A 72,089-nucleotide genomic window follows, 5' to 3' on the forward strand; every position below is an offset into this window, starting at 1 on the left:
AGGCTTAATCGATTTTGCTCAAATTTTGAACGTAGCTTCTGGGAGTCCTAAACAACCAATTCAGGAGGTAAGACTTGGCCTTTTTCGAAATTTTTGTTTTTCATGGTGTGGGCCACCTTAGGTCCATCTTTGATAAGACGTTTTTATTCTGGTCACCGTTTTCGGGGACTCGACAACTTATCCAGACCGAACTATTGCATGGTTTTGTTTTAGAGCCTAAAACTCTTTAAAACAGGCATTATCTTGGATTTTTATTGCCATCTTGGAATCCGCTCATCTTCTTATACCGAATATACCTATAATGTATAATTTAAAACCGTTGCTTTTTAAATTAAGAGCCGCCATTTTGGATTTAAGATCGCCATCTTGAATTTTGGGCCGACATGGTGGTTTTTCTGGTCTCCATTGATGATTTCGGCACAAAATTTATCAACCTCCCTGAAAGTTACAAAAATCGGTGAATTTGTTGTGTCGCATGATGGGATTTGGTTCAGCTTTATATATCCTTTTCGTGACGAACCAGCACATGTTTTATGTTATGTAAACTGTTTAAAAAAATACAGCCATTATTGTACTTGTATGTGAGCCACAAACAAATTTGTTTACGTTACTTGTAAGATTTACCACAATAAGTTAAACAAAAAGCGATCATAAAACGTAAAACATGAAAAAGTTTTGTCTGTCGCTTATTTTTTATTTCTGATTTATCCATGTAGTCAAAGCTAAACAAACAAAAGATGAAGAGTAGTTCTTCCAAATGAGGAACAATATATGTTGTTTGTTAGAAAATCTAAGTTTTGGAGAACCAAAGCTGAGGCGTTTGTATGGAGATTTCACTTTTTTGCGCTCCGTTCCGAAAGGAATAGGCGACTGCCCCTGTCATTTGACAGTTCGAGAAAAAGTGGAAAAGTGTAAACAAAAATAAGTGATTTTTATTCCAATTTTCGAATTGACAGTTTTTTTTTTATTTTGCCATCAAACTGATCAGTTTTTTGCTTTCATAAATTAGTTTTAATCGCAAATACATATACAAATTTGGAAAAGAATATAAAAATTTGTGTTGACGGTGGTTTACAGTAAGTAAAAGTTTCCTCTCAAATAGTGATGTATGTGGCAGAAGCCATCGTTTTGGTCATGAAAATTATGAATTAAAACTTTAATAATAGAACTGTATAAAATGCTTGCGTAAAAGCTTTAAGCCTAATTTTTATCGTGAAAGAAGAGACAATGTGAATTGTCGCCGTTAGTTGTATTTTTCAGCTACTTAAACACAGCTTAGTTGTTGCCGCAGTTGTTGCAGTAGATCACATTATGGACCAGCAAGCGGTCAGTGTTTCACCAATGTTTACTAAAGGAAAGTTGATTATATTTACTGAACAGCTATTTTCCTTGATTTTAGAATACTTTCCTGCAAACAGTTCGTGTAGAGATCGACATTGTCGATTTGTTTGACTTTGCTGATGGCAGCAAACGAAACTGGAAGGAGGGAAATGAAGTCTTCAAAAACGGTCATGTAATGGTAGCCGGAGTTACAAAAGTGGAAGGTTCATCCGTGCATATATTTTGTAGCTGTCTTCGTGGCTCAAATCCCTCCGAACCACCAAGGGAGGTTCGCATGATTTTATCCAGTGAGCTTAAAAAATGGGAGGTGCGGCGCATCACTTTTCAGAATTAGTTTTGTTTGCTCTGAAGATTCTGTCAATAAAAGTGGGAGATTATTATCAGTTACCAAATATGATTTAAATAATGTATGAATACTCACTGGGAGAATGGAAGTCAGTTATCTGGAAGTGACGACTGCAGACCACGGAGTACTGGGTAGGCGCATATTTTAACTTCAATAGTTTTACCCATTTCTGGTACCTTTTTCTATCACGTTGCTCGTTCGGGAATTTGTGGAACGATACAGCAGCTTCACGGTGCTGAGAGCAGGAAGGTACAATGCACTTTACGCACGGTAGCTTCTTGTAGCATTCATCCATTTTGGCACTCTGAAAATTCGCTCACAAATTGTTCATTGGGAGTAATTTATCTATTAACATTTGATTGAGCTTCTCCTACGATGCTTCTTATCGATTTTTTGTTGTTAAACTTACCGTTCAACTTGAAAACTTGCTCCGAAAAAAGTATGATTCTTGATGTGGATAAGCAGGCAGTGTTCTTTCGCTGGTCACTGTAATAAATCGTGTGTACAAACTGTAGTAATTGAACCTCGTCGGTTGGTGGTTGAATACAGAATGAATTTATTTCTCTGAATACTGTCAAATGTACACTATGATCAAAGACTACTTAGATGCTACATTCTCTCCCTTTGTCAATTTTACAAATAATACAGTTTATGAATATTAATATATTTAGTTAACAAATTAGGAACGATTGCTTCTCAAACGTTTGGACCATACCGATTGATGTTGTTCTTCGTCTTGCAGTCGCTTATCGCTTAGATTAGTGTTTGATGATGTTAAGTTAGTTAATAGTGGATTATTAATTACAATTGGTTTTGTGTGATTTACGTGTCTTTCTGTTATTACACCAGAATCAAGATTTTTAAGTTTGAGTCTGGTCCCATTTCGTTGAAGCACAATATGTGGCTGAGACGCGAAATTTGTAGTTAACTTATTCTTTCTCAACATGTTTTTCACGAGAACATGATCGCCTACATCTATCTTAGAATACTTTGCATGTTTCTTCATGTTAGTGTATAACCTGCCCTTTTCTTTTGAGTTTTTATCATTCTCTCGTGCTTTTGTTACATCAACTTTCCTCCTGATAGGTGGTAGTCTATCTCTAATATTCCACCCAAACAATAATTCTGAGGGACTAAAATTTGTAGATGAGTGTGGTGTAGCTCTATAAGAGTGTAGGAAATCTTGAAGATCGTTCTTCCAGTTTCTTCCAGTAGCGACGCTTATTCGAATAGTTTTCAAAAGGTTTCGATTCTGTCTTTCTACCAGACCATTCTGGAAAGCAGCATACGGTACAGTATGTTGAATGGTGATGCCGTTGACTGAACAAAATCTTGCGAATTCTTCCGATGCGAAAGGCTGCCCATTATCGCATACAATCATTTCGGGATAACCAAAACGTGCAAAAGCTTCTCGAAGTTTGGTTATTGTTAGATTTGCGGTCATTGTTGATTGATTTGCTACTTCAATGTATCTATGAAAATAAAATTAAATTTAAAATCGTCTTACATGTATGATGTATGAAGTACTGAAACCTCGAAAAATAATCAGTAATTACAAGCAAGTGATTTCCCCCAGGTATTTCCATGAAATCTATAGCCAGCTTTTGCCATGGAAATGTTGGCATTTCGATCCTGGAAACAGGCTGATGTTTGGGTTCAGAAACCAGAAGGCATCCGGAACAGCTTTGCACAAATTGTTCCACCATTTTGTCCATGTGAGGCCACCAAACCTTTGTGCGCAGACGTCGTTTCATCGACGATATACCCAGATGAGGATCGTGAGCTATCTGAAGGGTTCTTGTTTGTAAGCTTCTTGGTACAACTATTTTGTTATCCTTCATTATCAAGTTTCCATTATTCATCAAGGAGCTGGCAATTTTCTTGTATCTGGACAATGTTTTCGGCCAACGGTTTGCCGGATAAGGTATCCATTGGATAAGTTCTTGCAATTCAATATCATTGTTGGTAGCCGATTCAATTTCCTCAAAAGACACCGATCTTGGGCATGTGTCTACCGCTAAAATCTTCACGATCCTTTCTGATTCCTCATCAAATGTTGGATCTGAATCGGGAACACGTTGACAAAGCCTAGAGAGTACGTCTGCGATATTACTGTTTCCAGGACGATACATGACCTTGTAATCGTAGGACATCAACCTCAATTTCCATCTCTCGATCCGAGGCGAGGGCCTCAAGCGATCTCCAAATATCGATACCAGCGGCTTGTGATCCGTGATCAACCAAAAGGTTAAACCGTAGACATATTCATGGAATCTTTCGCAGGCCCAAACTAAGGCAAGAGCTTCACGTTCTGTTTGAGCATACTTCCTTTCAACAGGAGAAAGTGTTTTGGATGCGTAGCAAATGATACGTCCATGATCTCCTTTGTGCCTTTGTACAAGTACAGCGCCTAATCCAACAGGGCTAGCATCGGCAATTATGAATGTTTCATCACAAGGGTCATAAAATCCTAAAGTCTCGTGTTTCATTAATATGGATTTTATTTTATCAAATGCTTCCTGATGCTCAGCTTCCCAAATAAATTTGGATTCTTTCCGAGTTAAACTGTTCAGCGGAAATGTGAGTGTGGCCATATCGGGAACGTAACGGTGAACGAAATTTACAAGTCCGAGAAAACTTCGAGTTTCGGCACACGAACGTGGTGGCTCCATTTTCTGTATTGCTTCCAATTTCTTTGGTGAAACAGAAACACCGCTACCAGAGATCAAATAGCCAAGAAAATCTATTTCTTTCACATTTGAAACAATTTTCTCGTTATTTAACAAAACATTGTGTTGATGGAGACGTTCAAGCACAAGTATTGTTCGTTGATGAAGTTCATCTCTGTTTTTAGCTGGTATCAGTATGTCATCTATGAAAATGATTAGCCACGGCATATCGGCGAATAAAGTTTCCATCACCTTTTGGAAAATTTCAGGGGCGGCAGATAGGCCAAACATTAATCGTTTGTATCGCATCAAACCAAGAGGCGATATAAAAGTGGTTATATAACGGCAATCTTCATGTAGTAATACCTGATGGAATGCTTGTTTCACATCAAGCTTTGTGAAAACTTTGTTCCCGCCAATTTTACATGTCATTTGTTCCATGGTAGGTAATGGATGAACCTCTCGAACTATAGCTTTGTTAGCCTCACGCAAATCAACTATGATCCTGACTTCTGATGAGCTCTTCCGTTTGACCAACATGGGTGAGACCCATTCGGAAGCTTCGTTCACCTTTTCAATTATGTCCTGATTAAGTATTTCCTTGAGTTTCTTTAAGGTTAACGCTTCTAATGGAAAAGGAATACGTCTAATTGATTGTCGAACTGGAGAGACTGTTTTATCGATTTTTATATTCGCCACAATCCCTAATAGAAATATTGTTCCATTCAGTGAATTTATTTATATATCTGTGAATTATTAATTACAAGTAAGTTAAACATTACCTTTCATGTGAGGGAAGGTCACATTATCCACAGCTTGTACGAACTTCAGCAATCCCAATTTCTCAGCTGTATCTCCGGACATGAGTAAACATTTTCCACCCTCGATAACGTACAATGTTGTTTCAGCGGTGTTCCCTTTCCATGTAATTTCCGTGTCAACTTCTCCAAGAACCTTGAGATTGTTGCCGGTTCCGTAGGCCTGGAATGATTTCTTGCTGCCCTTTCTCACGCTGAACGCCGAAAATCCGGTTTCCTTTAGGGTTTTCCAATCGCGGTCACACAGCACGTCGACATCTGCTCCAGTGTCAATGATGAGCTTCATGGTAGTTCCACCGATACAAACAATCGCTGTTCGTTTCTTCGAGTCCAGATGGAAAAGATCGAATGTTTCCGCTTCTGTATCTATTGCATCAGCTTCATCATCCGTGCGTTTGATTTCCCGAATGTACTGTTTCCTCCTGGTGCTTGGTCTGTCGGAATGGGTGGTTTCAGCAGAGTTTCGATCATTATTGCGAACCTTCGTAACCTGACGGCAGCAACGGGCAAAATGTCCGACTATTCCACAAATGTGACATTTCTGATCTTTGGCAGGGCAGTTGTCGCTTCGGAATGCATGACGTCCGTTACATCGGGGGCACCGTTTCTGCTTGTAATTCCTCAACGTTTCCTTCGATTGTTGGTCCATTTTGTTGACTTTCAATACGCTTTCTTCCGCCGGGCAAGGAGTTCCGCTTGTTCCGCATTGATCCAACTGAGACTGCAACGACTCATGCGCACGAGCTGCAGCGATAATTTGATTCAACGGTAAATCACTCTTCAGAATTTTGGCCTTCAGTTTCAGATCCTTCGTGGTCGACATGATCTGGTTAACGATCAGCTTTTCAGTCTGATCGCCAAGTTCACAGTTTTCAGCAAGCTTCCGGAGTCGAAAAACAAACCTTTCAATGTTCTCACCTGGTAACGGAGACGCTTGCCGGAACTTCTGCAACTCGAACGCGATGGAGATTCGGGGAATGAAATATCCGTCCAGTGCTTCAATAGCCAGGTGGTATCGATTTTCAATCGGATGATTTTCGTCCACATCGATCCGGTCAATAATTCTCCGTATATCCGGTCCACTGAATAGCGCCAGGGTTTTGAATTTAGCTTCGTGGTCTTCAATGCCTCTCCAATTTACATACGCGTCAAATTGCTTCTTCCATTCCTCCCAGCGAACGGTTACGCTTCCTTCAGCGTCTTCTACGAATGGTGGGATGAGAGGATTGACCTAGAGGGATAAGTTGAAATTACTTCCTCAACTGATAGTTGTTAGAGTGGTTTACAATAACCATATATCCTTGAAACATATACTAGTCCTACTAACGCTCTACCTTTTCCTGTTTGGTTTCTGTTGCTCCCATTTCATAACAAATGAATTTCTATGGGCAACCCAAACTTTCCTGCTTTGAAATCCATCTTGGTTTCAACAGCTTTTCATATTTGGTTTGCGTTCCAAGGCAACTACAAACAACAAAACTGAAAATTTTCCTCAACCAAAAATTTACATACCATCGGCCACGCCATCTTCAAATCTTCCTGTTTTTACGATACCGCCCAATTCAAATCTGCTTCCTGAATCCGGACCTCTATGCCTTTTCCTGAATCTTGTACGCTGCCCGAATCTCGACCGCTCAATTTCCGCTTACTGAATCTTGCACTGAATCCGCTACTGTTCGACTTCCGCTTCCTGATCTGCTTCAGTTTCGTTTTCTCCTTCCAAATCGAATGGTGGTACACTGGGACTTGTTCCTGTAGATATTCTCCGTCTTTGGTGGGTTGAATAATCAGCATCCGCAGTCGCCAAATGTAGTAATTGAACCTCGTTGGTTGGTGGTTGAATACAGAATGAATTTATTTCTCTGAATACTGTCAAATGTACACTATGATCAAAGACTACTTAGATGCTACACAAACAACAAAAATAAAATCTCCACTCGTGACACTATCGACTTCAATAAAAAACTCAACGCACTTTATTTAAAAACAGTTGTAAAAACAGTGAACAAAATCGGGTCTTTCATGCAATTATTTTGTTTACATTTTTCCACTTTTTCTTTAAACACTTGTAGATGGCGCCACTGTACGGTTCGCGCAGCCTATAGAGCCAGTTCCAACGGTGCTGCTCCGGATCACTAAAAGTCTTTGACCGATTCGGACCAACAGCAAAGAATGTGGCAAAATTCCTTTTCGATTTGTGCTAAAATTCGTTAAATCGTGCCGGTGCAGTGCCCTAAAAGCGAGTGAACTTTTTTTTTGCGCACAGACATACATGCATACACACATACACACATACAGATATAATCTTAATTCGAAGAACTGAGTTGATTGGTATATTTGACTTGATCTTCCGAGCTTTCTATGAAACAGTAGGGTAATTGATCCGATCATGGAGGCGCACTGGGTTCATGTTTAAACCACAATTGTATCGCCCCAAGCAAACTTTTTACATGGATTGAGATGAAAATAAAAAAAATCTTTATCTACGAAAAAATAACGAAATATTGCCACTTTGAAGTTGTTATGAGCATTTCATTTGTATTTATCTGTAAGAACATTGTGTTCCTAATGTTGCGGTATTTGTTCCTATTGTTGCGGTATTGTTGAAATCATATGGGATACCGCAACATTAGGAACACTACCGCAACAATAGGAACACAGCAGCAAACATATTAGGGGATTTTTTTTAAATAGGTTTTTGGGCAAAGCTTAAGCAAACAAATGGTGCAATCTCATAATTTAAGCACAACACATCTATTAAAAATACCTTTTGGTAATATTTCAGTCGAAAAAGTGCACAATGGCTATTACCGCAACATTAGCTCCTACCACAACGAAGGGAACAATTACCCTACACTAGTGTACGAGAAACGCAGAAAGGGTCCATCTAGCCGTAGCGGTAAGCGAGCGGCGACCATTCTGAGGATGATGAATTCGATCTTCAGTCGGTTCAGGAACTTTTCGGAATGGAAATTTCCTTGACTTCATGTGACCATTGTGACAGAGAAAACTTTGAGATAATAACTACGGGAGTGTTACACCAAGGTGATAAGCAGGCTATGTTCGAGTTGGGGTGTTACGCTAAGAGAAAGAAGACTAAATAAAACACCTGTTACCAGGACATTCTATCTTATTAAACATATACCCGACTGCTCCTACGAACGCCCATGAAAATCACCGACCTAACGGTAAGTCGGACGCGAGACGCTTTCCATTGTCATCGAAATTTCCCACACTCTCGGGGTGTTGTAGGTCAGTGTCAATCCCGCAGGCAGCTATAGGTTCACGTGGACACCATACTGCCAATACAGTGTTGTATTTTAATGATTGGCGTCACCGACACCCTCCCGGATACTCCCCGATGACAGCTGAACTATTTCTAGGTAATTCTTAAATCCGGCTCATTACTCTTAATTTTCCTATGGGCATTGTACTCCTGGAATAGTTCTACCGAATTCCATAACGATGAATTATGAATTCACATCGCTGCGGTAGGAAGGAACGGTGGTGGCGTAGACCTTCAATTCAGATATCTCAACTTGACCTTTAAGCGTGGCTCCCATTCCGACTGGTTCGGCTGACATACAATTGTGTTCTAATCAATTCGGTGTTTGTCGCTACACACTTCGAAAAAATCTTGTAATTTTGTGTCATATAAGTCCGACATATAAAAGCAACACATTTGACGCAAAATTGTGTGCGATCTTATTTTTACAGGAAACGGAACATGTTAAACTCATGTAATTTTACCGCAACAGCTCAGCGCGTCGGCTGCTTGTATACATGATTGAGAACTGTGCTATTTATAGCACCGAATATTGAAACAGAAAAATACAAAAAAGTTCCATTCGGGATTCGATCCTCAGAGTGTCAGTTTCCGATCTTGCTCTCTCGGCTGACTCATCACGTTGAAGGGATGGTAGTCGAAGATGAACAACTTCTACCATAAACAAACTTGCCAGTTCGGCTGTCGCGTTGTCACTGCTGGCGTGTATGTATGTACGGAGACAGCCGTCATCGCAGCCAAGCAGACAAAGCCGCCTTCTGATTGACTGAGCACTGCATCGGCTGATGGCAACGGATTGTCATTCCCAGGTTTGTGGCTCGGTGTTAAGTTTATGAGCAGTTTTTATGCTGTTTCACCTTCGTAATAAACAAATTTCCAATCGACTGCAGTCTTCATCTGATTTTGTAGGGTGCTGTTTGCCAGTTCAACATCAGTAAACATTATGTTTCTGTAACATATCGCGTAAATTTACAGCATAGAGAACTAAATTATTAGATCTGTGATTTAAAATTATGGCTGGCAGAACTCAAACAATATAAACTTATTACATACGTCACAAAAGGTGTAAAAATGTGGCTTATTTATGTTTATGTCAAAGCTGTTTCAGACAATTCGATCAATTGTGTCACTATTAAAATTGAGATTTTTTTAGTGTGTAGAAGCAGCGGAAAAGAAACAATCGATGCCTACATTCACCTTCCAATGTTTTGCAATCCATGTGGCTCCCACATACCTACCTACCAATTGTGTGGTGACAGTCAGTCAGTGGATGCCGGCTGATTGGCGGCACAACCGACAGACAGACGGCTCATGCTCAAGTGGAGCTTCCCTGCTGAGCATTTGTCTCACACCACACAGAAGGGGTCGTACGTTGACATGCGTGCGTTGGAGGGTGGCGTTGCTGCTGGCTGTAGAGGCAAGGCCACATCATTTTTCAAAGTTGATGGATTTGACGAACCTGGAATTCGCAACTAGAACTGATGCGAACCTTCACCCGCTCGGTTAGACCAAACTTTGTGTTGCACTACATTTGCTCAAGGGAATGTTCTACTTTCAAGATCCATGTACTGTCGTGTCAAATGCCGTTCACGCGTCGTTTGAAATGACCCATTTCAAATTTTGTGGATTTTTGGACACTCTAAGACCTTGTTTTGAATTGGGTGAGTTATGGCCGGTAATTAATCAAGACCAACCTCAATCTGTGATATGTGTGTGACTCAGTTTGATTTTAACTAGTGCTCGCCACCTTCCCACCTACCTTCTACTGGAAAGCTGTCTACGACCGTGTCAGAGTCAATTTTGCAGGCCCCTGGCATGAATGAAATATATCGTAGCCAACATCTCACTGCCTTATACTCATATTCGTGCAAATTGAAATGAGCGTGTAATCAACAAACGCAGCTTTTGTTTGATGTTGTGAGCCACACACGAAATCACATTTATAATGCGTGTTTGTTGGGTTGCTTTATTCAACTAATCGCATGCTCCTCTTACCGTACATTAATATTAAAGCGAGATTGAAGTGTTTTGTGATCATAAGAGGTGGAAAAAATGATTCCAAAAATTGGTCAACAAACCAAAATAAACGTTAAACAAAAAATTGTTGATGTTTTCGCATTTGACAGTGGGCGCTATTTACTAGCGCCCAGGACATCCTGTCTACCATGATTCCAATGCATTGATATAGGCCGTGTCAGGGGCCTGCAATTTTGTCTGCTGAGGGGTCATGATTGTTTCACCAAATTGTATATTCTAACTTTGCGATGAGCGCTTATACATGACCTCGGTCACTCGAAATGAAATGATCCATTGGATATTTATTTACCCAAGGCTACATCTTTGACAAGCGTGGATGCGTCAAGCGCAAAACTCTTCATCTTTTTCAAGCTTTTGGTAAACTTAATCAGTTTTACAGCGAGTGAACCGAGACTCTTGTTTACCAAATCAGAAAAGTTCTGCGTTGTTGTTTGGCGCGTGATTTGATTCTGATGGTTGATTTTCCCAATCTTGAACCCAGTAGCTTGAACTTGTGAACTTGGGTTAGAAGTTTTTTTTGCTCGATATTCACATCACGTTTCACGAGTCGTTTGAAATGGGAAAGTTTGTTCAGCAAGCAGCGCTACTACCCGGATCGGAGCAAGTTTGAACCCTTTATTATGTTATGTTATGTAGAGGGAAAGAAATTCTTGGACCGACATGTGGGATTGTCGCAGCTGATGCCCTATGGTTGGGGTGGTACACTTGATAATAACTGAAAAGTTTCTTCATTATTGCGGATATACAAGTAATTCGTTTCAATTTGGATTTCCCTTTGCAGGTTCTGGGCGTGCAGATTGCACTGACGGCGGCACAGCAGGAGGTGATAGTGGCCATCGATGATCCCGATAAGACGCAGTACCACGAAGCGAACTTCAATACGAGTAAGTTTTTTGATTGACGTTTGAGGATCTATGCTACTTACTTACTTGGTGGACTCCGTTGAGTCTACGACTAAGGAAATGAAGCATTCTTCTCCTCCGCTCACAGTCTAGGACCAATTGATTCCATCAGTCCTCCTGGACTTTGATTGTTTTTTTGGTTTTCTGCAACCGCAAACAGTAGCTTACAAACGAGTAGAGATATCACAACTGAGGGCACATTTTTAGCTTTTTAAGGTCGTAAATTGGTCCGTTTCGATAGATTGAGTATTTTCTTTGTCAAAAAAAAAAAAAACATTTTTCTCAGCCCCCTTTTACAATTAGTTAAGGCCCCTTGAGCTTCAGGAACTACTTAGCCTTGAGATACGGGCTACAAATTTTTATGCGATCATTTTTTTTGCAAAAACGATAATTTTTCAACGTAGAACTTCCATCTTTCCTATTTTTTTCAAAAATAAACTTACCCTACCTTACCGATCAGGCTAAGGCCGGGGTGGCCTCTGCTGTACATAGTAGCCGTCTCCATTCGACTTGGTCCATGGCTGTTTGTCTCCAGTTCCGCACTCTGAGTAGGGTCCGCAGATCGTCATCCACTTGGTCGACCCACCTAGCTCGCTGCGCTCCACGTCTTCTTGTACCGGTCGGATGACTCTCGAGAACCATTTTAGTCGGGTTGCTATCCGACATCCTGATGACGTGACCCGCCCACCGTAGCCTCCCGATTTTCACGGTGTGGACGATGGTTGGTTTTCTCAGCAGCTGATGCAGCTCGTGGTTCATTTGCCTTCTCCATCTTCAACCGCCTCTATTTCATCACCGTCGATATAAATTCGGGGTGGCGGGCGCGGTGATTCCTCCTTGGAGCCCTTTGCCATCATGTACTTTGTCTTCGACACATTAATGACTAATCCGATTCGCATGGCTTCACTCTTCGTGAAAATCGTCCCACTCGTGTTTATCCCCGCTCTCCTTATTACACCCTCTAAAGCATTGTTGAACAGCAAGCACGAAAGACCATCATCTTGCCGTAACCCTCTGCGAGATTCGAAGGGACTCGAGAGTGTCCCTGATGCTTGAACTACGCTCATCACTCGATCCATCGTCGCCTTGATCAATCGTATCAGTTTATCCGAGAATCCGTGTCGATTGTATCATACGCCGATTTGAAATCGATTAACAAGTGATGTGTGGGCACGTTGTATTCGCGGCATTTCTGCAACACCTGGCGGATGGCGAACATCTGGTCCGTTGTAGCGCGTTCACCCATAAATCAAGCCTGATACTGTCCCACGAACTTTCTTGCAATCGGTGATAGACGGCGGCATAAAATTCGAGAGAGTATCTTGTAGCCAGCGCTCAGTAGTAGAGTTCCCGCAATCCAACTTGTCGCCCTTTTTGTAGATGGGACACACGATACCTTCCATCCATTCCTCCGGTTATACTTCCTCCTCCCAAATCTTGGTAATGACCCAGTGTCTGGGAGTGCTTCTCCACCGTATTTTAGAAGCTCGCTTGGTAGTCGATCTGCTGCAGCGGTTTTGTTATTTTTCAACCGGCCAACCTCCTCCTAAATCTCTTGGAGGTCAGGGGCCGGAAGTCTTTCGTCATGTACACATACGTCGCAACGTCGCCATTGAGGTGCTCATCGTAATGCTGCCGCCACTTGTCGACCACCTCACGCTCGCTCGTGAGAATATTCCCGTAATTATCTCGGCACATGTCGGCTTGTGGCACGAAGCCTCTGCGTGAGCTTCTCGTAGAACTTTCGTGTATCCTTAGCGCGGTACAGCTCTTGCATCGCTTCGCGCTCTCGTTCTTCCTGCTGGCGCTTCTTCATCCGGAAGACTGAGTTCTGCCTGTTCCGCGCCTGTCTGTAACGTGCCTCATTCGCTCTCGTACGGTGTTGCAGCATTCTCGCCCTGGGGCTGTCCATAAACCACGTGGTCATTTTTTTGGGACTTTTCAACCACCCCCCTCGTGGTCATTTGTTCATACAAAATTTTTTATTTGTATAAACGGTGATATATACGGAGCAGTAAAGAAACGCGTGTGTTCTATACGAATGCGACAACTGAATGAAATTTTATTGTTTACCTTCTTGGTTACACGTTATCATGGTATTACCCATTATCCCTTTAGTTTATACCCAGTACACTGTGATCAGTTTATAGTCAAGTATAACATCCCTCCTTAAACTTATCACCCTCTAATACCCAATGCAGAACGATGTTTCTCGAACGATGCGGCTGGCAATCCTTTGGTAAGGATATCAGCTGTCTGTTCCGCAGTCGGCACGTAGCTCACCTCTATCTTACCTTCTCGTACACACTGTTTGATAAACGACAGCTTCACCTCGGTGTGCTTCATCTTCTTCGAGGGGCCATCAGATTCAGCGACGGCTATCGCGGACTGATTGTCCTCGAATATCTTCACCGGACGACGATCCAGCAACTTCAACTCTTCAAGCAACTTGCAGGTCCATAACGCTTCGCATATGCAATCAGCCAGGGCACTACACTCTGCCTCGGTTGAGGACAGTGCCACGGTTCTTTGCTTCTTGGAACTCCACGCCGTTGTTGATCCGTACAGCTGAAGCAGGTATCCGGATGTCGAGTGACGATCGTTGATGTCGGTTGCCCAATTGGCATCCGCGTACCCGACGATCTGACGACCAGTCTCACTTTTTGCGTACACCAACCCGAAGTTCGCCGTACCCTTCAAGTATCTCAACATCCTCTTTGCATGTCCCCAATGTTGCTCCGACGGATTACACTGGAACTGGCTGAAGAAGGATACCGCCGCGCTCAAGTCCGGCCGTGATGTCACTACCAAGTATGTGAGACAGCCGATGAGTTCACGAAAAGGCTTATCCAGGTGTTGAGCTTCCAGGGACTTCTCGAGCTGCAAGTTAGTCTCCATGGGCGTACGCGCCGGTTTGCAGTCTTGCATGCCAAATCGCTTCAGGACTGCGTTGATGTAGCACGGCTGGCTTAGCTTCATGGTGCCTTGACTCCGATCCCGGTCGATTTGTAGACCCAAGAACACTTTAGCTTCTCCGAGGTCTTGCATTCGGAACTCCTTCTGAAGCGTTCGCTTGACCACCTCCACGCTGTTCAGATTCTTCGCGATAACCAGTACGTCATCTACGTAGAGTAGCAGGTAGACAGGACCGTCGCTTCCGTATCGTACGTAGAGGCAGTTGTCCTCTTCACATCGTTGGAATCCGCACTCAATCATGAACTCGTTGAAGCGATCGTTCCAGGCTTTCGATGCTTGACGCAGACCGTAAATGGATTTGAACAGTTTACACACTCTATCTCCCTCCTCAAATCCTTTGGGCTGCCTCATATAAATGTCCTCCGTTAGTGTACCGTTGAGAAACGCAGCCGTTACGTCCATTTGATGAACGAGCAAGTCATGTTGATGGGCGTATGCAAGCATGGAACGTACTGTAGACATCTTGACAACGGGCGCATAGGTTTCGGAGAAATCAAAACCGTATCTCTGCGTAAAGCCTTTGGCAACCAATCTTGCCTTCCGCTTCTGCACTGAGCCATCCGGGTTGAGTTTCGTCCGGAACACCCACTTACAGTCGATTGGCCTGCATCCTGCCGGTAAATCTACCAGCTGCCACGTTCCGTTGTCCGTCAATGACCGCAGCTCATCATCCACCGCTCGCTTCCACTCCGGCCAGTCGTCCAACTGTTTCAGCTCCTCGATTGTACTCGGAATACTCTCCACGTAGTTCTCCGCGTTGAGTGCGAAGGCCATGCACATGTAGTCGCTTAGCTTTGCAGGTGGCTTTCTGATTCGTTCGCTCCGACGTACATTGGGAGTCTCCGGTGGATCTGAGCCCCGCGCCGGCTCCTGTTCTCCGTCTGTATCAGAATCTCCATCGTCAGGAATGCCATTTGTTGCTTCCATGTCGTTGATCTGGAATCGCGGTCCAGCCAATCGGCGATCGTCACCCATCGAAGAACATTCCTCCTGGCACTGAACAACTTCCGGATCGCTACAGACGCCTCGACCGAGCGGAGGTAACGGCACTTCCTTGATCACCACGTCGCGAGCCATGAATATCTTCTTGCCGTCCCACAGCCGGTATCCGTTTGGCCCGTACCCGACGAAATAGCTGGACCTGCTACGCGCTTCAAGCTTGCTACGCTTCTCCTGTGGAATCAGACTCATAGCCAAGCTCCCGAAGATCCGCATCCGAGACACATCCGGTTTGTGGCCGTACCACAGTTCGTACGGGGTTTTGTTCGACGTCACCGCTGCTGTCGGGCTCCTGTTGATAAGGTATGCGGCCGTTTGGACAGCCTCGTTCCACAGACACTTGCTCAATCCCGAATCAGCAATCATCGACCGCGCTTTATCGAGAATGGTGCGATTTAAGCGTTCGCTGACCCCATTCTGCTGCGGGGTATAGGGTACAGTGTACTCGACACGGATACCCTTAACGGCACAGAACTCAGTGAACGCTCTACCCACATATTCGCCCCCGTTGTCGCAACGCAGGCGGCTTACGCTGCTGTCAAAGTGGGCCTCGGCCATCGCCACGTAGGATTTGAACGAATCCAGCACCTCGTCTTTCGTGTGTAAGATGTACACCACGCAAAAGTGAGTATAATCGTCAGTGAATGTGACTAGATATCGCTTACCATTCCAAGACGCTGGCTTCATCGCGCCGCAGACATCGCTGTGTATCAGCTCAAGCGGCCGGGAGCTCCGTGGCAGTACCATATCCTGGAACGGTTTTCTGGTCTGCTTGCCCTCCAAACACGGGCCGCACATTCCCATTTTTAGCACTGCACTCTTGTCAAGCGAAATTCCGTTCACCATTTCACCACTAATCAGTTTATTTAGTCCACTTCGACCGATGTGGCCATATCTTCTATGCCACATCTCCACATTGTCCATAGATTGCACGGTTGCCAAGCTCTCCGAGCCCATCACTTTCTCCATGTCCACATTTAGCACATACAGTCTATCCGTGCGACGTCCAGTGCACAACACTTCACCGTTTCTCTTAATCACAGCGGCATTTTTGGTAAACACTACTTCCATACCAAGCTCACCACACCGCCGGATCGAAAACAAATTGTAGTTCAAGCCGGGCACATAGAGAACGTTTTCCACGACATATTTCACTTGCCGCTTGCCGATTCGCGCAATGATGTCCACTTTTCCTTTGTAATGGCTTCGGAGAACTTGACCCGAAGCAATCTTAATCAACACTGCACTTTCCAACTGTTGCACGTCACGCAAATATTCTTCGGAGCAGATCATATGATCTGACGCCCCTGAATCCAAGATCCACTCAAAACCCCCATCACTAGGAGCAGGTTTATCACCGCCCACGCAGCTGCTGATGAACGTCACTTCCGAAGACTCTCCGACGTGTGCCTTCTCCTTCTTATTCGGCTTCTTCGCTGGCTTTCCATGCTTCGCTGTGTCGAATTCTCGCCGATGAGGACAATCAGCGCGTTTGTGTCCCACTTTTCCGCAAGCAAAACACTTAATCTTCATTTTATCACTTTTGCCCGCGAACGCCGTCGACGCGTTGCTCCCTCCGACGTTGTCACTGTACTCCCGCTTGACGCTCTCGCTCAACAAGCGAGCTTTCACAAAATCCAGCGTGCATTGCTCGGTCGAAAGGGTCTCCAACACCGTAACCAGCTGATCATATGACTTCGGCATCGTTTGGAGGAGATAGAACACCACCAAATGCTCCGGCAACTTGATCCCGGCCGAATCCAGGTCTCGGACCATCCGGTCGAACGCCAACAAGTGGGCCTGCATCGGTGTTCCCTCGTCGAACTTCATTGCAGACAGCCGCTTCATCAGGTAGAATTGCCCGGAGATTCCTTTCCTCGCGAAGGTGGATTCGAGCGTGCTCCAAATTTCAGCTGGTGTGCGTTTGCCCTTTATATATTCCAACTGCGAGTCAGCGATGTTGCGAACGAGCACTGATTTACATTTGACATCCTTCTTGAGACGACTCGCCAGCAGCCTGTCCTTGCTCCTCCTCACATCGGCATCGTCGCCGGGAAGGACCTGCAATTCCGGAACATCCTCTGCCTCATCTCGTACACATTCCACGAGCCCCAACTCTTCGAGGTGAACTTCCATCCGGAAGCACCAGTTGGCGTAGTTGGATCCATCAAAGAGGTAAATTTTCTTGTCCTCTTCCATCGCTGCAAAAAAAAAAACTTCTTCCGACCGCCGCGAAACTTGTTTAAACGTGTTCGAACGCGCACTCGTGTGGGGCTAGGGCTGCGCCCATAACCTATAAACGGTGATATATACGGAGCAGTAAAGAAACGCGTGTGTTCTATACGAATGCGACAACTGAATGAAATTTTATTGTTTACCTTCTTGGTTACACGTTATCATGGTATTACCCATTATCCCTTTAGTTTATACCCAGTACACTGTGATCAGTTTATAGTCAAGTATAACAATTTGTCCATACAAAATGGTCATTGGCCGAACCCCCCCCCCCCCCTCCCTCCTCATGACCACGTGGTTTATGGACAGCCCCCATGCTGCATTCTTCTCGTTTTCCAACTATTTACATTCGCCGTCGTACCAGTCGTTTTTGTAATTCGGAGTCGCGAAGCCTAGTGCTGTAGCCGAGGTACTACCTATGGCGGATCGGATGTCCCTCCAGCCATCTTCAAGTAGGGCCACTGCTAACTGCTGCGCGTAGTCTTGAGCCACTTCTACGTTACGCAGCTGCTCGATGTTGAGCCGCGGCGTTCGACTTCGACGCGTGGTGATAACTGTCGAAAGTTTTGAGCGCATACATACAGCGACTAAGTAGTGGTACGAATCTATATTCGCACTGCGGTATGTGTGGACATTGATTATATCCGAGAAGAATTTACCGTCGATAAGAACGTGGTCGATTTGGTTTTCTGTTTGATGGTCGGGTGATCTCCAGGTGGCTTTGTGGATATCTTTGCGGGGGAAGAATGTGCTTCGGACTACCATACCACGGAAGGCTGCAAAGTTCGCGCATCGCTGGCCGTTATCATTCGATACGGCGTGCAGGCTGTTTCGCCCGATTACCGGTCTGTACCTTCCTACCTGCGCGTTCATGTCGCCGACAACGATTTTCACGTCACGCTGCGAGCAACCATCGTATGTTTGCTCTAACTGCGCGTAGAACGCTTCTTTCTCGTAATTAGGTCTCCCTTCGTGTGGGCAGTGGACGTTGATGATGCTGTAGTTGAAGAAACGGCCCTTAACTCTTAACATGTAAAAATAAAGGATTGTCGTATTTCCGGCAGCTTTGCGACGTAACCAGCCCAAATCAGCCTACCGTGTTTTATTAGCTGAGCAATATCCTTTTGTTAATATACTTGGTAGTGTTGGTCAGGTCATACACAAGAAAGGCGACCATTTGAACTGTGCGAACTTCAGGGTGATCACCATTTTGAATGCTGCATACAAAGTGCTATCCCAGATCATCTTCCGTCGTGTCACCCAAAACTAATGATTTCGTAGGAAGTTATTAAGCCGGCTTCATCAACGGCCGGTCGCCAACGGACCAGATCTTCACTGTTAGGCAAATCCTCCAGAAATGCCACGAATGCCAGGCCCCAACGCATCACCTGTTCATTGACTTCAAGGCGGCTTGCGACAGTATTGAGCTATGAAAAAATCATACGAAAACGGCTTTCCTGGGAAGCCGAGTATTTCCGATGAAATAGAGAGATCTGCAGTCCCACGGACCAAGTTTGCAATCGCAAGTCCCTCTTTATCGCAAGGTTCGTCATCAACCTCCTTCCCTCAGCCCTGGTTTACTATGCGGAGGGGCCCAGTAAGTTTGCCGAAGCACACCCCCGTTCCTGTCAGTATACGGCTAAAGATTCTACCGAAACTGGTTAGGGGTTGTTCATAAACCACATAGAGAAAATGTTGGTCATCTCAGACACCCCCTTCCCCTTTCGTAGACTTTCGTCCGTACAAAAAATAAAAATAAAATTCGTATGGAGCGTAGACTTAGGCCTGACCTCCCTCCCCCCGTGGTTTATGAACGGCCCATTACCCTTTTTTAAGGTTGCTCACATCTCGACCGGTGTGAGGCATGTCGGACTTCGGATACAGAGATATATCTTCACAACGCGACTACTCGGTGTGGAGTTACGAATAGGAATGAATTTTATTTTACTTGACACTTAAGAACTAAGTTTTGAGTACAGCAGAAAATAGGAAGTAGGTAGGTTAAACAAGAATGGCAGAACGACGCGCTAGAGTTGTTTGGTAAGCTACTCGAGTCTTGCATATGCGTGTAATTTATTGCGCGCATATGGAAGCACTTTAAGAAGGTTATGGAAACAAGGAAAAGGTTTCGTTACTGACTGCATGTTTTGGTAGGCAAAGAATTTGGATGGAGGTTTCGGGTTTTTTGTGTCACGCTGAGAAAGTGTTTAATTTATGACGGAAAGTTATATTGTTTTATGATGAAGTCCGAGAAATGTTGAAACGAGATTTGTGGGAGAACTGTGCCACGACACCTCCCTCCTTAGGAAGAATGGTGTAACCATTCTAAATTTTGAGACAAATTATAGGCTTTATGCGGTCGTTTTAGCATTCTGTTATTCTTGATTTTTCAGGATTTTTGCTTAATTAATCTTGTTCGATGGACTTTCAAAATATTAGCAGTTGTTTGATGTTTTATAGTAGCATTTGATTCATCTAGATCTATTATTATATAGGGACCATCTTGTACAATATCTAATTTTCTTCTATTTTCCAATTTTAAATACACTTTATCTCCAATGCTCAATTTTGTTGGTGTTACATCTTTATTTGCTTCTTCTGTTCTTGATAGTTTGACATTCTCGATTTTTCTTAGGATTTCATTGTGTATAAACTGTAGTTTATATCTTATTTCATTTACGTATGAGTCGTGGTTATAAATAGGAGTGATTTGGTCTAGATTTATCTGATCAAATGTATTTACGGGCTTTCCAAATACTATTTCAAAAGGGCTGTAATTGTGTTCCGAGTTGGGAGTAGTATTATAACTAAAGCAGTAAAAAGATAACCATTCATCCCAATTATCTTTAAGATCGTTGACAAAGATTCTCAGATATTCGTTTAAACATCTGTGATTCCTTTCCAACGCTCCCAAAGTTTGTGGGTGATATGCTGTTGCTAGAATGCGATCGATATTGAGCAGTTTACAAACTGATTCAAAGATACCTTTGTACTCTGTACCTTGATCTGTTCGAATTGCTTTCATTGGTCCGTATATCAAAATACATCCTTCCACTACTGCTCTGGCAATCGTGTCAGCTGATTTATCCGGAACAGGTATAGCTATGACGTATTTACTCAGATCGCATTGTATAGTAACTGCGTATCTGTTTCCTTTGCTACTCATTGTGAATGGTCCAATCGTATCTATTGCAACTATGTCGAATGATTTGCATGGAGTTGAAGTTTTTATCATTTTACTTTGAACCGACGAAAAATGTTTGTTCCTTTTACAAATTTCGCAGGATTTGACATATTTAGTAACTAAATATTTCATATTTGACCAAATATATAAATTTTTCAATTTTTTGTACAATCGGTTAATACCAACATGACCTCCGATTGGTGTACTATGGTAATGTTGTAAAATAGCTTGAATTTCGTTTGGGTTGTTTATTTTTCTAGGAGGATGATAAATGATAATTTTAATATTTTTCAAAACTTGATTTCCTATTGTTTTGAAATCATTGATACTTATATAATTAAATATGGTATCGCTAGTCGAAATAGCAATACACTCATTTTCGATTTTATTTTGTTTCATTAATTGTAGGGTACCCTCTTCAATCAGCTTAAATATTTCTGGCAAGTTAACATTGTTAATTGTGAGACCTAACGCTAGAGTTAGACTCGTTTTGAAATTTTTTTCGAGAAGAATTGCCATAGTTGATTTATTTTTATTTTGATGTAATGAAAATTGCAATTTTTTTTGTTTATGTATTTGTTCATTGCTAACTGCTTCATACACGTGGAGTTGATCAGGCTCCGGTAATCTGCTTTGTATGTTATTGTTGACTAAACAAGGTTTGCGTAGCATTGACCTGGTCTGTACTTGTAAAATGTTAATTGACTTTAATTTATCTGATGTAATATTAATTCTAGACAATGCGTCAGCCACAACGTTACTTTTACCTGGGACGAACTCTACTTCAAAGTCGAATTCTTCGAGATCAATCCTCATTCGCGTCAACTTTGAAGAAGGGTTCTTCATTCCAAAGAGGTAAACTAACGGTCGGTGATCAGTACGCACCACAAATTTACGACCTAATAAGTAGGGTTGATAATGCATGATAGCCCAGTGAATAGCGGCTAATTCTTTCTCAATGATGTGCTTATTTGCTTCGCCTTTTGTAAACGCGCGACTGGCGAAAGAAACAGGTAGATCATTGCTTCCATGCATTTGGGACAAAACTGCCCCGCAAGCGAAATCTGATGCGTCTGTAGTCAATATAAATGGTTTTTGATAATCTGGATACTGTAATATTTGTGGTGAAAGTAGCATAGTCTTTAATGTTTCAAAGGCGGACTTGCATTGTTCTGACCACACAAAAACTGTATTTTTTCTTAATAATTTGTTCAAAGGACAACAAATATTTGCAAAACCAGGAATAAATCTCCTGTAATAATTACACATGGCTACAAAACTTCGAACTTGGTCTGCGTTTTGAGGTTGTGGGTAATTTTTTATTACATCAAATTTTGAATTATCAGGCAAGATACCTTTATCAGTGATTTTATGACCTAGAAATGTAACTTCTGCTTTGAAAAAATTACATTTTGAAGGGTTCAGTTTCAGGTTTCTTTGCCTGAAACATTCGAAAACATTCCTCAAGTTTTTCAGATGGTGTTCAATTGAACAACCTACGACAATAACATCGTCAATGTACAAGAATGCACACTCGGGACTCAAGCCACTGAGTGCTATTGACATCATTCGTTGGAAACTGTTTGGGCTTATATTTAGTCCAAACGGCAATCTTTTATACTGAAAATGTCCACGTTCCTGCAACGAGAACGCGGTGAACTCTCTGGAATTTTTCTCGATCTCAATCTGGTGAAAACCTGACATGAGATCAAGCGTCGAAAAATATTTGGCTCTGCCAAGTTGATCGAGAATATCGTCAATCCTTGGAAGAGGAAATTTATCCGCAAGCAATTTTTTGTTCAATTGACGAAAATCAACTACTAATCTCCATTTCTTTTCGGAAGTAGTTGACTTCTTGGGAACAAGTAATAATGGTGAGTTGTAACTAGACACCGAAGGTTCAATTATATCGTTTGCAATTAAATTATCTACTTGACGACAGATTTCTTCCTTGTGACACTGTGCATTCCGGTAGTTTTTAATGTATACCGGTGATTTATCTTTTAGGCTAATTTTTTGTTGATAAAAATTGTTACACGTTAATAAATCATCCTTTAAACTAAATATATCATTGTATTCGTGACATAATTGTTGTAAAGATTGTTTGGCGGATGCAGGTATATCGTTAAAATTTAGTTCTGCATTCAATTTTTCGATTCTATCTGTATTATTACAGTCAATTTTAGCTATGTAAAAGTCGTTAAGATTGGAAGTTTTTAAATTAAAATTTGCAAGTTGCACAGGATATTCATTAGTGTTTATAATTTTAGCATAAGGTGCGGAACTATTCACAATGGCGTTGGCACAAAACACGCCTGGTGCAAGCTCAGCGGAATTAATTATGACATCTCCATGAACATTAAAATTGTTTATCAATCTAAATACTTCAGATCTAGCTGGTATCCACGCAGACCCATTTAGATTATTGCAAATTGGGATTTCAAGTCGGATGTTATTTACGTATGCTGCTAAAATCCACGTATCGTAATTTATTTCACATCGGTATGTAGTAAGGAAATCTCTTCCCAGTATACCGTCAGTTGGTATCGGGAAATCGTCTTCTATCAGATGAAACAGGCTATTCACAGCTGTATTTTGTATATAAGAAAAACAATTGATTGTTCCTCTGCAAGTAGCTTCACCGGGTGTTATTCCGCGTAAAACGCAAGTATTATTTTGATTAATTGATATTGGACGTGAGATACATCGTGTTTTCAATAATGAAATGTCTGCTCCTGAATCTACCAGGAACGAACAGTTTTTATTAGATACGCTAATTGGCACATTAATGAAATTGGAGGCAGCTACATTGATTGTGTATACTGCCCTACTGTTCCAAAAAAAGGTTGATTTGGTTGAGTCATATTCGGTGGTTGTACTGTATTAGCGTTTGCGAAATGCTGACCTTGGCTTTGCACGCCCGGGGGCGGATTGGGAAAAACGTTTTGCATTGGTGAGCTCGATTGATTGTCAGCAAAATATATTCTGTTAAATTGTCGCGGATAACCGCGTGCATGACCACGGTTGTCTGTTCGGTAACGGTAGATGTTGTTATTTGGGAACGGTCTACTTTGATTGTTATTAAAACGTATCGGGTATGATCCGTAACGCTGATTACTTTGATGGGAACCACGAGGAGCAACATTATAGTTCCCTCGGTACTGAGTTTGTCGTTTTTGCATGATTCTTTTTGAATTTACGTGGAATACACGATTCATGCTGTTACTGGACTCGACACTATCCGGTAGCTCATTTACTTTCTGGATTGCCTCTTCGATTGTCGAAAATGTTCCTGCTTGCAGTATTATTTTTTCTGTCTCGTTAGATGTACTGTTAATCAAAGTTTCCAAACCTGCTTTGGTGGCTAACTTTTTAGCGGTCGCGTGAGGAACATTCTCTCTCACGTAAATATTGGTAAGCTTATTGCAAAGAATTTCCACTTCTTGACAATATTGTTGTTTTGACAATCCGCGTTTGACTGATTTAATTTTTGCCAATATCTGTTCTGCAGTAGTTTTACTTTCACAGGCAGATTTGATGAGATCAATCATCGCATCAATAGTAGTCTCTTGGATATTGTTAGGTAATGCATCTCGGGCTTTACCTGAAATTCTCGTTAAAAGGAATAGCTTTAACGTTCCGTGTTGTGCTTGGGTATACACCTTTTTCAAAAATTTTACACCGTCAATGAAAGCGGAAAGTTTTTCGGCATCGCCGTCGAATGGCATCAAGACCGATGCAGCTAGCTTGGCATCAAAAGGATTTTCGGTGGCCATTTCCACTTGTTTTAAATTATTAATTTTGGTTACTTTCCTAACTCGGACACTTTCTTTAATATATTCTATTGCGTTTCTTGATTGTCTAGTAAAAGTAAAAAATTCTTTATCTGGAATTTCGTCTTGGTTTTCTAAAAGAAGCTCATCTATTTCAGCGAATAAAATGATAGCCTTATTAAAATGTGCGTCAAGAGTATTACTGGAAATATTTTGATTTATAGATTTTCTAAAATGCTGTTCTATTTTTAGTAGAATTCCTACTTTTTCAATAATGACCCTTTTCGGCATAACATTAGGAGATTTATAAAGATTTGTTCTACTTATCGTTTACTGCCAGTGTCCATCGCCACCTGTTGTTTCGCTGCATGTGCTGGTTCTGGAAGAGCGGCGGTTTCAGCTGACATCGGCATAAGTCTGCTCTTGGTCAATGCTACCTTTCCGATGCTTCTCGAGCGGTTTGACACACACGCATTGCACTATGTTCGGGTTCTGGTTGTGTAAATGTTCAACATCGTAAGATGTGAATGTCACTAAATTCTTCCTTTAGGAATACCCACAGAAGGTATCCCACTATTAATGATGTTAGCAAAATTGCTACGCTTAGCCAGATCTTCATCTTTTCACTCATTTCGTCTTATGTTGTCAGTTCACTTAAATCGTTCTTCTTCACTCTTCACTAATTTGACTCCCTCTATGTTTAGCGTCTAAATGTTCGCGTACTTTTGTCCACTGTCTGTTCTTGTTCTTCGATTAATGCGCTGGTGCCGTAGATGTGGTGACGTTATTTAGGCTTATTGCCCGATCAACGACCCTTTGATTTTTGATTCGCTCGTACTTGACGATGAGTCGATACACTAGGAACAAGGTGGCTACACATATCACCGTTAGTAGAATGTATGCGATTAATTCTACCGATTTGGCGGTTTTTTCACTATGCACTTTTTCTTTTACGTTGCTGGCGTTGATGATACTCACGATCTGCTCGTGAGTCACCGGTTTCGGGGTTGACGATTCGTTTCCCATAGCTTAAGCTGCACTTTGACGGTTATTATTTTTGGACGACTTTTGCACTTCTGTCGCATGGATTTTATACGAAGGCGCACTTTAATCACTTATCTCTCGTCACGGTCAGCCATGAGGCATGTCGGACTTCGGATACAGAGATATATCTTCACAACGCGACTACTCGGTGTGGAGTTACGAATAGGAATGAATTTTATTTTACTTGACACTTAAGAACTAAGTTTTGAGTACAGCAGAAAATAGGAAGTAGGTAGGTTAAACAAGAATGGCAGAACGACGCGCTAGAGTTGTTTGGTAAGCTACTCGAGTCTTGCATATGCGTGTAATTTATTGCGCGCATATGGAAGCACTTTAAGAAGGTTATGGAAACAAGGAAAAGGTTTCGTTACTGACTGCATGTTTTGGTAGGCAAAGAATTTGGATGGAGGTTTCGGGTTTTTTGTGTCACGCTGAGAAAGTGTTTAATTTATGACGGAAAGTTATATTGTTTTATGATGAAGTCCGAGAAATGTTGAAACGAGATTTGTGGGAGAACTGTGCCACGACAGGTGCCAACTAGGAGGTGGGGATCGGAGTTGCATGGCAGGAGGCGGAAGGACCTTACTAGCGGTCTGAATCACAATGCCAGCCTTTACGATAATTAGGTAGAATTTGTTCAGCTAAGCATTTGAAGTGACCAAGATTAGAAGCAATAGACGCTTACAAAGTATAATGGCGTAACGTCGTTGATTATCTTCTATCATGAATGTTATGTGAAACAAATAAATGTATGCACCTATGAATCATTGACGGACTAAGCCCTGACTTCACCCCAATTACACCACTCTACAATACTCTCTAGTATGGTCATGACTAATGGACTCAAAGATAGACTCTGACTAGTTTTCTCGACCCAATCGCCAACAATAGTACCACGAGCCAGAACTATGCCCGGAATCTTTGCGAGACGCATCACCTGGTGTGCATCAAAATTATTGCGATCCAGATGGCGCGACCCCGCATAGCGAGCGACACGCAAGTGTGCTCTTGTTCGCACCTAATGAGGGTATAAATCTTGTTGCGGCATACAACTACCGACCGACCAATCGACATACCGCTCGTTGGACCGAACGGTATTCCTGGGACTTGTTGCTACTGTAGCGGGATGGGTATCTTCCCGGGTAATAAATGGCACGGAGAAGGCGTAGGAAGACAACAAACACCAATTCAATTATTCGCTATTTTCGATCCCATTTGGTCGGGGTTATGCTAAACCGAACCAACGACCATTTTTTGAAAAATTGAGTTTTCTTAACCATTAAGTGAAGAAAATGATGATCTTCCTTCCATGTAAAAATCCAATAATTCTGACAGCTCTTCGTGGAGAAAATTCAAAATTTCTGTTTGGCGGAACATACAAAACATCATTTTGCATCCAACCAGAGTGAACTGTAAACCATTCGATAGAATCAGCGAAATATGTTTGTTTTGGTCCAGGTGATGAACATTTCAAGTTCTCCTCATCGCCGTCAGTTTTCTAACTTCTAATCGACTCATAGTAACAATATGTGAGAGAAATGAACACATTATTAGAAATATGGGTGTTGGAGGAATCAATTATGTTTCGATGACGCTGATTGCCATTTTTCCAAATCATATTCAGCCAGACCGAACCAAGTCCACAGCATTTTAGAATCAATTTATTCTCAACAATACAAAAACCAACTGGTTTTTAATACCCGCGTTATGTCGATACACCTCATGCTGGTAATTTAATGCAGGAGCCGTCATTGAACAACAAGCCTAATTAGATTAATAAAGCTTGAAAAAATCAAACACTTGGTTCGCTTTGGCTGATCGAAAAATGGCGTTTTCACAAAAACCATCCTTTAGAAGAATGTTTAGAACTTGATTGAGACTTAACGACTGACCTTCAGCAAGGTAATATGACCTAGAGGTAACGCGCTTGGTTATTACTCAGATGATCCGAGTTCGAATTTCTTTCATATATTTGAAAACTTTTTTGTACTTAGTGCACTTTGGCAGAACATTTTCAAGGTTTTCTTCGACCATCATAAATTTGAAGTACACAAAATGCTCCACATTCACATCTCAGGACCTCAGGGTATGCAAGGACATCGTTTGACATAATCACTCTTGCTCTATGCCTCCACATGCACCGCTTATGAAGAAAAAGCATGGATGGGAAAAGCTGAGCTGGGAGGGCTTCCGCCGTTCATATTTGAAACTATTTTGAGACCTTCGTGCTACTATACTATACGCGTCCTTTTTGATTCATGTAAAGGATTGTGAGTGATATCGATTTCAACTTGATAGACGATGAAAAATCGAGATTTTTTTCACTGTCCAACTGGTTTTACCTAAAACAAAAAAACACATTCAGCCAAACTGAACTATAAACCATTTTCTAATGTTTTTGATCAGCCAGAGTGAACTGAATGCAAAGTACCAAGAAATAAAATGTAATAATATCAAAGATTCCAAATAATTTACATGTATTTTTAATTTCTGATGGTTAATGAAGGCTTGTAAGTTACATATGTGCGGAAAAGTTTCCAATAATCTCCGCTGTTGTTTATTTGTGAGTGGTTGAACTTTAAGCTTAATTATCTCGGAATTATCTTTTTGGCGCTTAGTTCGGTTTAGCAGAACCCCGGCCATTTGTCGTTAAGACTGCACTGCACTAGGAATGCCACGGTCGTCTCCGTCGAGCTGGGACAATCCCTCGCATGATAACGAGTAGTGTGCTCCCCGGTATTAATACGATACACTTCCAGTGGCAGCTAGCTGTCGGCGATTGTTTGCATTTCGGTATTCACACACAATTTATGGACAGCTGGATGGGAAAAGGGATATAAGCATAAGCTGGGCCCCATGAGCTGATCGTACAATTGTTGGCATATCGATTGGATGGTATGAGAAGTATTCCACGAAGCTCTCGCTAATGGGCTGGACCGGAATGGAAATGCACTGTTTGAACATCAATGGTTACTTATCGTTCAGCGGGGTCCATCACAAAGGAGTGAAAAAATGGTTCATCGAAATATATAGATTCTTTTGCCGAGTTGGATCAAATCTGCATCCAGTCTGGCCAGTGGAGACAAACTTAATAAGTTATAAAGTCGTTTGATTCTTATTCTCTTATGAATGTAGAGCTTCCTCTGTCAATGACCATTTTGCATATGTGTATTTCGTGTGCCAGGCGCGAAGATGTTCTTAGTCCAAGAAAGTCAAAGCAGTTTAGGCTGACACAAATTTCGATTTTCTCTTATGTCACCGCCCCCTCGGAAAATTTTGGTTGAAATTCAACATTTTGAGGGGGGACACCAATAAATTATTCAAGAAATTTTAAAATTTTAAGGTGAAATTAGAGTTGCACAGAAAATTTCTTAACAAATCCGATGAGTTTATAGATTTTGCCGAATAGTTTGGGTATTTCTTCGTCAAATACATTTATTATTTACTGTCCTCCCCCTTAGCGAGCCAACGAGTATTGTGACAAAAGAAGAAAATGAGATTTGTTCCGGCCTTATATCACGAAAAAAAAAAATCAGGACCGATCGGTAATGGTTCCCGTCATCCCCAGCATGGTTATGTTGAAAACCCGTGCGCCATGGGCCATGTAAATACAGAACGTACACTCCCGATCAAAAGTTTGGGGTCACTCCCTCAAAAACATGTCTTTTTTAGGCCCATATCTCTGAAAATTTGCGTCCGATTTGAAAACCCTAGCTTTCATTCGAAAGATAATAAGTCAAAGAAACTTTGAACATCATTTAAATTAATTTTTTTTCAAAAATATTTGTATGTAAACTTAAGCTAAAGTTGCCAAATTTTCTAAAAAAAATAAATATAAACTTACGGCAGGGTCGCTGGAAATTGGGGTGGCCAAATTTTAATATGAAAGTGGTAATATAACCTGTTTTCTATTAGCTTTCAACTGCTTTTTACCGAACTTAGCTAAAAATCTAGAAAAAACCCGATTTAATCCACCTATGGTGAACAGAACCCTTCTTACACTTATTAAAACTATTGTTGTATTATTTGTATTTAACATATTTATTTTGTGTGATGAACCAAAAGTTCTAGATTATATTGTGGATTTGGCATCTAATGGATTGGTTTCCAAAATAGCATCATGAACCATGGACTAAACTACCAGAAATGCCAGACACCTTCTAGAATCTTGTGTGAAATTTAAAAAAATAGCTTACATATTCTGGAATATTGTATCTTTTGTAAACTGCCAAAAGATCTTGAATCGATTAACAAATGGATAAGAAAATCAGCGAGATACACTTTGTCTACTATCTCTTAATCAGTCGAATAAATTAGCTCCGAAGTACTTGGTATTCATGGTTACACCATAAAAGGACAAAAATAATATATCTACTATGCTAATCAGTTTTGGAATTAGCTAGTTATTTTGGCTGTCCGGTTCCTGCATTTCTCCCACAATATATAAATTCAAAGCTTTCATTTAACATATTGTTAGTTTTCATAAAATTTCTGTGTATTTGTAATTTGTTATTTATAATTTGATTGAAAACAATAACCTGCTAGTATACACTTTGTATGAGGTCAGCATTATATATTGAAAAATAATTTCCCATAGACTGGCCAAAAACTAATGTAAGATAACAAGTGAATATAAAAATAAAAAATAATTTATTGAAATACTCTTCGTAAGGTATCTCAGTAATCAAATGTCGAATCGAAATAAAATTTCAGGGCCTTATACAAAGATATTGTAGCTTTCATACTCTTGGTCAAAAATCTCTCAAAAAGTTAACCTGTATTACTCCCAAGTACTCTTTGAAAGATATCTCGGTAACCAAATGTCCAATCCTAATAAAATTGTATAGGGTTCTACTAGAATGTTGTAGCTTTCATTTGGTGCCAGGATAAGTGAAATCGGTTGACAGACGGCTAAGATATTTATTATGATACACTTGGTCAAAAATCTCAAAAGATTAAGTTGTATTAATCCTAAGTACTCTTCGAAAGTTATCTCTGTAACCAAATGTCCAATCGAAATAAAATTTCTGAGCGATCTACTAGGATGCTGTAGCTTTCATTTGGTGCCAAGAGAACCCAAATCGATTGACAAATGGTCGAAATATTTATTATGATAAACTTGGTCAAAAATCTTAAAAAGTTTAGATGTATGACTCATAAGTACTCTTCGAGAGATATCTCGGTAACCAAACGTCTAATCGAAAAAAAATTCAATAGCGATCTACTAGGGTGTAGTAGCTTTCATTTGCTTCCAAGAGAACTCAAATCGGTTGACAGACGGCTGAGAAACGTGCGTGACTTTTTTGTAACGCACATACACACACACACACACACACATACACACATACACACACACACACATACAGACATTTACTCAGTTCGTCGAGCTGAGTTCATTGGTATATGAGACTCGGCCCTCCGGGCCTCGGATCGAAAGTCGGTTTTTCGAGCGATATTTATACCCTTCTTATGGGTGTAAGAAGGGTAAAAAAAGTTATTACTTGAATTTACTTAATAACTCTTTTCCTACATTTTCAGCCAAGTTCGGTAAACAGCAGTTGAAAGATAAGGTACCCCGGGGCAAGTGAGACCTACGGCTATAATTTTATCTATTTTTTATTTTTAAGGCCAACATTCTTCATGGAAAACATAGGAATCACACCAACGGATGCTTTGAAATCAAAAATTGTTATTGTTCTCACCATAAAGAGACCATATATGTTATTGTTGTTCATATGTAATTTTCAATTCACTAAGTGAGATTAACGTACTCTACTATATTCGTCGTTTAAAAATAGAATATCAAATAAAGTCAAACTTATTCGGTTTCAGGATAATATTTGGAGTGCTTGCAAATTATTTTAAGCGAAAAAGGTATAATTTGTTTTCATTTATTACCTTTAGTTAACTACTCCCAATTGCCCCAGTGCATTTCAGCATCTGGGGCAAGTGAGACCTATGAGAGTAAACAAACACAATTTCATAGTTTGATCTCGCTGTCTTCAGCCTAAGTCGAAATTCACACAAAAGTGAAGTAAAAATCGGCGCCTTGTAATCAATCGTTGAGTTATACTTAATTTCTTCTATTCTGATGACGAAGCTATTGTTTAAGATGGTAAAGTCTTGGGTAGAACGTATTTTTCGTTTAACATTTAACATTTATTTATTTGTCAACAGGTAAAAATACAGACCCAAATGACACAGCTATTCTAACATAACTTAATTAACTAACATAAAATTGCTTAATCACTACACGAGAAACATTGAAATCAAAAACAGAAAAACAACTACACCGAGAAAAATTTCTACTCAATGACTGAGTTGGCCTTACTCAGAAATCGAAAAATCCTTTGTTTTTTTACTCAGTTTCGGCTAAAAGTGGGACAACCCATTGGCAATGGGTTGTCCCACTTTTAACAGAAACTGAGTAAGAAAACAAAGGATTTTTCGATTTCTGAGTAGGACCAACTCAGCCACTGAGTAGAAATTTTTCCCCGTGTATTAAAAACACGGCACATACTCTGAATCGGCTCATTTATAATGTAATTGGCTCTGGCATGGCGAATGGATAGAAAAGAATAGGAACGAAGAGACCGACTTGTAATGTGGGTTCCAATCTGACCAAGCAACGAAGAGCAGTCGATCTGATTTTGAAGAAGGTCAGATATGAAGCAGGCTTTAGCAACGTTCCTTCTATCATGCAGGAGCTCCAAGTTTATGAGTTTGCAACGACTTGGATAACTTGGCAGATTCAAGGGGTTTTGCCAAGCGAGAAAACGCAAAGCAAAGCGAATAAACTTTCGTTGCACCGCCTCGATACGCTGTATTTCGTTTTGATAAAACGGAGCCCAAACTACAGAGCAATACTCGAGCAACGGTCTAACAAGTGCGCAATACAACGACTTTAGGCAATAAACATCTTTGAAGTTTTTAGCAAAACGGAATATAAAACCTAATTGTGAAGACGCCTTGGAAACCATATAGGCGACATGGTCCTTGAAAGTCAACTGAGAATCCATCAAGACACCCAGATCTTTGACGGTAGACTCTCGTTTTAGATGAGTGTGATTTAGACAATAATCGTAATGATTTAGAGATTTTTTCCGACCAAATGAAATTATCGAGCATTTGGACCCATTTAGGACCATGCGATTGACATGGCACCAGTTAGCGAATGTTGCGAGTTGCTGCTGCAAGAAATCTGCATCATGTTGGCCCTTGATAATGTGGTACAGTTTTAGGTCATAGTCTAGTACATAATTCACGTCGTTCATGTACAAAAGGAATAAAAAGGGTCCAAGATGGCTGCCTTGAGGGACACCTGAGGTAACTGCAAACGGAGATAAAGCGTGATTTCCAATTTTGACAGACATTGTGTGACCAGTGAGGTATGAGTGTAACCAAGACAGCAAACTATTACCGATACCCAACTTACGGAATTTGACAAGAGCGACATCGTGGTTCATCTTGTCGAATGCTGCTGAGAGATCTGTGTAAATTGCATCTACTTGGTGACCTTTCTCCATTTCGCGTATAAGGGGGCATCCATTAAGTACGTCACGCTAAAATTGGGAATTTTCGACCCCCCCTCCCCCCTTCATACGGGTTTATCCTATGCCTAATACATTGCTTGTCACACTTTCGCAAACCCCCCCTCCCCCCTAGGACCGTGACGTACTTAATGGATGCCCCCTAATGAAAGAAGTAAACGTTGTCAAATTAGTGGTTGTTGATCGCTTAGACATAAATCCGTGCTGTTCTGGAGGGTTCTATAACATTTACCCGAAAACCATTTACCCGAAAGACATTTGCCCGAAAACCATTTACCCGAATGTAACATATACCCGAATGCCAAATACCCGAATGCGACATTTACCCGAACGCGACATTTACCCGAATGCGACACTTACCCGAATGCGACACTTACCCGAATGCAACACTTACCCGAATACGACATTTACCCGAATACTTTTTTACCATGTACAAATTTTGATTTTGTGAATAAAGTTCAATTACTTTGTTCAATTTAAAAGTACATGTATTATTTTGTATTGTGGATCAGAAAAGCATTTTGAACATCAAGTTCCTCAAGAACCCATTTTATCAAATTTTCTCTGAAATGATCCGCGAAAGGAATTAACAGGACATATGCTTGAATGAAACTCATCACTGCAGCTTACATTTGTTGTGTTTACGCTGTTAGCGTTCACTCTAGATATTTACCCTTCTTTGATTCATAAGCTGTTCTTTTGATAAGCAAAGAACAGTTTATGATTTAAAGAAGAGGCCTGTTTGTAGGCCAAATGATCATTAGCTCGAAGGGATTAGAAAACAGCCTTCGGAAAATCATCATATCATTAGAAAAAATATTTGACAGAGAAGTTTGCAGATTGTTCACCAAACAGAACATCCTATTATTAATAGAAGGAAAAAATCTTAGATGTAGACTTAGAATCCATCACTCAATCATGTAAGAGTGTAATTTAAAAGAACATCATATAATCGAAATAAGGACACAACTTATATGCATCAGTTAGTAGTTCGAACGCCAACAAAATATGCAGCAGTGCAACTCGAAAGAACAGCCTTTGAAGAGAAGAAGGGAAAATCTTCGAAAGATAGGTAATAGTTTGCCCACCAAACATCACAGTGGTACTGTGTCTGTAAAAGAAACTACCCCATTACCCCGAATGCCATGGCCCGAATGCCATCATAACCTCGAATAGGACATTATTCTAAAAGCCTTTTCCCCGAATGGGCCATCATCCCGATAGATAAGCATAATAGTTCCCTAAAGGATATAGGTATAAAGATGGATTAACGGGTCTCCTATGGAGTTAGTAGTTCGTCCGCAACAAACTATATAACATTTCAACTCCAACTCGAAAAAGTAACCTCTTATGAAAAGAAGGAATAAATTCTATGGAGAAATTACCGGTTTAGTCAGTACCAGCCGATCAACTGATCAACAGGTCACGGGTGGACAATGTAAATTCGAAAGAACAGTCAATTTTAAAAAGAAGGCAAATCTTAGAAGAAGTGGATAATACTTGCGGTATGGCTGCCAGTTTGTGACCGTGTATATTAGTTTATATAAGTAGCTCAAAGCAGCCTGTGTTAAAAAAATGTGATAGCTTGGTAATGAAAAAGTCATCACATTCAGATGTTCTTCAGTTATGTTAAGAATATTCCATACACAGCAAAAAATATGTAATTAAAATTCAGCGAGAAATCATGCACATAAAGGGAATGCTAGAGTTAGTGCACTTTTACATGAGATATAATGGAAAATTACATTACCATCGTGTAAATTTCCACCAACCATCGCGTAAATCATCATGGACTCCAACCGGTTACGTGACTATCAGCGGAAATTTACACAATTGTAACGTAGTTTTACATGATATCTCATCAGTGGCGTAGCCAGAAATTGTCTCTGGGAGGGGTTTTCAACGGTCAATGATACCTTTTTTGATTAGACATTTACATTTTGTAAAATGTAATGAGCAATTGTATTCGTAGATTGAAATAGCGGCGCAGCCGAAAATTTTTTCGTCGCAAAGCGCTTTATACTGAAAATTTGTTCCACAAATTTTGGCTCTGGGGGGGGGGGTTTAACCCTAAGACCCCGCCGTGGCTACGCCAGTGTATCTCATGTAAATATGCACTAACTCTAGCATGCCCTTTATGTGCATGATTTCTCGCTGCATTTTACATGAATATGTTTTTCTGTGTAATTCTTAATGAAAATTTAGCATTCATCCTCATGGCTTTCGACCTGAATATTTTTTGGCCGAATGGCTGGACGATTTTTTTCCTTCTCATTCATCAAAAAGCCAGCCAGTTGACAAGGTCTGGGGCAAATATTCCGTAAACAATGAATTATGATGAAAATAACAGTCAACATTTGAAAGAAGGAAACATTTCAGATTGAAATACTTGATTTTCATAGCAATAACTATAATATCGAAAGTACAGCCATATCTTGAGAAGGAGAAATCTAAAATAAAATTTACAGCTATATTGTAACAGCATTTTACAGCTCCAAAGAACAGCCAATGATAAAAAGAAGGGAATATTTACTATTTAAATATGATTTGTGTTCAGCGCAAACAGCAAATGTTCAAGCAAATTTTAAAAGATCACATTAGGGAAATTGTTTGAATCTGAAACCTCTCACTTCGTCATAGTTTTCTTAAATGCATTGCATTTGCTTCTTACGTTTCTACAAACCATTCTTGTTCATGAAAGACAACGTTGTCACATATTACCCCAAGGGTTACCCTTTTCTAACTGATTAAGTTGCATCAACTTTTAATAAGTTATCCACAGTGAGCATTTTTTGGGTGACCTCCTGATTGATTCGGATTGGCGTTTGGGCTAATTGGATGGAGCCGTAAAAGAACAGCATGTTAACAAAAATCCTTTGATTAAAATAGCATTGTGACCGCCAGTTAGTCCTCTACCAGAGTGCTTGATGATCACTCAGTCTGATGATTATTAGGTCTAACCAAAGCCTGCTATATGATACCGGGCCATAACATATTTATTACTGACAAATCATATGAGGATCAAGTACACATTTTTTTTCGGGTAACTGTCGCATTCGGGTAAATGTCGTATTCGGGTAAATGTCGCATTCGGGTAAATGTCGCATTCGGGTATTTGTCGCATTCGGGTATTTGTCGCATTCGGGTAAATGACGTTCGGGTAAATGTCATTCGGGTAAATGTCTTTCGGGTAAATGGTTTTCGGGTAAATGTTATAGAACCGTTCTGGAGCTATGTAAGAGCCGCAGGTCTGAACCAGATGCTCAAGAACAACCCAGCAAACCAGAAGTCATATAAGGATGTTAGTCTAAAGTTATAATGGTGGACGCATTAAGTTAGAATTATATAAGGTGCAATAACAGATTAGGTTAAATTGTATACGAAGTCCACAATTTCATGCGATTTTATTTGGCAGCATTAGTAATTCCAATTTTGCGTCAACAATTATATAACTTCAAGTTGACATTCTTTAACAACTTCAAATTCACTTGTTGCGATTCCATTGTAATCTAAAATGTGAGATTACATATGAGGTCATATTTGTAAAAATAAAATTATACGGTGAAGGTACCGAGTTGGAGAGCCAGTTGATGATTGATGAAAATTAAATGTTTTTGGGAATATTTCAATAGGCTCATCTTTTAACTCAAATAAGTAAAGATGCAGATGGTTTTATTACATTAACCTACCTAAATCTCGTACTAGCAGCTCCAAAGGCAGCACTGAGCAAGTACCAGCCCAGCCGTATAGCGAATGAGCAGCTGCGCTGTTCTACTTAGGCAGAAGTTTCTGTCGTTCCTCGAACGGTTCATTCATTCAGCTGCCGCCAAGGCTGCCGCTGTACAGCCTCATCCATGCATAATTAATGAATTTCACTAAACCACCAAAACATTTCACATTTTGCTTTCATTTTCACCAACATTTTTGCTAAAATCCACACCTTTGATCAAGAGACTGACACGACTTGTTGTTATTTTATTGTTTGTGAAAAAGAAATCATATAAAGGGTCAAACTAAGTTATATGTGAAATTATGTAATTCGCCAGATGAAATCATCTTGAATTATATTAGTCAAAATGGTACTGTCAATTTGTACGTTTATGGCCTCCAAAATGTTAAAGGATAGATTAAATGTGGGCTTTTTAAACAATTCTTTCTGAACGATTAAATGTGCACATAACTGAGTTGCGACAGTGTAATGGGGTTGAGTGCACAATTTTATCACCCAATACCTACTGGTACTTGTGGCCATACAGATCGTCTTTGAAATATTCAAATTTGCTTATATTTCACGTTCTACAACAGTCAGTTATTGGCGCAGTGGTAGGGTATCTGATTAATGAGCAGCAGGTCGGAAAATCTAAGCTTGTTATCTTCTTTTTTTATATTTCAACATGTGAAAATAAAATCATATATATTGCCATGCAAAGTTATAAAAACAAGTTATATAACATGCCAAATGAATTCGTCTGAAGTTGTATAACTAAATGTGGTTTTCTCAAAATGTACGTATATGGCCTCCAAATTTGTACGAATAGAGCATATTTGGTGCATCTTATACAATGTGTTTTGGACGGATAAGAGTTCACTCAGCACAGTTGCAACAGAGTTATGTGAATCAATTTGTTGGCTGGGAATGCTTTCAAACAGCTTGGAGGTAGCACTCAGGGCAGCGATTCCTCGGTAGTTAGAAACTGTTCGTCTGCATCCTTTTTTATGAACCGGAAACACAAAAGAATCCTTCCAGCAACAGGGAAATACGCCGGTAGTCAAGGAAAGATTGAATACGCTTGAAAGCGGTATGGCCAATGAATTCGCATACTGTTTGAGTACCAGTGACGGTATGCAGTCGGGACCATATCCACTTGAAGATTTCAAATCCTTAAGCCCTGAAACAACCATATCAGGGCTTACAATAAGTCCCAGTCCAGTGTAGGAAACGAGAGGTACATGTTGAGTAGCAGAAGCAATGTCCGAATCATCTAAAGCTTCGTCGGTAAAAACACTGCTGAATTGTGACCGAAACATTTCAGCGATTTCTGTTGTTGAATTGGCCTCAAGTTCACCATTCGTCATGGACGTTGGTAAACCGTTTTGCTTGCGCTGGTCATTAACGTAATGCCAGAAACTCTTGGGATCAGATCTAAGGCGACTTTGAATTTGAACAAGGTGGGAAAGATACAGCTGCTTGTTAAGTCTTGAATACTGCTCGTTGATGGTCGAATAAGCGACCCTTGTTGCGTCTGTGTGGTACCTGCTATGCCTCCTAAGCGCTGCCCTTTTTCAAATATACTATATTAACAATATAGGTCACTTCGTGTTTTCACATACAACGACATGGAGACGCCGTTTACGAATGATTACAGCAACACCTGTTGTCAGAAAAAGTCAATAATTGAATTTTGATCAATTTTAGTTTACCGTGCAAGGCGACATTTCTCGAAAAAAGATGTTAGGGGTGTCGAAGTTTTTTGTTCCCAAATAATCGATTAATAAATAATCGATTTACAATATAGGTACACAAACAAAATAATATTTCATTGGATGACATCTACGAATATAAATAGTCTACTTAGCTGTAAAATACTCGATATCTGTAGAAGAATTTGAATGCTCCCTCATTGTAAAGTCACCGAAATCATTTAACTTCGAAATTTAAAATTTTCACCCTCAAAATTTGTTGAACTTGGCCTCGCAGTGGACACGGTTATATGTAATTCCAACCGATCTATCACATCACTACCGTCCCGGGATTCGCGTAACCAAGAAGAAATTGATTAACTCTCAGAGTGCGTTTTTATATTTGTTTATTTGCCAACGGGATAGTACGGACTAATGATAAAAACAAAACAATCAACACAATTATTCAGCAATATGCTTCGTCGATACTCGTACACATACACACTCAGACAGATCTCATCAGTCATCATCATTCATCGTTATTATAATTCTAGTACAAGGGGGCTGTTACTACTTTACTCCAACAAAATTAACTTATATTTTGCCCTGGTGGTTGTTATTTTCCTTTGACAATGGCTTTTAATGTCATCTTTCTTAATGTCCACGCTGACATACATACATCGGATTGGATAGCTTACAAAAAAATCCGGAAGATCACCAACCAAGTCTCGCGTTTAGTATCATACAGGTGTATCTACAATGATCGATTTCTCTGCATCGATTTTCCCTTCGGATTATTCTGGGAAATACGACCAATATTTGGATGATCTCTGGGCGTGTTTCAGTAAAGGACTACTAGAACTAGCATCTAAAACAACAAAAACAGCCGAAAATGATTTGCTGGTCAATTTATTAACCAAAGGGAAGGTCGATGAAAAGAAAACGATCATTGTAGATACGTCGGTATGATACTAAGCGAGAGAAGTGCACGTCAAATTTCTTGTGGCAGAGTGCAAGACATTGCATCCATTCCGTGCTTACAAAAAATAAGCTCCGGAACCGGACCTGAGAATGAAAATATTTAATTTCGATTAATCTCGTTGTTCTTTCGAAGTGAACTGTGAGTTTATTCGAATACTGATAGTTTTATTCCGGACTAATCGGTTTCCTTGCGCCTGCGGCTCAGTTAGCAGCGGTTAGCGACGGTTAGGAACGGACAAATGCGGATTTTCCAATTAGAAAAAGGATATGTCATTCCCCTTGGTTTCCTCCTAGAGTTTTTTTTTCAGAGATTCATTCAGGAGTTGTTTTTGAAATGCCTTCAGAGATTGAGAGTGCCTTCAGAGATTGATTTAAAGTTTTTTTTTCTGAAGTTTCTCCAGAGGTTCTTTGAGGGACCTTCAGGAGTTCCTACTGAAATTACTCCAGCAATTTCTTCTGATGTTCCTTCAAGAATTAATTCTAGGAATCCTCAAGAATTCTCTTCTTGGATTCGTTAAGAAGTTCCTTATAGGATTTCCTTATAGGAGTTTCTTGGAGTCTTTCTTTGATTCCTGCAGAAGCTCCTTCAACGATTCCCTCAGGAGTTTTTTTTACGAATACCTCCCGGAGTTCCTTCTTGAATTCCTCAAAAGTTGTTTCAGTGAATCATCCAAGAGTTCCTTAAAAAATTCCTCCTTCTGGGAATTTCACCCGGGATTTATACTAGTATTCCTTCAAAAGTTCCTTCTGGAATTCACTCCGTCCTTTAAGGATTTCCACAAGGTCTTCTGGGATGAAGTGACTCTGTAAATCTCCAACGCGATTTTATATGAACAATTTAATTAATATTTTTCGAGGGATCTTTCCAGGATTTCTTCAGAAGTTTTCTCTATGTTGTTGAAGTTGCAGAGAATACAACAACACAGTTACCCAAAGTTTTGCTCAAACAACATCAAATCAGTCTACACACTTCGAAAAAATCAAAATTACTTGTGACGTAAATTTATTGCACGGAACGTATACAATTTAATGACGTAAGTTTATAGGTCTTCTGACTTAATAATACGTCATTCTTTTAAAATTGAGTTCAATGTGACGTAAACAATTTGTGAATCGTGCATCATTACGTTTCATATGACTAAATATTCAGTTAAATGTGACCGAAAATTACGTCACTTGGGCGTTAAAATTTACGTCATATGTCTTGCTTGAATATGTGCATCCAGAGTGATGGAAATTTACATGATTTTTTCTAAGTGTGTAGCAGTCATAAAACCCTTGCTTTTTTATTACCATTATTGCAGTTACCATTTTATTGCAGTTACGGAGAATTTACTTTCTCATTATACAAAAATTCAGCTTATTACTACAAATCTAGTACTTCACTGATTGCGTTTTATTCATGGAGATATGTAACCCCAGAAGGAACTTTTGGAAAAAAAACAGAACGAATATCTGGAGGATTTTTTTCAAAACTGCTGGAGAAATTTGATAAAAAAAAATGTTGGAGGATGGATGAGGAACGCTGGAACGCTCTCCCTAAGCAATCCCGAAAGGAGTTCCTAAAATAATTCCAGAATTATTTCCAGGAGGAATCCCCCAAGAGCTTCTGTAGGAATCTTGGAGAAAAACAATCCAGGGTGCAATTCTTAAAGGGATCCCACAAGAAAATTCTTGTGTAATTTCCGGAGAAAATACCATTCATAACTCGCTAACGGAAAGCTCGTTTAGGGTCTTCTGTGTTTTAGTCTGTTATGTACGTTTATCAGTTTAACCCTTTATAAGGCCGAGAAAACCAGGCACGGAATCAACTCGTTCTACATTGGAATATAAAGCACATGTGGTGTAATGAACAAATACGATTTTATTTTCAAAAAATTCGATGGTCGATTTCGTATGAAAAAAAATTGTCTAAGTTTCAACTTTTTGTCAACAAAGTTTAAAATGTTGTTATTTTGTGATGCGTTTATCAATCATGCTGATTTTTTGATAAGTTATTGCCCCAATATTCATGAGTTTGTGTGGGTTTGAAGTCGATTGGTCAATCATTTTGGACGATATGGCAATTTGAGTACATGCCCATTTATAATAGTACATTTTTTCAAATGGCTGAGTTCCTAAAAGTAATGAAGCAATCAAGTTGAAATGTTGTCCACAAGTATAAGGAACATGGGCCTTTTATTCCCCATCATTTGACTTTCAATTTGCTGACTACAACAGAAGTTCGAGCTTAAAAACCTTTATGCACCCAAAAATGGAAGTTTTTGGACAGACATTTTGTTCTAAAAAAGCCCATTCATATTTGTTATGGCTCAAAAAAATCATGAGTGTTCACAAAGGCCTAATGTGTCCATCAGTTAAAACAGAAGTTGTTAAAATTTTCTAAACGAACAGAAAAAAATATGTGTATAAGGTGGCAATATAGTTCCCACTGCCTTAAAAAGGGTTAAAGTTATTTCGCATGTCGCGAGTCGCGACTTCGATTTGGTGCTGCAACGATAATATACGCCAAAAATTGTTCAAGAAAAGAGAATTAAATTTGTTCTAATTTGAGTATAGTTGAAAAAAATCGATTAATGTTAATCGATTATTTCAGAAGAAATGGGCATCCCCATCATGCAATGACAGTTCGACAGAATAAACGTCATTCGGATAGCGCATGCATTTAGTGTGTAGTAGTACCTCTTCTGACGCTTGGTGGCGCCACATTCACTAAAAAGGTGTCGCCAAAAAATCGTAAGAGTGACCTATATTGTTAATATAGTATATTTGCCTTTTTGCTCTCTTCAAATGACGAAGGTGAGAGCTCGACCAAGGAGGTTTCACAGGCTGTCGGTAAAGTTTTACTGGTACGAATTGATCAATGGCGTAAAGCAGGATGTTTGAAATAGTAGATGCGGCGTCATTTGCATCCTTGTCGCGAAGAGCATCGGTCCAGCCTACGTTATGTAGGAAGTCGTTCATGCCCTCGTAGTTAGCTCTACCGAAGTCGTATGAAATGGTATCAGGTGTCTCGATGAATTGTGGAAGAGGCGCAATATTCAAGGTTGTAAGCAAGGGTGGATGATGCCATCTTCCTTCGAAACCATCTATTTTTCATATTTTCAACTAAGCAAATTATATTTTTATTTTTTTTTTTACGTTTTTCGTTGCTTAATGACTGTTAAGGAACCGACCATGTGTAATGATTTTTCTGTTAAAATAATAAAAATAATAATAAAAAAAACCATCGTCCTCTGATTGGTATAAGATTCTTGATACCACCATCAGATTGGCTGTCGATGATATCATAAATTAAGTTTTCTCACCAATCACAGATTTCTACGCAGTAGAATCAGTAGGGAGCCTCCGCGCTATAGTATAAATAGAGGCTACCAACGCGCATTAGGGGAAGTATTTGTGCACCCTTCGGGCCAGTGACGACCGAATCCAGCCTGCCTGCCGATCGTGGAGCGTGAGCAGTTTCGCCGAACGACCTAGCCGATCGAGAGCAGCTGTGCATACGCTGGTAGGCGTCCATCCGATCAGCAACGACCAACTGGTGCCTGTGAATGCCTGATCTCTGCAATTCTCATTGCATGAGAAATCAGAAGAGAGTTATCAGAATGTTTTCCCTATCGCCGGTATAGAGCAATGTTGGTCCACCGAAGGGAACTTTGTGGCTATCACGGATCCGCAGACCGACGTAAGTAGCCTGTGCCTGCAAATCAGTGAAACAATGCAGTAATGTGTGCTTTCTAACAGCGCTTACGGGCGGTCGGTTTTTTTGTACGCCACCGATGCAGATACGCAAGCAAGAAGAGTGCACTGTGAAAAATGCACGAAGAAAAATGCGCGAGTTAGGACTAGGTTTTTCAAATTAATAAATTTGTGCAAATGTTAATCAAAATGCATAAGCCTAGAAAACTATATGTAGTGATTGTGAGAACACTAATAGTGATAAAGATTTCTTTGTGTTTTTGATTCTTTTATGTTGTTTTTTTTTTGAATTCCTCTATTGCGATTGCGTCGGACCTACGACTTCCCGACTGAGAGCTGGGCAACCCTTAAATGAAATTTCAGCATTCCTTTTCAGGAATGGCGCTAAAGCTGAAATTTTTGTAACGAGGATTCTGTTTTGAATTTTTTAGCCTAATTTTTTTTTTATTTTATTTATTTTATCACCGGGGGAAAACGTTACACATGAAGTATGAAAAATTTTGAAAATGACTTATTCAAAGTTCACGATTTAAAAATCTTTAATTTATGATCGGAAAATTATGTAAGGGAAAACATAAGATTTGTAAATCTTGAAAAATCTTTTGGCGAGATTCATCAACTACGTAATATGAAAAGCAAGTTTGGCAATCTTCCAGCATTTAACTTTATGGCGCTTTTTGTATTAAAAACCAATTTGTTTTGCACAAGATGCTATGGTTAAAAAAACTTTTTTCTCAGTGATTCGTTATTATGTATGTTACGTAATTTATGCACGATACCACAAAACACTTCCAACATAAATCGCTAAACATAGTTATTCGCATAAGCTATTTATTATTTATGCTACCTTAAATATATACAACACCTATATTAAGCCATTTGTACAAAAGTTCCGAATGAGTCCCACTTGCCCCGTGATACGGAGTAAATAAAGATCAGCTCCACTTTTCATTATATGCATAATATAAAGAATGTAAAGATTTTGAAACAGTTTTAATGCCCGTTATTAAGGAGAAATATACCAACAATGTCTTTTAGAACCATTGGAATTATAAAATTAATTATGTTTAGATTTTTTTGTCATGACAAAACCAAACTAGCCTTTTTTTAGGTCCCACTTGCCCCGGGGTACCTTAATAGAAATCTGGTTATATAACCGCTCTCATCTTAAAAATTGGCCAACCCAATATCCAGCTACACTGCCGTAAGTTTATATTCATTTTTTAGAAAATTTGGCAACTTTAGCTTAAGTTTACATACAAATATTTTTGAAACAGTTTCATTTAAATCATATTTAAAGTTACTTTGACTTATCATCTTTTAAATGAGACCTAGGATTTCGAAATCGGACGTAAATTGGTGGAGATACCAGCCTAAAAAAATGACATGTTATATTCATTTGGGGATGAACCTGCCTCGGGCTGAAAATCTCCCTAATAAAGCTAATAATAATAATGACATGTTTTTGAGGGGGTGACCCCAAACTTTTGATCGGGAGTGAATGTAGGACCAATGGGAAGCTGATTAGGGGCCGTTCATAAACCACGTAGACTTTTTGGGGGGAGGGGTGGGGGGTTCTGGTCAAAGCCTACGCTCCATACAAATTTCAAAATTTTTGTATGGACAAAAGTTTACGAGGGGGAGGGGGGTGTGTCTGAGATTGTCAAATTTTGGTCTACTATGAACAGCCCCTTAGACTGATTGAAGCAACGATGGACGGTGTGCAAAACTGTGAAAGAGTTTCGATGGAGCTCCACATTGGAGATCCAAATGTGAGGCCACCATACACGAATTATATACCGCAAGCATCTATTGATGAAGACCTGCAGCCGTTGAGTGTTCTCTGCTGATACACACCAGGTTTCACGGGCGTATAGCAGCACTTGTTTCACGTTGGAGCTCAAAATTCGTGCGTCAACTAATCTGATTGTTTTTCCATACACTTCTTAAACTCGCAAAAGCAGCCCTCGCCGTCTTGATCCGTGCATCTATGTCGATCACAGGGGTGCTAGATGATTTTTTGATAAATCTGTATCCCATACAAAATTTGGGAGAAAAAATTGTATCCTATATGAAAATAAAATGGCTGCTCTAGCTCAAAAATCTGTATTTCATATAAAACGAAATCTGTACGGGTGCTCAAAAATCTGTAAACAGATAAATCTGTATAGGGTATTGGTTCCCTTATTAAGCATGTGGCTCCCATTTTCATCCCACGAAAAACAAAGGATCGAAGCGCTGTTTGTTTTGTTTCTTATTTTTGTATTTTTTGTTAGAAGTGAGCACCCATGAAAACAAAAAGAACGGAGTCAATCGGTGCCGTAATCGCTTGTTTTAGAATAGGATGAAAATAAGAGCATGAGATTACTGATGGCACACATACCCTATATGGCATCCCTGGTCGATCATGATGCCGCTATCGGCCGCCATTCGGCTACCAAGATATTTATTGGAAGCTTTCAACACTCTCCACTGATTGCCCAGCTACCGTAAAGCTGGAAGTGTTGACCGTGTTTACATCCAACGATTTGGTCTTGATGACGTTGATGGTAATACCTGCTGCTGAGGAGCGATTAGCAAGATCTGATCGCCGTTGAGCTAGGAGAGCAACGTCATCAACCAATTCGAAGTTATTTAGGTGCTCCATGGTAATGGGCTGCCACCGATTTGGTTCACGGTCAATTACTCCAACCAGGATCTTGTCGATTACGATGAGGAACATTAGCGGTGATAGTATACATCCTTGCCTCACTCCAGCAACGACCCGGATGGGATCGGATAAAACACCGTTGTGCAGTACTCTGCACGAAAATACCCTGTACTGTGCTTCAATGAGGCCGATGATTCTCTCAGGGACACCCTTGCGCCTGAAGGCTTTCCACACGTTTCCGTGATTGGAACGGTCGAAAGCTTTTTCGTAATTAATGAACACCAGGTAGAGAGACTCTTGGAATTCATTGATTTGCTCCAGGATGATACGGAACGTGACAATATGGTCCACACAGGATCGTCCGGCACGGAGTCCTGCTTGCTGCCGTCGGAGAGTTGCGTCAATTTTCTCCAGTATCTGGTTAAGGATCACTTTGCAGAGGACTTTGAGAACGATGCACAGTAACATGATGCCCCGCCAATTATTGCTTACAGTCAGGTCACCCTTTTTGGGTACTGTGGAATATGGGCTCAATTCAATAAATGTTAACATTCATATATACTGCACTTTTTCAATTGTTTTGCTTTAAATAATGTGCTTAAGAACGTGCACTGTTACGTTCTCACAACTGTGTAGACATTTTGAAACAGATAAGAGAGATGCGAGAAAAAAAATTGAAACAGCCGATAAAAGAGAGAGAGAGCAAAACCGGAGAAAGAAAGTTTAGGTGGAATGTTAAGAAGAATAATTTCCGTAACACCTACCTCAACGTTTTGCTTTTTTCTTATACTCAACACATTCCATTTATTTCGCCCACAGGTGCCTACCAGTTTGGCTACGAGGTGGGGCCCAACGGTCAGTTCCATCACGAGACGCGAGGACCCGATGGAGTCACATACGGTTGCTACGGCTACATCGATCCCAACGGGATGCTGCGAGTGACGCACTACGTTGCCGACAGTCACGGATACCGAGTGGTCGAACCAAACCGACCGGTGGAGATATTCTCCGATTCGCCAGCGCATTACAGCAAGTGAGTTAGATGCTTAACTTTCGTTAAACTAGTTGTTACACGCTTGAATGTCATGTATTTTTTTAAAGCGCACTCACCGAAGATGAACCCCAGCTGCGGCATCGTGGCCAGCTGGTGGATTGGAAGGACTTATATCTGCCACGTGGCTGTGGGATGTATCCAGGAGGAGTCCGACCGGATGGACCACCGGTAATTCCTGCTCCGCCTCCTACAGAAGGTAAGTATTGCAAAACTTACAGATCAGATCGTTGTAGCTGGAAGGCAGGCAGGCTTCAATTGGCACTTCAAAATTGCACATAAGCTGTAGAACCAAGCACCAAAAAACACCCACTTTGTATTATTTGCACTACTTTACAGCACCCACAAGACCAACAAACGGCGGCACCAATAATGGCGGTGGTAGTCCTCAAGGTATAATTGAATTTCTGTTTCAGTCTTTGACGTCATGAACGTCGTAAACGAATGGTAACGATTATTGTGTTTTAGGAAGCGGAGGGTCTCACCAGTCGGGCGGTAGCCGGCCAGGACAGGGACAAGGGCAAGGACAAGGACAGTGGCAGGGACAAGGGCAAGAGCAGGGACAGGGTCAAGGGCAGGGGCAAGGTCAAAATCAAGGCCAGGGACAAGGACAATGGCAGGGACAAGGACAGGGCCAAAATCAAGGCCAAGGCCAAAATCAAGGCCAGGGGCAAGGACAAGGACAGTGGCAGGGACAAGGACAGGGCCAAAATCAAGGCCAGGGACAAGGACAAGGCCAAAACCAAGGACAAGGTCAGTGGCAAGGACAAGGTCAAGGTCAGAATCAGGGACAAGGGCAAGCACAATGGCAAGGACAAGGACAAGGTCAAGCACAGGGTCAACGACCAGGACAAGGACAAAATCAGGGTCAAGGGCAAGGCCAACGACCAGGACAAGGACAAAATCAGGGTCAAGGGCAAGGTCAATGGCAAGGACAAGGGCAAGGGCAAGGGCAGGGACAGCGGCCCGGACAAGGGCAGGGACAAGGTCAAGGTCAAGGACAGGGACAAGGTCAAGGACAGGGGCAAGGTCAAGGACAGGGACAAGGTCAAGGACAGGGACAAAATCCAGGTCAAGGACAAGGCCAATGGCAAGGGCAGGGGCAGCGACCAGGGCAGGGACAGGGACAGGGACAAGGACAGGGACAAGGACAAGGGCAGTGGCAAGGGCAAGGTCAGAACCAGGGACAAGGGCAAGGTCAGAACCAGGGACAAGGGCAAGGTCAGAACCAGGGACAAGGACAAGGACAGCGACCAGGACAGAGTCAAGGACAAGGTAATGGTCAAGGGCAAGGGCAAAACCAAGGTGGAAATTGGCAGCAACAAGGCCCAGGGGGTCAAAGCCAGGGACAAGCACCACAAACCGGTCCTGGACATCATCATCAAGGACAACATCAGGGTTCACATCAGGGGCCGATAAGTTCTGGTCAGCATCAGGGCCAACATCAGGGAAGCCATCAGGGTGTTAGTCAAGGTTCTCACGGGGGCCAGCATCAAGGATCTCACCAAGGACCCGTAAGCTCGAGTGAACATCAAAACCAGCATCAGGGTAGTCATCAAGGGTCTTCTGGTCAGCACGGAGGGCAACATCAGGGATCTCATCAAGGGCCAATCAGCTCTGGTGCCCACCAGGGTCAGCACCAGGGAAGTCACCAAGGCGTCAGTCAGGGATCACATCAAGGCCAACATCAAGGGTCCCATCAAGGCCCCATCAGCTCTAGTGAACACCAAAACCAGCATCAGGGTAGCCACCAAGGTATAAACCAAGGGCAACATCAAGGGCAGCATCAGGGACAGCATCAAGGTCCAATCAGCTCAGGCCAGCATCAGGGTAGCCATCAAGGAAGTCATCAAGGTGGCAGTCATGAACACCAAGGACAACATCAGGGCTCCCATCAAGGCCCGTTCGGTAACTCAACACATAACATTCAAGTGTCATGGAGCCATCAGAAACCTGGGCAACAAGGTCAGTTGGATTATCATTTATTGATAATGAGTTATCATTGAATCTCATTTAAGGTCAAGGGCAAGGACAAGGACAAGGGCAAGGTCAACAACAAGGACAAGGTCAAGGTTCACAGCAAGGACAAGGTCAAGGCCAACAGCAAGGACAAGGCCAAGGGCAACAACAAGGACAAGGACAAGGCCAAGGACAGGGACAAGGGCAAGGGCAGAATCAAGGTGAGTTCCTAAAACACCTAAACGCAACTAGATTCATTAGCTTTTCTATTTGTAGGTCAAGGACAACAGCAGGGACAAGGCCAATGGCAAGGACAAGGTCTGGGCCAACAGCAAGGACAGGGTCAATGGCAAGGACAAGGTCAGGGTCAACAACCAGGGCAGGGTCAATGGCAAGGACAGGGACAGGGGCAACAGCAAACAACCACATCAAGCCCCATTGGAGGTAAGGTCATGCGTTCTTGAGAAATCTACGCTGAGTGTTTTAACAATCTGATTCGTCTAACTCGTAAGTAATGCTAATCGTACAACATACCTTGAGGATTACGATTTAATTTACCCATACTCACTGTTCACATTCAAGAGATAACCAATACTGTATTTTCGTTCCATAAAAACTAATATAATCGCACACGAACAACTTCACATCAACCACACATACACTTACAAATTCACCACAAATGCACCACCACTGCACCCCCAAATACACCACGATCACACGCATCACGATCAACGAACACGCACACGCAGTAAACATTGGCATTCGGCCACAGATATTGGGCGGTGGGGGCCTTGGCGCAACGATTAGTATTGGTGGACCACACGGTAATTACCTGCCGAACTTCCATTTATTTCCAACTTGCTTGACTAATGTTTTGCTTTCGATTCTGCGCTTTTGCTGTGCTATGCTTTTGTTTCGTTCCGTTTCTTAAAATGCTTTTCAGTGGGTTTGACTGTAGGCGCTGGCATTTCGCAGGCTGGAATTAGTGGTAGCCTTATGACGTCCCATAATTCGACCTCTCACACGGGAGCTACTAGCTTAGGTGGATCTATCGGAACTGGTGGCGTCCACGCCACGACAAGCCACAACTCTACAGGGAGCGTGCTAGGAGTTTCCTACAATCACACGTCGAGTAACAGCGGTTCTCTGACAGGCCAGGGAGTACAAGGAACTCATACAGGTTCGAATAGCTTGAACAGTACGCACGTATCCGTTTCGGGTGCTAACAACCTCGGAGGTTCACTCCAAGGAGGTCAGATCACTGTAGGAGGTACGATTAACCACACCGAAACCCTCGCGGTGGGTTCCTTTAACGTAAGTAGCACTTCCGGAGGTTCGTTTGGGGGAGCAATTAGTCCGGAGCACGTCGGCGTCGAAGTGAGTGGGATGCTTACCACGAATGCCAGTATAAGTGCGCCTCTCATAGGTCCCCAACAAGGTAGCGTAACAGTCGGCGGTGGTGGTAGTGTAGATCTCGGTAGACCCCCTCAAGGTTAATCACGACACAACATCTGGTATGTTGCCCTGATGCATTGTAACCTTAATTCCATATTTTTGTAGGACCTTCAACGGATTATCCTTACGGACCAACATCTCCGGCTCCACCTCCATCTGGGTTCACAACGGCTCAACCAGATTATCCAGCGACTGCCAGCGGTGTTCAACCTCCAAATCGCCCAGGACAAGGCGGTTATCCACCCTCCAGTGGGGGCAACAACAATAACAATAACAACAACAACCAATACCCTCCCTACCAGATTGCTGTTTCTCAGTATCCTTTCTTCTTTGTTCCTTATCCTTATCCTCCATCTCACGCCCCATGCAACTGCCCACAGGACCAGAACCGACCTCCAACCGGCTACCTGGGCTTTATCCCGGTCATCTACGTGCCGAGCTGTGATGCTCAGAAGAGTGGCCTTCCCACTCACATTAACTGGCCAGCTCCTCCACCTCCGAACGGCCTGGGTCGGGCTCTTGAAGATCTACCGCTGCAGCGGTTAGTCCAAGGCTCCGATGGAAGCTGGAACCTCGAACAGCTATCGCCGGAAGAGCAAAAGCAACAGCTTCAACAGCTTCAGCTAGCCCCTTCACAGCTACCACAGCAGCCGGGATCACAGCCGAGACTTCGTCAGAACCGCAACCGTCGGCTACGGAGTCGACGACCTCCTCCTCCACCGCCACCATCATCGCAGGTAGAGCAGTTCGTGATCAAACCAGAATCTCAAATTGAATCCGCGTAAGAATGGGTGGGCACAGTGTGTGATCGTCGGGGAAGCTAGGATTAGGCAAGATAAGGCAACGATAGTGAGAAGCTCGTGAGCGAACCAGACTGGTTGGGACGTCCAGGTCCAACATGACGTCCTCCAGAGCGTAGAGATCTAGAATACCATTTATGGTAGGACGTGAGACGAAAATACTCATTCGATTTTAAGATTAGGTATGTGCTAGGAAACTGATGAAGGATGAAAAAGCAATCGGCGAATGATAACTAGTGTGTCAATAAATCTCAGAATAAAAGATGCTGGTGTTTGAATGATTGTAATATCACTGCCCTTTGGTATACACATTAGCATGTACAAGGCCTGTCCAACTTTTGAAAATATTCTCTGGTTCTCAAGTTCTCGCCATATTTTGATTGGAATGCAAAAAAAAATAAATACTGAATAAAATATTAGCCAAATCTATTGAGAGGTGCATGAAAAAAAAATAAATATACTTGTGTGCTACAAGTTCTCAGAACAACGTATGCCAACAGAATCAAAGGAAACATATCACTTTTTTAATCCTTAAAACCTTAAAAAAATTGTGTGAAGAATTAGCTTAAGTTACAATTCACAAAAAAAACTTAAAAAAATATATTTTTGATAGAATTTCTTCGTAGGAGTTGAGCAAAAATTATTCGTGAAAGTCGAATGTGCTCTTAAAACTAGTTTTTAGGGGGCAATCATGCATGCACGATCTTACATTTGAGGTCGCAATACATAGGTATACGCCATAGAATGCAAACTCTTAGTTGGAATTAAACAGAAAAGTTTTCATCTCGATTTTCTTTTACTCACAATACTAAATTATTATTAAATTTGACATACCTAATATAAAAACCCTAATTAATCCACCTAGCGGTGATGGTGCCTTTCTCGTGCTTTAAAATATCCTTTCAACAAAACTCGAGCGACATGTTGATGACATTGACATAATTACAAAATGAAAACTGCTTGCTAAATCTACTCAATATGGATACATTTTATATTAGCATAACATCCAATATTCAGAAAATATAAGACAATGATCCAAAACTCAAACCAAACAAGTGTCATGAAGCCGCAACATTTTGAAACGTCATTTTAGATTTTCCGGTCATCATTTTATGACTCCGGGTATCTACTCCAACTAAACTAACCGCCATCTTGAACATTGAGACACCATCTTGGATGTTCTGGTACTCATTTTTGGACTCTGCACCTAAAATTACATGAAATAGTCGCCGTATTGAATTTTGGCATGTCGTTCATGATTTTCTGGTTACCAGTTTTGGACAAAGACCGGCATTCTTCCCCATTCAAACTATAGTCATATTGCAGACCTTGTGAAACAGCGCACAGCTTGGGTTTTCTGATTACAAATTTTGAATTCTGGACATATTTTCATACAAAATACAGTATCGGACAAAAAAAAATGCACCAAAGCCGTTTTCCCATACAAACTACTCAACTTCAGATTGCCATATCTCTGTTATTTCTCAAGCGACTGTTTTCATTTTTCTGTGACGAACTACAAAGCATTTCAATTTTCAAAATATTTTGAAAAAGTTCTGTAATATCTATTGATACAAAAGTTACAGATAGGTTGAATTTTGACAATAAAAATGCACCAAGACATGAAGTTCAATAACAAAAAACGGTTACGTCATATCATTATGTTGTCTTCGGCAAATATGTGTGATGACGAATAAATTAGCTGAAGAGACCAACATTATTTGACTTCAGCATTTTTAGAAATAAGATAATTTGTCTTGGTGCATTTTTATTGTCAAAATACAACCGTCTGTAACTATTACATCAATAGCTCTCACCGTACTTTTTCAATAGTTTTTAAAAATTAAAACGTTTTGCAGTTCGACACAGAAAAATGAAAACAGTCGCTTGAGAGATGACTGAGATGTGGCAATCTGAAGTTGACTAGTTTGTATGGGAAAACGGCTTTGGTGTATTTTTATTGTCCGATACTGTATGCCCATAATGCAAGAATTAAAAATCCTATAAAATAGGCACTAACTTGAATACTGGGCCATTATCTTGGACTTTGGACCGCTATCTTGGATACTCTGGTGGACTCCGAACATATTTCCCATACCAAATACACTTATTTTGCATAGTTTTAGAGCTCAAAATTCCTTAAAACAGCCACCATCTTCTGTAGACGCGATCAAATTCTTATTTTTCCATTCAACGTTGACCCATCCTGCTATAAATTTACACCTTAGGAATCTGAAATGGTACGATTTGATGAGATCGCTTTAGTTTTGTCTATATTTTGTTCTCATATATGAGGACTTAGACCTATTCGTCACTGTTGTTCATACCTTATGTTTATAAGGCCATTAAACAAAGCCACGATTTAATTTTTCACATGAACGTTGGTTCTGCTACACAACAGCTAGTCTCTAATGTGATCTTAGGCTATTTTCTTGCTAACCGTTCATTAGATTATCAAAGAATCTGCGATCTGATGTGTCGTATGTATGGGTTTGGTTCATTTTTATATTTGGTAATTTCCGGTGGGATAGCCGGATCTGATTCCATTAGTCATGGACCATGACACTACCGGTTGTCCCAATTATGGTCTGAGAATATTTTATTGCTATTTATTCACCTTTACCTAATCACCGCGATTTGATATATCGCATGAATGGGTTTGCTTCTCTTTTACTTCTAACCACTTTCGAAGCTTTTTTTTTAATTTTTATTTATGTGTATTTTAACTTTCTACACTCACTTTCGAAGCCACAGCTGAACCCGCAACACTACCGGGAATCTAATGTGGTCTGACCCTATTTTTCCATCAGGTTGTCGATAAGTCGTGATCAGTCTTGTTAGAGATCACAGTCATTTGAACCTTTTCGTCGATATTCGGCCTCCTTTGTCTCCGACATTCGCAACACAAGCAATCAAACTACTGTTCGAAACAAAAATGTCAAACGAATGCACTTCACCACAATAGCGGCTTCGGGAGACGGTTCGGCTTGTGTTATTCCTGTCCTCTTCCATAATAAGAGCTATGTTGCCCATCTGTGTGTCGTATTCAATGCAACATGCAATAATAAACTAATATTAACATTCATAATCGGAATTGGCTGAAAATCTATGCGTAAAGCTAGAATTAGACACATGTCATCGTGTCAGATGACATTGATTTGACCCTTTTTTATGTTTATTGATCTTCGTTCTACTGCTCGTGATGTGTGTAGGTAAGATGTAACGATAGCGCACGAATGTAACAAAGCCGACTGACACCCGACTGCGGCAACGAAATGAAGGTAGTAAAAAGTGTCGAATTTTTACAAGACTGGTCGTGATTTGATGTACCGCATCCATGGGTTTGGTTAAATTTTACATTTTACTACCCGGATCTGATTCCGGGTAACTACCGGCTGAACCAAATATGGTCTAACATTATTGTCTTGTTAACTGCTCATCGGTTGACCAAAAACGCTGCAAATTGAAGGTGTCACATGCAGGGTTTGACAATTTCGACGGGACCAGTTGTCTTTAGTGTGACGTAAGGCTATTTTCTAGCTAACTGTTCATCAGGTTATCGCAAAAGCCACGATTTGATGTGTGATGATGTGATGCCTAGATTTGGTTTACTTTTACATTTGGCCTCTTCCAGCCACTCAAAACCGATTCCGAAATACTTGCTGGCCGTTCATTAGGTAATCTAAAAAGCCGCTATTTGATGTGACGCATGTACGGGTTTGTTTCTCTTTCAGATTTAACCACTTCGGCGGGAACCCCGGAACGGGTTCCGGAACACTACTGGTTCAGATATGGTCTGAGATGGTTTTCCTGCTTATTGTCCATCAGGTCATCGAAAATGCCGTGGTTTGATGTGTCGCATGCATGGGTTTGGTTCAATTGTATATTTGGCCACTTCCAGCGGGACGCCTAGAACCGGTTTCGGAACACTACCGGTTCAGATATGATCTGAGACTATTTTCCTGCTTACCGCTCATCAGGTTATCGAAAATGCCGTGGTTTGATGTGCCGCATGCATGGGTTTGGTTCAATTGTATATTTGGCCACTTCCAGCGGGACGCCTAGAACCGGTTGTGGAACACTACCGGTTCAGATATGGTCTGAGATGATTTTCCTGCGCATTATCCATCAGGTCAACGAAAATGCCATGGTTTGATGTGTCGCATGCATGGGTTTGGTTCAATTGTATTTTTGACCACTTCCAGTGGAACGCCTAGAATCGGTTCCGGAACACTACCGGTTCAGATATGGTCTGAGACTATTTTCCTACTAACCGTTCATCAGCTTATCGAATAAGCCGCTATTTGATGTGTCGCATGTATGAGTGTGGTACACTTTTATATTTGACCACTTCCGGCGGGACACCTGGAACCGGTTCCGGGACACTGAGACTATTTTCCTACTAATCGTTCATCAGGTTAATGAAAAAGCCGCTATTTGATATGTCGCATGCATGGGTTTGTAGCATTTTAATATTTGACCACTTCCGGCGGGACACTCGGAGCCGGTTCCGGGACACTACCGGTTCAGATATGGTCTGAGACTATTTTCTTGCTTACCGTTGATCAGATTATCGAAAAAGCCGCGGTTTGATGTGTCGCATGCATGGGTTTGTAGCATTTTCATAACTCCGGAACGGCTGGACCGATTCGAACCATTTTCAATAGGAAACAATGGGACCAGATTCCGCGTCGAATGAACCATCGGTCATTAAAATCGGTTGAGGTTTACTGCCAAAAAGTGATGTGAGTTTTTTTGTACACACACATACACACATACATACACAAACACACACATACATACACACACACAGACATCACCTCAATTCGTCGAGCTGAGTCGATTGGTATATGTGACTCGACCCTCCGGGCCTTCTATCAAAAAGTCGTTTTTGGAGTGAACATATAGCTGTAGGGTTCATACCAGCATTAGTTTGTAGGGTTTGTATTAAGTGTGTAATAAATGCCGATAGGGTTGTTAGGCATGAGCGTGTAGTGTGTGACAGGAGGTGTGTGTTTCGGGAGAGCGATGGGATCGAAGAACTAGAGACGGTGCGTGTAATCGGTGGTCTCGAATCCGAGTAAGTTTGGCCGCTGCGGATGTCCTTCCTGACTGGGACCCTACATCTGGCGACGAGGATGGGATGGACATTCGCATTTGCGGTGGGTGCATTTTTTTTGTGAGTCGGTTTGCAGTTAATTTGTTTTGGATTTTGGTTGCAGGGAAGGTTTTTAGCAAATGATGAAAGAGAAAGAGGTGGCAACAATTTGCTCGACAATTTGTGATGTTTGCAGTGTGAGTATGTTAGAGGATTGGGTGATTAATGACGTCACTGTTTTGGAAGTAGGAGAGCATAAAGATGCTTCCGGTGGGTCGGTTGTTGTTGCTTTCGGTAAGTAGGATGTGGCATACGTAGCATGTGAGGGACACCTGTTTGGAAGATTTTCATAGTTGCGTTGTTGGGGAAAGAGAGATAAGAGAGTAGAGTGGAAATAAAGTGAAATTGGAGGAATTCTAGTGATTGGCGCCAATGCGGGAATTGTTCTGTTTTGTGACCGTGGCGGGTCGTCGGTCTTGAGCACAATTTCGATCGTGGCGGGGAGCCGATCACTGGAAGAACTGAGACCGTTGCGGGTGCCGGTCAAAGGATGATCGTGGCGGGAGCCGATCAAAACAACAGTTGTGACCGTTGCGGGTGCCGGTCAAAGATGATCGTGGCGGGAGCCGATCAAAACAACAGTTGTGACCGTTGCGGGTGCCGGTCAAAGCTAAAAGATGATCGTGGCGGGAGCCGATCAAAAGAATTGTGACCGTTGCGGGTGCCGGTCAAAAGATGGTCGTGGCGGGTTGCCGATCATAGAAGAAGATGTGACCGTAGCGGGTTGCCGGTCAAAATAAAAAAAATTAAGCCGTGGTGGGTTCCCGGTTGATGAATATACAGTGGATGAGTAGTTTGCACGTGGATGGGAAAAAGGTAATGTGTTCTTCTATGTATCATGTCTTCACAGATACTGCAAGCGAGGTTCTTGAGAACTAACTAATAATTCCATGGTTTATGAACACCTTAGAGAGGGCAGTATACCTTGATGATTTCGGAGGAGTGGTTTGGCGGCTCATGATTGTATTTGTGTCGCCGAACTATATTGTCGATGTGAATACTGCATGGATTCCCCGAGTGATACTTCGCTAGCGATTAGCCTCGAGGGTCACGACTTCGACCCGATTAGCGAAGCTGAATTTCAGCAAAAGAATGGGAGAGGAAGCGGAGCTCTGTTGTCCACACTCTACGCAGGAGCTGATAAGAAATCTGCAAGCAAGCGTGATGGAACCTCGAATGGAACTTAGAAGAACATCGCTAAAGAGCTAGGCCCAGTACTCGATGGAAATTTGACCAGGTCATAGGTTGGGGCAATGACAAGGAGTCGTCAAAGATGGAGATCTTTCCCGTTGGCCTTTGTGTTAACGTGGGCGCACTGTATTGAAAATAGTAACTAGAAAGATATAACTTTGACAATAGGGTCCTAAAATTAAAGACGAAATCTCGCTTACATTGAATAATAAGATCAAGCATGGTATTCCAATCGGAATTGTACTTTACTCGAACTTGAAAAACAAAGGAATAATAAGAAAATTCGAAATAAGAAAAATGGTAAATAGTTCTACTTTGACATTTGAGGTCAACCTTGTGTGACTGAGCTCGACATTTTTCGCACTGGGATTTCAAAAATGTTCCTATCTGACATACACGGTGAAAAAAAATCACTCAAAGTATGTGTTATAAGCTAGGGACGAGAGAAAAGGCTAAAAAAATAAAAATTATATATTTTCAACTACGGTTAATAAAAACGTCAAAAAATGAGTAAATATGTACTCTTGAACCATATATTGTGGTTTAAAACAAGAATCCCGATAGGACTTTAGGAGCCTATTGAGTGAACAGACTGCTTGCTAGTGAGACAATTTCTCGTGGCTTGCAGGAATCTGGAAGCAGCTGTCTAGGCTTATACTTGGAAACAAAGTAGTGTTTTCGAGAGTCATCTTAAGGCAAGAGAATTCCGGAAATTGTTTATTCTACATTTTGTAAAGGTTTCTGGTCTAGCTTCTGGTATAGAAGAAGAACTTCTCATCAGTTTCGAATATGTTATGGAATAGTTGATTGACACAGTTACAGGCATTTAAAGTTAGATAGTTTGATCAGTGAGCTCCATTAAGGGGAAAGTCAGTAAAGACGAAATGTGCTCTTGACGCAGGAGTCAGAAAAACTTATTTTCATGGCAACTCTGCCAGATTGGTAATATGCTCAATTCGATTTATACGAAGGATAAATAACACGTGGGTATGCAATACAAAATGGGGGTTGTTAAATACCTTAAAAAACATATTTTGTGGAACAAATTCAAGTTCACTACCATTCATTTTATGGTGTTTTATTATTGAAATCTCTGGTGCTATTGATAGTACACGTATTGCAGTTCCAGTACGGTTTTTTCAGCAGGAAAATAGATAATTATATGATTTGTTGTTCAACAATAGAATTTATTTTAACTCGATGGTAGCATTTAATGATGTAATTGAAAATTTTGTCGGGGTACACACGAGGTATACGAGCTGGTGAATATTGTGTACCCAAAACTTGGAGTTCAGAACAACATGATTATTGTCGCTACTTCTTAGTCTTTTGGATCGGTCTATGATATCAATGCTAGAAATTTCAAAGTAAGTAGGATGAGAGGAGTCCAAATTGACGAAGTTCGGTTTTGGTTACCTTTTTGGTCTGGATTGGACATCAATGATGTTATCAGAGTGAGTTGTTGAGGGTCTTGAAGTACAGTTTTACCATAAGCTGGCTGCTGGAGTAGAAATGAAAATGTCATGAATTTTGTATGACCGGTTGAGTGGAATAAATGATGATAGCCTGAGTGAAGCCTAATAGGTCATTGGGCATGTTGTACAGAGGTTCTTGTGAGGCTTATCTCTTCTGTGACAGTAGAGTAGTTTTGTATGCGGATTTTTGATTTTTGTGGTGTTCCGTGGAATTGTGTATATCTGTCAGAAGGTGGGAGTACAAAATCTCAATTTATTCAATATTCTCTCGTTAAGTTTGTGTGGTCTTACATAGTAATTTGTTTATCGACTAGACAAGTACACTAAAAGGCTCCTGTTTACTTATTATCCAATGGATATTATCATACAGAGAGGTTTATTGAGTGTTACGAGGAGTGTTATCCATTGGCAAAAATGGGTGGATCCGAGAAGTGTGATTTGAAAAAGATGAATTAAGTAACTGCTCACGCACTGCTGGGAACAGTCTAAAAAGGGAATAGGTCTGGCGTTCAGTTTGAATAGGTCGAATCTACATAGGTATCACAGCAAACTTAGGACCTATTAGAATCGAACGTCTGAGTTCATGTAGTTTCTGCAATTAAATTTGGATGGTTTATTAAATACAAAATTATGTGTTGAAGTAGATGACAGAATATATTCTGGCCAGCTGTTTGTATGTACGAGTTCGAGTAGGGAATAGCGTATGCAGAACTTATTTTTATGAATTTAAGGAGTTTCTACCAATATGTTGGTATGTGCGGATAGTTATCACCGCTGATTGCGCTGATGTGCTCAATGTGACGGCTTGATAATGAGTCTACGTTTAGATAAACTTGCTATGCTCTGAAAGAAAATGTTTTTGGTGATTTAAGTTGTGCGGATCTAAGGTTGACTCAGAAGATGATCTGATCTAAAGAAGTGACCAGAGGCTAAAAAATGTATAAACACAGTCAGATTTTTTGTGCTTTGAAAAGTTTATGTTGTATACTTTGGGTAGGGTTTTGCAAATGCGTATAGTTATGGAAGAATTTTGACAGAAAATTCATGAGAAATTGATCAAATTGCCGCCAAAACAGACGTATCGTATACTATGTGTTCCAGACAGTTCCACGATTTATGCACGTCCGACTAGGTAGAAGTTTGAATTATATTTTCACTTTTGAATAGCAGAATTGTTCATTCAGTAGTTAGGGCACATACAGCGAAATATATGGCAACGGTTCTAAGTGGAGGGAGAGGGTTCACATGGCAAGCATCAGGTGTGGTTGGCTATTACAAGAAATTGTGGTTTTGTCAATTATGGTGTTCACGTCAACCATGGAAGCATATTTGTGTACTAAAAAACAGTTGAAAAAAAAATAAATAAAATTATTCTCACAGGGTGGGCAAATGCCATTGGGAAGATGAGTAATCCTGAACCTGTTTATTTAAAGAAGGATGGGGGTGTAGGGTTCATACCAGCATTAGTTTGTAGGGTTTGTATTAAGTGTGTAATAAATGCCGATAGGGTTGTTAGGCATGAGCGTGTAGTGTGTGACAGGAGGTGTGTGTTTCGGGAGAGCGATGGGATCGAAGAACTAGAGACGGTGCGTGTAATCGGTGGTCTCGAATCCGAGTAAGTTTGGCCGCTGCGGATGTCCTTCCTGACTGGGACCCTACAATAGCCTTTCCAGTACACTTAGTGTACGAGAAAGGCAAAACACCGCTAACTTTGGAGTTTCGACCCTTAAGATTCCGATTCCGACAACAGCATTCGAACTCTCGCAGTTGTCATAATGTTTTATCGAAACCATAGGATTAATTAAAAATAGGGTATTAGTTCCCTTATTAAGCATGTGGCTTTTTTTCAATCCTACTAAAACAAGAGAATGAAGCACTGTTTGTTTTGTTTCATATTTTGAGCACGCATGAAACCAAAAAGAACGGAATCAATCGGTGCCGTAATCGCTTGTTTTCGAAAGGAGGCATCCATAAAGTACGTCACGCTTAGAGGGGGGAGAGGGGTTCTGAAAAGTGTGACAAGCAATGTGTTGTATAGGTTACCCGTATGAGTATAGGAAAAACCCGTACGAACGGGGGAGGGGGGTTGAAAATTCCCATTTTTAGCGTGACGTACTAAATGGATGCTCCATAGGATGAAATAGGGAGCGTGAGATTATTTATGGCACTAGTAACCTATCTTAGAATCAAGTTAAATTTTCAACCAGTGTTTAAAATGTTTCAAAATAGAGACATATCATGTTTATAAGCATAATGTTTCATACGTATTCCCACAGCTAATAACTATAGATAGTAAAGTAAACATAGATACGCGGACATCGCCGAGTAAAATGTTTCAAGCGTGTGAATAGTATTTTTCAAGAGTGCGGTGGCTGAATATGACGTCATGCGTTCTATCTGTGTTGTTGGAATCATGACGTCATGCTCGTTTGGATACAGATTTTGACAGTTCGTTTGGATACAACGGATTCATCATCACGGATCTATGTTTACTCTACTATCTATACTAATAACATTCTCATATACATACAGGGTGTTAAGTTCTTGAGTGCAAACTTTTTAAAGGGTGATAGAGGACCATAAATGGTGAAAAAAATTGTTCTACGCATATGGTCAAATCTCAACCGTTACGTGGTTATTGAACTTTCCATGTTTTTGATTATTTTTGCCTTAACTGGCTATAACTTGAAAATGGTTAAAATTATTGCAGTTTTTTACCCTTATTCGATAGATTATTGAATTTTCTATCAAAATGCATCTTTGAATCGATAAGTTTAGTTAAATAACTAAGTTTTCTAGGGCAAATAGCTCAAAAGTAGTGTGTTTTAATTTGCTTTAGTCAATAGGAAGCAATCAGTGAAGTACTAGATTGAAAGTAGTGAGCCTGATTTTTTTATGGTGAGATGATCAGTTCTCCATTTCTGTAATGAAATGGTACAAACAGCGTAGGTTATATGATTTCTTGACTAATTTGATGCTATTTGAGCAAAAACTTGGTGAATGGTGAACAATTTGTTTCACCATTTACATGCTAAGAAAAAGTTACTCTAAAATGAATAAGATTCACACAAAACTGAGCTAAACTGGAACAGCTCAAAAAATGAATATGTTGCATTTCAAGCGATAGCGCTGGCCCAAGTGCAAAAATCCAACTGGTTTAGGCCGTATAATATTCTTCACATCATCAAGAATATTATACGGCTTCAACTGATGAGATTTTCGCACTTGGGCTATCGCTGGAAATGCAATTTACTCATTTTTTGAGCTGTTCCACTTTAGCTCAGTTTTGTGTGAATTTTCTGACCATGTATGGTCCTCTATCACCCTTTAAAAAGTTTGCACTCACGAACCTAACACCCTGTATACTTTAACATGTCAGAAATCTTATGCGATTTATATTATGATTTCGGTTGGAAATCAAAAAACTTTTTAAGAAAAATATGTTTGCTAATATTGGATTGTTTACAACATTCGTCGGAAGTGACGTATACGATAGTGCATCATTGAACGCACACAGCGCACTACACCCGGTACTGAAAAAAAGTGTCGCTAGTCAAAACGTCGCTATTCGGTTTGGGGAAGATTCAAAAATTACGTCCATCGTTTTTCGGCATTTCTAGACCCCGTCCCCCCTCTGTCACGCAATTTCCCTATACCCAATACACGTACTGTCACACTTTTCTAGACCCCCCCCCTCCCCAAATGTTGGACGTAATTTTTGAACGTTTCCTTGGAGCTGGCGCCATAATAAAAAATGATTGAAAGCATTCCAATTAATCTTTTGGATCCGTCAGTTGTTATTCATATGACCCACTGTCCGCATTTAGTCCACTGTCACAAACGGTTGACTTGTGCTATGGAGTTGATAGCATGAAGAGTAACTTTAGGCGAATTTGTGGTATTGGATGCAAACGGTAGCGTAGATACCTGGCGAGATATACATGCAGTACTAGCATGGGAGTTCCATGCCAAAGCAGCATGAGCGTTGTATAGGAGGCAATCAGTGAAGCACTAGATTGAAAGTAGTGAGCTGGATTTTTGTATGGTGAGATGATCGATTCTCCATTTCTGCAATGAAATGGTGCAAACAGCGTGGGTTATATGATTTCTTGTCTAATTTGATGCTGTTTGAGCAAAAACTTGGGTAACTGTGTTGTTGAAGTTGCAAGAAATAAATAATACAACAACATAGTTATCCAAACTTTTGCTCAATCAGCATCAAATTAGGCAAGAAATCATATAACCCACGCTGTTTGCACCATTTCATTGCAGAAATAAAGAATCGATCATCTCACCATACAAAGATCCAGCTCACTACTTTCAATCTAGTACTTCACTGATTGCCTCCTATAGGACAGATCGGTGAAGTACTAGATTTGTAGTAATGAGCTGAATTTTAGTATGGTGAGAAGGTCAATAGGACAGATCGGTGAAGTACTAGATTTGTAGTAATGAGCTGAATTTTAGTATGGTGAGAAGGTCAATTCTCCGTTTCTGCAATGAAATGGTGCAAAAAGCGTGGGTATTAAGATTCCTTGCCTAATTTGATGCTGTTTGAGCAAAACTTTGGACAACAGTGATGTTGTTTTCTCCATTTCTTGCAACATAAACAACATAGTTATGCAAAGTTTTGCTCAAACAGCATCAAATTAGGCAAGGAATCATAATACCCACGCTTTTTGCACCATTTCATTGCAGAAACGGAGAATTGACCGTCTCACCATACTAAAATTCAGCTCATTACTACACATCTAGTACTACACCGAACGTGCGCCATTCTCCGTTTCTGCAATGAAATGGTGGAAAAAGCGTGGGTATTATGATTCTTTGCCTAATTTGATGCTGTTTGAGCAAAACTTTGGGCAACAGTGTTGTTGTTTTCTCCATTTCTTGCAACATAAACAACAAAGTTATCCAAAGTTTTGCTCAAACAGCATCAAACTAGGCAAGGAATCATAATACCCACGCTTTTTAGACCATTTCATTGCCAAAACGGAGAATTGACCTTCTCACCATACTAAAATTCAGCTCATTACTACAAATCTAGTACTACACCGAACGTGCCCCATTGGTTGCATTTGTTTAGTTTAAACAAAATGTGTTCTGAAAAGCTAACAAATTTTGTTGGCAGTTCTTATCTTGATCTCAGAAAAAAATGTTGTGAAAATGCATCGATTTTTCCAAGGTTTCAAAGAAGGCATGGATTACACATCTTGTTGAGAAAGCGAATATGATAAAAAGCAAGATTTTTTTTTATATTTAGTGATAAATAATGTTGAAATTATTAAACAAAAAAAACTTTGTGCAAATGCAAATTTGGAGAATGAAATATTTATATTGTTAGAGAACTCGACTGTACTTCAAAATATCAACTGGCTTCTTTGATGGTGTTGAGATAATTGCATATTCTGAATCGTCATGTCAGAGGTTAACGGATGAGAAGAATGTCGCCAGGGCCCATATAGCCGAGGCGGTAAAGCTGAGAAGCAGGCTTTGTCCCAGTGAGGACGTTACGCCAAGAAGAGGAGAGGAGAGGAAGAATGTCGCCAGAAGCCGGATGTTTGTGACTGGGAACTGGCAGAGCAGGGAGCAACAAAGGGAAGCGAGAGCACTCAAAAAACGAATCCACCGCAGAAAGAAAAAATACGACTGCTCAGGCGCAAGAAAGTATGGAGCAGAATTATATGCGGAGGTTTTAAGAAACTGTCAATGGCGTGTGGAGAAAAACAGCGCCTTCTCCCGTCATGTGCAATGACTTTGAAGGAAACTTGCTGACAGACAAAAAAATGGTGGCTACCAGGTGGAGAGAGCACTTCCAGGAGTTGTTGAACGGTGGGAATAAGTAGAAGAGCGACAGACAGAATTCGAATCGACGACGACGGACCAGCTGTGGAACCTCCATCGCTAGATGAAGTCAAAACAGCCATCAGAGGGCTGAAGAACAATAAGGCTACTGGGAAGGACGAACTCCCGGTCGAGCTTCTCAAGCAAAGTATCAGAACATTGGCTCAGGCGGAACATTCCCCTTCAATTTGGGGGATTTGTGTCTCAAAACTATGAAGCACAAGCAAGGTAGTGAGCAGCTGTATCAACTCTTACACCGTATTATATTGATGATATGGGAAGATGAAGAACTGACTGCTAGTTGGTTGGATGGTCTCATCTGCCCTCTATACAAAATAGGGCATCGACTAGAGTGCGCGAATTATAGAGGAATAACACTTTTCAATTCAGCGTACAAAATTTTGTCCGGAATTCTGTTTAACAGGCCTAAATTGAGGAGTCCTTCGTCGGCGAATATCAGGCGGGTTTTCGTGAGGGCCGATCTACGACGGATCAGCAGATTCCTGCAGCAGATTATGATTGAACTTGGTTTTCCAGCGAAGCTGATTAGACTGATTCGTGCGACGCTTGACGGTTCGAAATCAAGTATAGGGGTTGCGGATGAAATTTCGTCATCGTTCGTAGGGTAAACAGGTATAATATGCCCCCCCTAAGCAGAAATGGCAATATATTTGAAACTGGCGCCTTATTCCATCTATTGTTCACTGCAAATCGTTGTTACTAAAGTTAGTGAAGTGCTGCATGCGAACTTTGCCTTTAGAGAGGTGGCTATGGAAGCTTTGAAACGTTTTTCGAAAACGTTCCAAAATTTACCTTTTCAAAACAAACGGGGCAATACGCCCCATCAAAAGAAAAACGTCCAGCCCCGTGATAAAACTGTACCAGGGGATAATTCTACCACATGATTATCCTAGCAGGGTCTTTCAACAAGTGTTTAACTGCATAAAAGTTGCAAAGTAACACAAGCGAACAGAACTAGCTTCGTTTACAATGAAGTCAGCTCACAAGAGGTAAAATATTACGCCAAAAGCCTCGATTTCAGACTTTTTGATATTTTTATTGCTTTTCTGTACCAATCCACTAACGGACCAGCTTGATGGCAATAATTCTTCAATAATTGAGATTTCTAATCGATCACACATGCGAAAAGCGCTTGAATCGCTAGAAAATGAAGAGGGGCGTTTTGCCCCGGTGGGGCGCATTATACCCTTTTACCCTAACCTTAGACGGACTGAAGCAGGTCGATGCTCTTTCAATCTTACTGTTCAACATCGCGCTGGAAGGAGCAATAAGGAAAGCTGGTGTGCAAAGGAGCGGAACCACAAAGACCAAATACATGATTGCTGGTGGTCAACGTCGGTCCGGCCGTAGTAGTGGTGACGAAGTGGTGCTAGGTGGTGAAAAGTTTGATGTTGTGGACGAATTTGTTAATCTTGGTAATCTAGTAACGTGCGATAGTGATGTTACCCGCGAGGTGAAAAGACGGATTGCAGCTGCGAATCGTGCCTTTTTCGGTCTGCGAAACCAGCTGAAGTCCCGTAGGCTGCAAACGCAGACAAAACTCGCGTTGTACAAGACTCCGATGCTACCGGTCGCTTTACATGGCCATGAATCGCGGACGTTGAGAGAAGCTGATCGGAGAGCCTTTGGAGTCTTCGAACGTAAAGTGCTGCAAACCAGGGTTGTTACGAGAAGGGTGGAAAAAAATCCGCGCCAAATCCATGCGAGTTAAATTTGAATCCGCGCCAAATCCGCGCGATTCTGGAATCAAATTCGCGCCAAATCCGCGAGAGTGTGAAGATAAGTTTGTGTTTTTTTACTTTACGTTATTGAATAAATCCATTAAACTGGAATTGATTAGTTGAGTGCTTGATGAAGAATGAACTTTTGATTTGTAAATCAACGCCACTCATCTCGATTACTGTAAGCTTTCTGCTTGAAATCCCCGATTTTTTTTTGCTAAAAACATCCCATTTTTGATAAGAATTCGTTAGACAAAATCTCAGGAGAAACATGCCCAGAACTAAGTACTGAATTCGTGAAAAAAAATAAAAATAAAACTAGAGAAATTTAAAAGGGAACTGAAATAAATAAATATATTTCTAAAAAAAAAAACTTTGAAATAAACAGAACGTGGAGACTTTCTTTAACCTTCCTTAGTCCCTAAAAAAAAGTTACAAATAAGACCCTGGGGTCATTTTTGACCCCAAACTTTGGACAGCTCGCAAAAATCAGTGGCTTGACCGATTTTGGATCTCTTTAGCTCAAATGAAAGGGGCACAAGTCTAGTTTTCAAAACCACCGGAGAAATCCGGATTCGGCCACTATGGCCACCGGGAACCTGCTTCAACTGAAAAATGCCGCTTTTGAGACCCTAACTTTGGCAAGCTATAACTTTGCAACCAAACAAGTAATCAGGACCGCCCAAGGGTCGTTGGAAAGGTATTCACGTGGACTTTGATTATAGACATTAATATTGACTAATTATTGAGAACCGGTTCGGGAAATCCGGAACATCCGAAATATAAGTTTTCATCATTGCTATGCGCTTGAAAATCCACAAATGTATTCCCTTTATGCATTCTATTGCATTACTTCTCTGCACGCTTCACTGAAATGAGACACATATTGTTTTAGACCATTTTTGAAGGGTTCTGGGCAGGTCTGGTCAATGCGGAACGGGTTACAGGGACTCCGGAAGGTGGTCAATTGGGTAACGACAATGAACTTCGTATAGTTTTCACTCCAAACCCCGGCGCCACATGGTGCAACCTTCGTGGATTTTCATATCTGTTGTTCTTGTGATACCCAAAGAGATTGATAGCCATCTTCTTCTTCTTCTTCTTCTTCTTCTTCTTCTTCTTCTTCCTCTTCTTCTTGGCGTAACATCTCTACTGGAAAAAAATCCTGCTTCTCAGCATAAGTGTTTTATGTGCACTTCTACTAGTATATACCGAAAGTTTTCTCTGCCAATCATTAGTTTACATATCACGGTGTGCCAAAAACCGTTATTAACAAATAAAAATGTCCACCCAAGTGGCACCCGGCATTCGAAAGATATACTATTCTAGTATCTCCTCTGAAAATTTGAAAATCTTTCATCGAGGGAAACTAAAGTTTTTGTGATTTGAAGATTTTGAGCCATTTCTATAGGATTTTCTTATATGAGTAAATATGCACGCACGGTGTGCCTCTAGGTGTGCCTGATACCTCTATTAACAAACAAAAATGTGCTCCAAACTCACACCCGGCGTTCGAAAGATATACTATTCTAGTATCTCCTCCGAAAATTTAAAAATGTTTTATCGAGGGAAACCAAAGTTTTCACTGTTTGAAGATTTCCCTATATTTTCATAGAATTAGCTCATATATGGGAATATGCGGTGTTCTTCATATCATAAACAAATAATAACACTGCAAAACAAAATTAAAAAAAACCGTATTATGAGATGAGAAAAAAAAGAACAGGGTTTTGGAACCCTAGAAGTGTCATAGTGAAAGAATTTTCGAAAAAATATTGGACTTCACAGTTAAAGACCGAAGTTTGAATTGAGAACTTGGGGTGCTCAACAGATATACGTATTAGAGTTTCTAGGGTCCCAAATCCCTATTTTTTTGTCTCATCCCATGACGCGCACTAGTGTTGAACGGCGTCATGAGTATCACAAATTCCAAAAGTACAATAAATATTCAAGCAACTTCTCTGAAAATTTGGTAACATTTTGTTTTATCTGTATTAACGAGATTTTTAGCCCTAGGCTAGTTCATCTCGGGACCCACGCTTCACTTCCCTTCCGAAGAAAGAACTCAAATTTTGTGAGTTTGTCGGGAGTGGGATTCGATCCCTGGTCTTCGGCGTGATAGTCAAGTGTTCTAACCATCACACCAGGTCCGCTCCACATTTGGCAACATTTCATTGAGAGGAATGTCAATTACCGTAGTTAATATTTCATAGTTCTACCTGCTACTCGCATACAAATAAAAATGTGGCACGCCGTGAGCTTTGATTACATAAACTTTCTAAGTATTTTTTTTTTGTTTTTAAGCACGTTATAAATATATTGGTATCTTGTCGGTGAATTTGAAAAAACGTTTCATGGTGAAACGACAGTTAAACATATTGGTTTAAGTCTATGGTTACACACCAAAAAATCGATTGAGGGTTTCAGTAAAATTTTGCTGAATTTTGCCGAGCTGAAAGTTTCAGCAATAAATTTGCTGAAATTCAGCAAAATTTGCTGATTTGTTCAGTAAACTCTGCTGATCATCAGTAACGTTTTGCTGAAATTCAGCAAACTTTGCTGAAAGTTCAGCAAAAAATTTTGCTGGACCCTTCAGCTCGGCAAAATTCAGCAAAATATTGCTGAAAGCGTTTGGTGTGTAAGCTTAATTAACAGCCCAATGTTTTGGTATTCCTAGGAAGCTGTTCAATCGTTGGTATAATGTTAAAGATATTGAAGCTTTAAAAATTAACCAAAATGCTAATCATTTTACTACCCAGCTTTTATACGTCATGTTACTAACGTCTCTTCCGTGAATTTAGAAATTTTACATTTGAATGATCATCAGTAACAACAATTTTAAGCTTTCAATTTCAATTTCATTGGAGATATGCATACTACCGCTTTATCTATAATCACGTTAAAAACATTTACTGAGTTTTGTGATAGTATCGCTTACAAAATATATATTCATTGCGAGGAATGATTAACACGAGAAATTGAAATAATATTCTATGAAGTTACCACATTTTCATTACACTTTATCAAGATATGATATGATATTTTCAAACCACTGTAATTTGCGAGCGTTTCAATGAAATGTTGTCAAATTTTCAGAGAAGTTGTTTGAATGTTGTATCTTCGGAATGGTGTTTGTGAAACTTATTAATATGTATTTGTTTATGATTTGAAGAGCCAATGAAACATCCTATGACAATATTACCATATATGAACTTATTCTATGAAAATAGAGGAAAATCTTCAAACAGTAAAAACTTTGGTTTCCCTCGATAAAACATTTTCAAATTTTCGGAGGAGATACTAGAATAGTATATCTTTCGAACGCCGGGTGTGAGTTTGGAGTACATTTTTATTTGTTAATAGTGGTATCAGGCATACCGTGCGTGCATATTTACTCATATAAGAAAATCCTATAGAAATGGCTCAAAATCTTCAAATCACAAAAACTTTAGTTTCCCTCGATGAAAGATTTTCAAATTTTCAGAGGAGATACTGGAAAAGCATATCTTTCGAATGCGGGGTGCCACTTGGGTGGACATTTTTATTTGTTAATAACGGTTTTTGGCACACCGTGATATGTATATTGTGTGACAGGCACTAAGATACTATATGCGCATGGCAGTAAGAGTAATTTTCCTTACGAAAAGTTCCTAGACCAATCGTAAATCGAGTCCGTCACCCTCAGCATGGTCATGCTAAATGCCTTTGGGGCCGCCAGCTATGGTTGTAGGGGCCCCAAATGAATAGTCATGTTGGTTCCACGTGATCACCGGAGTGGCCACCGGAGCAATTCATATTGTATTGCTCTCAGATTATTACAATAAATGTAGGCTTTTGACTGCTCAATTTTTCTTATTAATCGTAACTGTAATGTTCTGGTTTAGAAATGAACAAAGTGGCCACCGAAGTAACTACAATTGTGTTACTTCAATTTTCTGCAACAAAAGTAGGCATTCGGAAGCTCACCATACTGTCGTGAACGCCATTCAAAATTTTGACTTTTTTGTGTATGTAATATTTCTGCCAGATTATGATGCAAGATTTTGTCATTATCTACCGATGCGTGATAATGTTGGCACCATCGTACAAATAGGGTTCCCGTATCACCTGCAAACACACTGGGCTGGTCTAGCCGCACATGTTAGAATATACAGGGGATACTCAAAATAACTGGGACAGGTTAAATTTTCACTTTTCAAAAAATGTTCAACTAGCTGTAACTTTTCGAAAAGGGCATCAAATATTCTCAAATTTTTACTGTAAGTTCATCAACTAGTTTTGTATCAGTGGTTCAATTTTGGAAAAGATCGTGCTATTCTATTCGAAGTTATAAAGGTTCTAGAAAAAAGGTATAATTATTCGATAGCCAACTTTGAGCTGTTATATCTCCGGAATCAATGAACCGAATGCAACCAAGTTTTGATCATTTATGACTTATATAATGAGCTATTGAAAACTTTTGACTAAACCTAAAATTCTTCACACGAAAGAAAAATATAACGAATAGATTATTTTTCTAACATAACACCAATTTATCCAAAACTTTATCATCGTTTCAAAATTCGAGATGGTAATTATAGTTCATTTTAATTCCCTCTAATTGAATTGAATATATTTATGTTTCAAAGAAAAGCAACCAAATAGCCGGCATTAAATTGGAAAAGTAATGGGATGCATATGAAAAATAGATAAATTTATTAAAAAAACATAGAATAAATGAAATCACTATAACTTTTTTTCTTGATAATAATTTCAAATTAAGTCAACTGTTTTCCAAAGTTCATTATATTAGGCAGAAATGATCAAAATTTCATTGCATTCGGTTCATTGAATCCGGAGATATAACAGCTCAAAGTTTGCTATCGGATAATTATACCTTTTTCTAGAGTCTTCATAACTTCGTGTGGAATGGTCCGATCTTTTCCAAAATTGAACCACTGATACACAACTAGTTGATGAACCTATAGTCAAAATTTGAGAATATTTGATGCCCTTTTCGAAAAGTTACAGCGAGTTGAACATTTTTTGAAAAGTGAAAATTTTACCTATCCCAGTTATTTTGAGTATCCCCTGTACGATATTCTCGGGATCATCTTCTAAAATGTGCTGTAGGTGGTTGAATTTAGATATGTCGAAATGACATCTCAGCACTGACTATGATGTGAGTTAGAGCTTACGTGCATGCAAAGAAAACCAAGACATTGAGTGTAATACGGGATACGGGAACCTAATTGGTACGATGGTGCTAACATTATCACGCATTCGGTTGCATCTACGATAAAAAGTAAAATAATGACCGATAGATTGTTAGGTGAATAACTAAAATGGAGCCAAAATTGTCATAGTCACTAACGTCATTCTGCAGAATAACGACAACATAGCATAGCATTATCAGTTCCGGGTGTATGATAGTATTCGAGAGATTACATAACAACTGGAGATTCCAAAATAGAAATACCGGAAATTCATGAGGCAGTTCCACCTAGAATTTTACCAGGACTTCCACTAGGAATTACTTTTGGTG

General features: G+C 40.6%; 2 protein-coding genes across 2 annotated transcripts; one reads left to right on the plus strand and one right to left on the minus strand.

The window, feature by feature from the left end:
• Nucleotides 1-5,127: 5,127 nt before the first annotated feature.
• On the minus strand, nt 5,128-7,080 carry LOC134291535 (uncharacterized). The gene is made up of 2 exons (XM_062859422.1): nt 6,687-7,080; nt 5,128-6,405 (listed from the first exon to the last, which is right to left on the minus strand). The coding sequence occupies exons 1-2, from the start codon at nt 6,699-6,701 to the stop codon at nt 5,128-5,130; spliced, it is 1,293 nt and encodes a 430-aa protein (XP_062715406.1). The 5' UTR covers nt 6,702-7,080.
• Nucleotides 7,081-11,249: 4,169 nt separating this feature from the next.
• Nucleotides 11,250-51,417, plus strand: LOC109623336 (uncharacterized). Its single transcript, XM_062842837.1, has 8 exons — nt 11,250-11,381; nt 46,710-46,923; nt 46,992-47,140; nt 47,281-47,334; nt 47,410-48,906; nt 48,960-49,121; nt 49,177-49,344; nt 50,461-51,417. Exons 2-8 carry the CDS (start codon nt 46,820-46,822, stop codon nt 51,138-51,140), a joined length of 2,814 nt encoding a protein of 937 aa, XP_062698821.1. The 5' UTR covers nt 11,250-11,381; nt 46,710-46,819; the 3' UTR covers nt 51,141-51,417.
• The last annotated feature ends 20,672 nt before the right edge of the window (nt 51,418-72,089 follow it).

Source organism: Aedes albopictus, chromosome 3, assembly GCF_035046485.1.
Source record: "Aedes albopictus strain Foshan chromosome 3, AalbF5, whole genome shotgun sequence".
Classification (NCBI taxonomy): domain Eukaryota; kingdom Metazoa; phylum Arthropoda; class Insecta; order Diptera; family Culicidae; genus Aedes; species Aedes albopictus.

Bases quoted from the DNA above. Each gene is read 5' to 3' on its own strand.
- LOC109623336 (XM_062842837.1), top strand. From the start codon at position 46,820: ATGCTGCGAGTGACGCACTACGTTGCCGACAGTCACGGATACCGAGTG. The intron at 47,141-47,280 runs GTAAGTATTGCA...ACTACTTTACAG, and splicing joins TGCTCCGCCTCCTACAGAAG to CACCCACAAGACCAACAAAC. The intron at 47,335-47,409 runs GTATAATTGAAT...ATTGTGTTTTAG, and splicing joins TGGCGGTGGTAGTCCTCAAG to GAAGCGGAGGGTCTCACCAG.